Source organism: Schistosoma haematobium, chromosome 4 (genome assembly GCF_000699445.3).
Source record: "Schistosoma haematobium chromosome 4, whole genome shotgun sequence".
Taxonomy (NCBI): domain Eukaryota; kingdom Metazoa; phylum Platyhelminthes; class Trematoda; order Strigeidida; family Schistosomatidae; genus Schistosoma; species Schistosoma haematobium.
In genome coordinates this window covers 46,372,740-46,444,828 of record NC_067199.1, presented here as the reverse complement: position 1 = coordinate 46,444,828, position 72,089 = coordinate 46,372,740, and the positions used below count along the sequence as shown (strand labels likewise).

General features: G+C 33.9%; 2 protein-coding genes across 4 annotated transcripts in view; one reads left to right on the top strand and one right to left on the bottom strand.

Annotated features, from left to right (window-relative positions):
- Positions 1 to 27,122: 27,122 nt before the first annotated feature.
- Positions 27,123 to 55,229, top strand: A1CF_2 (APOB1 complementation factor; the record flags this gene model as incomplete). Of its 2 annotated transcripts, XM_051216568.1 has the most annotated exons (7): positions 27,123 to 28,081; positions 30,559 to 30,739; positions 40,752 to 41,589; positions 43,820 to 43,973; positions 46,670 to 46,783; positions 48,947 to 49,712; positions 53,369 to 55,229. In XM_051216568.1, the coding sequence occupies exons 1-7, from the start codon at positions 27,299 to 27,301 to the stop codon at positions 54,181 to 54,183; spliced, it is 3,651 nt and encodes a 1,216-aa protein (XP_051067171.1). In that variant the 5' UTR covers positions 27,123 to 27,298. The 2 variants fall into 2 exon arrangements, with proteins under 2 accessions (XP_051067171.1, XP_035589030.2); XM_035734290.2 differs by lacking the exons at positions 43,820 to 43,973; positions 46,670 to 46,783; positions 48,947 to 49,712; positions 53,369 to 55,229 and having other exon boundaries at positions 40,752 to 41,593.
- A 4,451-nt stretch (positions 55,230 to 59,680) lies between these two features.
- The window catches only part of PLS1_2 (phospholipid scramblase 1), a gene marked incomplete at its 5' end in the record, with an annotated part of 19,270 nt that continues 6,861 nt past the window's right edge, over positions 59,681 to 72,089 (bottom strand). The window contains 2 exons of one of the 2 annotated variants that reach the window (XM_012943373.3): positions 59,681 to 61,110; positions 66,142 to 67,101. In XM_012943373.3, coding sequence (XP_012798827.1) covers positions 60,667 to 61,110; positions 66,142 to 67,101 — 1,404 coding nt within the window. In that variant the 3' untranslated portion in view covers positions 59,681 to 60,666. Of the gene's footprint in view, positions 61,111 to 66,141; positions 67,102 to 68,313; positions 69,290 to 72,089 lie in introns of those variants that run through there. The other variant, XM_051216567.1, reaches the window with a different exon arrangement.

The following is a 72,089-nucleotide window of genomic DNA, read 5'->3' as shown; positions in this document are numbered from 1 at the left end:
TCCGTTAATCCAGACAGAGATTATTCCATGTTAAATATTTATTTCTTCTCCAGTATATCTTCAATGAAGACTAATAAGTTCATGGTACTTATCACCAATATGTGAGTACTTAAATGTTGAACTCAAAATAGACTGCCACAAGCATTCTGACGATATCAATTTTCGCAAGTGTACAGCCGTATCTATAGTTCAATTATCAAGCATGTAGTAGTCTGTGGTCAAATAGAGTAGTTGGATGCTCTGAGTAGATAGAAAAATTTATTTTATTCTCTCTCCTTAAAGGCCAGATGGCTATGGACTGAAGACACAACTGTTGATGAACTGTATATAATCCAGCGAACACTTAACGAGAATGGCTACTAACCCATATCGGCTGACAGCAATTGGAAACTTTAAATAATTTGAAATACCACCATCCCATTAGAAGATTACTACTTGAGATGGGTGAAGGTTATTGATTATTTTGACTCTATTCATTTATATATGTGTGGGACAGCGCTTCATTTTGATCGAAATCCAATGGAATGCGTGTGATTGTCATTGTTAATTTTGTAAAACTCCTTTATTTTATTACATCATCTGTTGTGTATTCTGTGCATATTCTTCTTAGTGCTAACGGTAGACAATTGAATAAATTCCTCTTTTCACTCAAATAACTCATTTATGCTACTTTCCATTTCACCCGTTCCAATTCACATGAAATGAGATCCAATTCAATGAGTTTGATTATATTTGATAATTTTGTAAAACTTCTCTATTTGTCCATAAACCGAAACCTTGTCTAGCAAACCACGTATGAATACGGTACATCAACTTCGCATATTGATGTCGTCAAGTAAAACGCTTTTTCACTGAAACAGTGAAACAGTGATGCGTGATTTCAGTTCCAAAATCGTAATTTTTATTGTTTGTTCTGTTGCTTATTTGTACTTGGTCTTCTATTTCTTGGTCAACTGGACATACATCTTTGAAATCGTCAGTTATTTCGCCACCCCAATGTGTTTGACAACTAATTAGTATGGTTGAAGTGATAAGGAAGATAGCATTGTGCAACAGAAACATATTATTCTTGATATGCGATATTTATTTGACTTGAACACAACAAGTACTTCTTTCGTCATCTCAAAACTGTTTACACCGAGAACTACAATCAGACATACAATCATCATATCTATTTGAGTTCTTTTAATCTAATATGCGTTTTGGCATAAAAAGTAGTTGTTTTTTTCTAAAACTGAAAAGAATGATATGAAAAGTGTACATTATCTGAGTGTGTGATCTATCCGATGACCTCAGTTGTTGTCGGTAGAAATAATAATGATCAGATTTTCTTCTTGCTTATCACCATATTCTCTATTATTCATCAAATAACTTGACATTGTCTATTGTGTATTGATTATGATATGAATGATAAATATAATAAGGAATCTCACTTACTAATGATGTGTTTATATGACTGACAATCATACACCGAACACGGAATAAAGATGAATGAAATTTTCATTCTTTAAATGATCAATACTTTTCTAAAGTGAATATGAAATGAAAACAAACAGTTTATCTGTCAATTCATTGACAGTCTTCCTTCGACTATGAATAATCGCTGAAAACATTACCCATCAAATTCTTAATCAGTTGAGTGATCGCTTTCCTATAGAATTATCTAGTTTTCTCGTTCTCATTTTATCTATCTACGGAGCTATGGAGCTACTTTTGATGCTTCTGGACTCGACTAAACAATATGTCACGTGTGTATTGACCATGAGACTGTAGTCAATCATCCTGATGGCATAATCCTTATCACGTTCAGTGTGTCGTTTTATATCATTCACTGTGACAGACAAACTCATTGATTCCCAATATTCTGATTAGATACACTTAGCTGTTGGCCGAAAGTATGTTTTTGTCGAATATTGATTGAAGTTGAATAACATGGTTAGATGGAAGCGATCTGATTTTACAGGAATTCAAAAACACTTTTAAATATAATTGGCATTGAACTTCTCAATAATTTCGCAACAGAATTGAAATAAATATCGCCGTAGGGAAGAATTCGTAGTTGAACATTTAAATAGCCTACCATCTATGTCTGCCTCAATAATCGAAAATTCATTTATTTAGCTGATGTTATAGAGGAGATTGTTTGGTTGAGTTAGACAGTGACCAGTGTGTATAGTCTGTTTGAAGAAATTCGTGAACTTATTTATCATTGAAGTGTACCCTCACTTCTGAGGTAACCAACAGTCCTCGTATGATCCGAACTCATATCACGCAACATCGCACAATGAGAATTAAGTACTACGTTACTCAAATCACAACTGACCTCATGTAGGACAGAGATGTTGATATTTATTTGTCCAAGCACATTTATTGATGTCATGTTTGTCTCGTATACAAGTGTTTATGGAATAATGTCAATCACATGTCCGATTTTTGATATTTAATATAGCCAAATGTCGTTCATTTTATCATAAAAATGGCGTCTCACGAAGGTTACAGGTAGACATTTACGTGTAACAGTTTTCACAGGTCTCGTACATCACTTACTATTTATAATTCCTACAGAATCATGAAATTGTAATGTTGCAGAATAACATGAATTCACTATAGTTCGTGGTTTCTCGTCAGTTGCTTACAACTTAGGATTATGACAAGTGACCGCGACACTTGAAAAGAACTGAGGTATTTTTTCTATGAGTATATCTTATAGTATTGATCGTTCCATTAAACATATAGACCACTGTCTTTGATTTAATTGAATTTATTTTAATTGATATTTTCTGCAAGTGTCGCGGTTACTTTCTAAAATAATCTATCATTTGTTCTGTTGAGTCAAGGTACATGAAAATGGTAGTGGCTTTTCCCTTTTCTTTGTTGAGGCAGTCTCTTGGTATTGTTTGTATCCAAATATACAAACATCTGGCGTTGTTTGTGTTTAGTGTCTATTACTTATGAAGCGCTAAAGGTCACTTATCCTAGAGATCGGTTTTTGGTATCTTTTTTCTCCTGTGAGATCACGAAACGATTTTATTGAGCAAGCAAAACAATGTCGTAACGGATCTGCATGCTATTTCCTGGTCGATGATGGAATGCAATGTGGCAACTGCAATACGTGGTATCGCAAATTATGCACATTGGATGCATACAAGTGGTGCTGCAATGCAATGTGCATAGAATACTGTTCTAAAAAGTGTTTGCTGATTCTTCAGGGAATCTGGCTGCTGAAAATAGATAAAAAATGTCTTCACATAAACAGACAACAGTAAAGGAGCCGACAAAGCGGGTACAATCTTAATCACGGCTTTGCATTTGAATGTGATAGTCCCATTACAGTCGTGGATAACTCGCACACAGATATGGGGCATTGTAATAAGTGACAATAAGAAGAATGCTGAGAAGAATCAAATTGCAGGCAGTACTACGGTCTCAGTCCTCGATTCACATATCAACGCAAAATATAATTTGGTGAACATAGACTGCTCGGTGTATATGATGTGATCAAGAGTCATAATAAGGTAAATTATTGGCTTACAGTCACACCCACAAAATGAAGCGTAAGGAGACATAGTGAAACATTGGCGGTTGACGCCAAATCGAACTGGAGTGTGGAGATTCCCATTGAGTATAAAGGTGGACCTTGCTGACAACTCGGACATTTTTTATAATTTGGGAGAATCTTTCACAAAGGAAGCTAAGGCTTAAATTGAGTACGACGTCAACCACATGAAATCCTTTCTATCCAAGTTACTCCCAGAACAAGCTTCATGGGAAGGCATTAGTGAAATTTATAAAATAGGACAAAATATGGATCCGGAAAGTACTGAGAACACCACCAGTTCAAGCTCAAATTTGCTTTGGCTAAAGTAAACGTCCCAATATTGAGAAACTCACGCAAACTCGTTCGATTTGGAATATACGTCCGTGAATAACTCAGCCTGGTTGATCTCATTGAGAAACGATCGGCAGAAGTAGAAATGTGTGAGCACGCCAAAATTGTGAAAGGAACAACGTACTTCAGGGTTTTGGAACAATTCCCAGACAACTCTGAAGAACGGTTGTCCAGTGCTTCCAGGTATTCCATATGGGTCTAGCATCTATTGGTTCATGATCTCATTTTAAAAAATGATACTTTTGCTTATTTCACCTTTTGTTTTTGTGTTTTATAACAAAATATACTCCTTCACGGGGGATAACAGGTGTAAGTAAATAAGCTAGTAACTCTAAGCATAAATTTATTCTTTTTAATAGTCTTTTCCTGTGTAACTTTATTATAACTAATTAGGATGAACAGTTGTAAGACAAGTTAGTCAATCGCAATTTGGAACATGATACTCATGTAAATCGGTTCAAGTTTCCATAGCACATTATCCATGAGAGATGAAAGTGTCGGCCGAAGTCCCAGAAAAAGAGGGAATAACAGCATGAATGGTGACTGAAAATATTAGGCACCGAAGATACAATACAAGAACATATATGTTAGTGAAACAGAAATGAGTAAGAGAGTCTAGGAGCTAAGAGTTTGGGGGTATATAAGGAGTGGATGCACATACGTCATTGCAGGCTGTTTTGATCTATATCATTTAAGGTCTCAAATAGCTGGTTACGATGAACACGTGGACTTTAACCAGCTAATCTACACCTGTTAACATAGCTTGGTTTACTTCTTAATGACTCCATGGTTTGGTTCCCAATTTCGGTTTAGCCGTCTCTAGCTTTCTTCCACTCTATTCCTACACCAGTCAACATGGCCTATCAGGATATGCGGAGGTTGAGTATATGTAACACATGTCCTAACTACGCCAGTTATTTCAAATTCTCTACCTCACCAGTCGACTTGTCATCTTTACCCAGTAACATATCCCTTAACTATGCATTGCTTAGTTGATCGTTTTAAAATACACGAGTGATGCTTCAAAGACAGTTATTTCAATTTGAGTAAGAGTGAACAAAAATCAGTGAAATTATACTATGATAATATTTGAAGATTAATTTGAATAAAGGCATTAATCAAATGTAGGTTTGCATTTTCGACTTTAAGCAACATTGTTTTCATGAGAACTTGTGCTAATATCCGGCTTTTCAAACCAAATTAGGCGAAAAAGCTTAAGATTAAAAGACCAACTGATTGAAACGCAAATATCTTGACCGCTAATTCATTGTTAAACTCATTGTTACTTATTACCACTGAATGGTAGTCCAGAATAGGTAAACCAAATTCACTATAATAAGTTTGAACGAAAAGCCATAAAACTTACTTTCTGTAAAAATGTAAAAAGCTCCATTTGATACGTTAAGTTTTCATAACATCTTGCCTGTTCAAATTCATAATATTGTGAGTAGCACAAACAGTCCGACAAGACTATAATTAATGGACGAACCAATCACGTATAAAATAACAGGAATCGAATTTTTGCGTAAAATTCACTCATCTATTTGAATCAATAGAGTTTTGACATTAAAGCCGATGTAGACTGGTGATTGAAAACCTAAATCTAATTTCTAACCTTAATCATCAACTGTAAATCATAATTCTTTATTCCCACACAGGTTTCAAACCTTCATTTGATACCGGTAATTGGTTGGACAACTGTGTATAAATAGTTGTCCGCGCAAGATACTCAACATCCAGCGGCCAGATACCATCAGCAACAGTCTACTGTGAGAAAGAACGAACCAGCTTCTAGCTGAAGAGCAAATTAGGGAAAAACGGTGAAAATTGATAGGACATACACTAAATTGCATCAACGAGCAAGCCCTAACTTGGAATTCTGAAGGGAAGCGGAAAAGAGAACATTATGTTGTGAATCGACATCAGATATGGAAAGGAGGAGTAACAATTAGTAAGTCCTGGAAAAGATTGCTCTGAACAAGGTAGGATGAAGAGTGCTGGTGGACGTCCTATTCTTCTCCACGAGAAATAAGAAGCATAAGTAAGTAAGTATATAACTCTCAAGATCAATCCAGCACCAATCAAAGGTCGTCCATAAATTATAGTCCCACCGAGAAATGTTGCCTGATTCCTAAATAAACGCATGAGCATAGTATTTGATGAAAATCACTACATTAATTTTTCTTTTAATTTCATCAAAATGAAACAATTTCGGTTAAGAATGGATTACATCAATCTTGTAAAGAATGTGATGGAAAACTAATAACAAGATATTGGCATGCTTCGATTCATATTACAAATGATCGTTTATTATTTAGCATGACAGAAATGAGACAGGAATACTTAGCAAAAAATTTCAGTTTCTATGAGTGTTATCGATATTATTTAAATGATCTATATCAGGGTTACTGGTGGGGGAAAGCATGAAATACAGTGGACAACTAAGATTCGGCTGTACGATCTAGACTTTACAGATGACCTGACTATTCTATCGCACACGTAATAACACATGCAGGAGAAAACGATCAGTGTAGCAGCAGCCTCAGCAGCACTACGTCTCAACATACACAGAAAGAGAAGCAAGATACTCCGATATAACACAACAGGCACCAATCAAATCACACTAGACAGAGAAGCTTTGGAGGATGTAAAACCCTTCACATATCTGAGTAGTATCATTGATGAACACAGTGGATGTGATGCAGACGTGAAGGTTCGAATCGCTAAACGAAGAGCGGCATATTTACAACTGAAGAACATATGGAACTCAAAGCAACTGTCAACCAACACCAAAGTCAGAATTTTCGATACAAATGTCAAGACAGTTTTACTGTATGAGTCGGAAACTTGAAGAACTACGACAGTCATCTTCAAGAAGATCCAAATGTTTAATAACAATTGTTTACGTAAAATACTTCGGATCCGTTGGCCAGACACTATTAGCAAGAACCTACTGTGGGAGAGAACAAACCAGATCCCAGTGGAGAAAGAAGTCAGGAATAAGTGCTAGAAGTGAATAGAACACATATTGAGGAAACCACTGAACTGCTCCACAAGGCAAGCTCTCACCTGGAATCCTCAAATGAAAGAACACATTACGCCAAGAAATGCAGACAGACATGAGAAGAATGAACAATAATTGGGTAGAACTAAAAAGGTAGGCTCATGACACAATGGATTGGAGAATGCTGTTCGATGGCTTATACTTCATTTGGAGTAACGGATTTAAATAGGCAAGTAATATCAGTTTAGCTGAAGAGGCCAAGGAAGACTAGAATTCGTTCGAGCAAAAAACGTATTCGGATGCAGATAGGAGATCTAACGAAATTAAGTCTAATAAGTGTGAAATTGAAACCCTTTCAGATACATCCACCAAACTTTTAAATTTCAATGAATATGACTGTAATGATTAGAAGTATTTGAATTATAGTAAAAACTGAGAATCTCAGAAATAACACAATTTGATCAGGAAGCACTGTTAGATATATCGAAGCGTCCAAGTCACCTGATTGAGATACGCGCAAAACGGAAGTTTCCAGAACAACGATTTGTCTACAATAGTGGTTCTTTATTGAATAATACACAAAATTAGGTTACAAACCTCAACTTGTGAGGTGTCTGGGGCGTTCAAATGCGTCCTTCAAGTATGAAATAAAAAGGCATCCTGTAAGAGTAAAATAAAGAATAATTACAACATACGATAGTGCAAAGGGCAGCTAATAGCTGTGTATAAATTCGATGACAGTTTATGAACAACCGAAACCCGAACCAAGAGCAAAACAATATGGAAACAGCTGCGTTAAAAACAAATGCATGAAAATATGGGTAACAGTTACAGTGATCAAGGTACAGTGATTATAATGATAAAATTGGTTAACCAGCAAAACAACTTCACATATGAGCAGTGAGCAAACTTGCCAAAGTAATCATGCTGAAGCATCCTCAGTATCAATGGTGAACGTCCAGTCTGATATGAGACGTTCAGTTCTACATAGCAATTTAGCTCATACAGTATACCACACACATGTAGGGTAGTAAACGAGATAGCCCAGCCTGAAGCGATAGGGCTTGAACAACGCTGAAAAACCCATTGTCTGCTGTCGGAATACTATCACAACACCACCAAGATCATTGTCATCGCATATGCGAGAATTTCATTTGTCCGACTTTTCAGACCGAGTGTTAGGGATAGTATCCTTATATAACATGGCGAGTGAGAGCTGGTGTATTTTTTGTGTTTATCATTTTTAAGCTTAATTTCCTTGTTTTAATTAGTCCACAGAGTGAAGAGTAATGTTCTGTTCATTCGCTTATATGGTATTAATTAATTGTACGTTCAACGTTAATCAGTGTAATCTTTCCATTACAGTGGATTATGGTGAACGTGTCTTATGACAGCCCCGCCGGGTTTATTCGGTTGAGCCAGAAAGTATTTCGACAGGTCACCGATGGTCTTTAAGTATAAATGGTCTGACAAATTGTTGGATAAGGTAATTCCTGCTGGTTTCCCCTTTAAATTCATGTTTACATCCATTACTTTAAATCAAATAATTCAAAATAACTGAATTATTGCTGTCAACCTCGACATTTAGTTAACATTTAATATACGTGACATTCTGAATATCGAATGAGTTTCTCATATTCCATATTCTATGAAATTATTCACAGTGGACAAAATTGAACTATATTGTTATGGGAAAAATAAGATACGGCCATCTGCACTCGTTTTGTTAATTATATACAAAACCGAGATGATCATACTGCTATGTCGAATTATTGTAATGTGAATGCATCCCCCTCAACCGAATACATCTCGATTGTAAGAGGAGTCAGACGTAATTTCGGAGAGCCAATCTCCGTTTAGTGAAGCCCTAATAACAACTTTGACACTGGTTTCCGTACCAACTACTTCCCGGTGTTACATCCGAATTCTTATTTTTAAAAGTGCTTCTACAAGCTATAGTGCATGGACTATGATTTGTCTAAAAGTAATCGGTCACACCTGATCTAGGAAAACTTTACACAAGTATTTATCTCCTGAAAATAGTCGTTTCTCCTATGCTTATTCATTATATTCTTATTTGTGGACCACAATAGACAGGATGGATTCCTTCCCAGGCGTCAAATGACACTGGCAAGCTAGTCAATTTTGAAGGATGGCTTTTCGACCCATGCCATTTTTCACAACTGTTCGCTGTGCAACATATAAAGTAATGTATGTCCAGCCATCAATATGTCAGTCTTACCTAAAATATTTTCTATGGAGATCGTCATATACAAATTTATATCACAAACAAAATATAACAGTTCAATTATTTGTGTGTAAAACACCATCAAACGATGTGATTAATCCTTTACGCTTGGAAACATAGACTCAAAATCTACGTTTCACATCAGGATTTCATCCTTTCTCGACACCACTTTGGATATATCTAAAACGTTGATTATTCTCTGGAAGCTACACCAACCTTCAAGGTTATATGTACAAAATGTACGCTAGGAGACTAAGATCAGCATCACTTTAATGAATTTTAGATGACCAAAGCAAGGTATTTCCCTGCACATCATATAAATGAGTTGAATGTTAAAATTCAAACTTAAGCGTTTGTACGATATGGACAATTGGAAATATTTTGGTGACAGTATTGAAAAGCACCTACTAGAGAGTGTATTTCAGTGAGGGTATCTAGAGATGATGTATTTGTAAATGAAACTTCTGTCTGTATGTCCAGTCTAAAATCATGACTGTCAACTACACATACTGTTAAGGCAAAACTAAATACATCAAGTGAACACTTATTTGGATTCACCATGAATTTTTTTCTCAAACAGATGACGCAAAAAATTAGTTATACTCTGATAATTGGATTTTTTATGGGGAGCATGAGTATTAGGATAATCTTGGTGAATTCTAACACATATAAGTTCACTGGCTAAGTTATCCATCTGATCCTGAAATGTGGCTCAATAACAACTTAACTTCACAAAGATTAATGATTCTGAGATTTTGAAACTAACTAAAATGAGAAATATAGTTTTCATATTCCTTGAAAGGTGTAGAACATTGAAAGTTAATTAGATTCTCGAGTGTTAATTCTACTGATCACAGATGATGAATTGAGTGATTAAGAGTTAATGTAAAACTAATCATCATTGATACCATTTTCTCATTCATCAGTGATAAAATATATTCATCATGAAGTAGTTGATAATGTGTGATTCATTGAATCAAGACGATATCTCTCTAATTGTTGAAAACCAAGAATTCCTATTAAATGAGGAAGAAATTATTTGGCGTATAGAAAGAAGTTAATATCGATTGAAAATGTTTGCAGATAGTTCATGCTAGTGATCTTTGTACTCAAATCTTGTGACTTAAATTATTCATGCGTATGTGTGTGTGTGTATCGCCCCATTCCACGATTGATAGATCGTTAATCAAGATTTAGTGAAGTTGACAACTAACGCAGGTCAGGATATCAATGTAGATTAGATGGATCACATTTTTGAGGCTAGATAACTAAAGACTGTACAAATTTTATTGTTTACCACTTTATTTATTTAAGTAGTAAAAACGTATTGACATAAATAATAAAACTGTGCGTCAATGATTAGTTGGTTTCGAAATAGGTGGTTAGGCGTTGACAGAGGTTGACTCAGACTTCAACTACTTCTTTTCAGATTTCCACGGAGATTGAGGAAATTCCATAAAACTTGATGATCAGCTGTGACATTTTATGTGTAATTAATGAGGAATTACGCAAGGAGCATTTGATTTAATGTCGTGTATATTCTGTTGTACACTGCTTTCATGAACAATAATCTGTTAGCATACTATTACTTTCTGTTTATACCCGGTTATCACTATATCAACACAGAAATTAGCTGTAACCTCTCTTTGTGGTCTAATAAATCTTACAGTCTACGTTAATCCGTTGTTACATGTGTAAAATAAATTGATCGAAATGTCATCGAAGTGTTGAGAAAAATTACGTGAAATGAAATCATAATACATTTCATTATCTAGACAAATGGTCAGTCAGTCAGTCAGTAACAACGTGGAACTTCGTACGTACGTAAATCAGTTCGAGTTGCCACACCACATTAGCACAGACATGCAGTGGTATACTCAAATTCCGTAGTGGTAGAGGTAGTAAGAGTATAAGCAGGGTTATTTAAAGAGTATAATACAGTGAAATAAATTTGGAAAGAGAAAAAACAGACAAGGAGGAATCAGGAGATTAAAATTTTGTAGAACACAAAGAGTGGATGCACCTGCGCCATTGCAAATTATTTTGAGCCATATCATTCAGGGTCTCTAACCATCGGTTGCTATCATCTCGTGGTCCCCAACCACGTAGTCTACACCTAACAACATGACTCAGTTCACTTGTCAGTGACTTCATGGATTCGTGCCATGTTTTGGTCTGGCCGACCCTATCTTTCTTCCAGTGTACTCCTATACAACAAAACATCGCACATCGAGGCAGTCGGTGGTTGGGCATACGTAACACATATCCCAGCCATCTCAACTGATGAAGTTTCACTACTTCATCAATTGATTTACCATCCTTACCTAGTACCCGTTTCCTAACAACTGCATATATATATATATATATATATATATATATATATATATATATATATATATATATATATATATATATATATATATATATATATGATCAATCTCATAACCTATTTTAACTATATGTTTGGCAAGAAAGAACGATAGATGTTTATCATCTACGTTTATTGGGTGATTTTTATTTTATTTATTTTAGTGATCATTTACGTGAACGTTCAGACAAGTTGATTTTCAGATCACGATTTCTTCTCCTTTGTATATGTGGCCACAAACACAATGAAATCGATAAACACAGTGTGATGTGACGTAATCGTTTCCATGTCTTTTAGATTTTTGGTGAATCAGGGACATTGTTTTCCGATTTCTCAGTTACTAAATAATAGGCTTCAGTGGTAATATTATTCAAATGTCGATGGCATCCTAGATATACGTTGAAAACCTGAAAGTGCTGGGAATCTGTTCCGTTGTAGTATGGAACTGAACAGTAATGCACATCCATAACACATAAACTGCGAATCGATGTTAGGTGCTTCGTTTCGAACTCGAACAATCAACCTCTTGAACACTGAGCCAGAATTCAGTGATGTGTAAGTCCAAATTTCATCAATCTAATATGATACTGGACCGTCTACTGCTGTCTTCGACTGGTACATTCCTCATACACGAAACGTCATAGTAACAATTGTTAATTGTGTTATTGTTCTATACTCTTACTCTATATAAAAGATGCCTACACTTCTACATATGATGTCTTATCATACTCTGGTTGTTGGTACAAATTCAATTCAAGATATTATCTACACAAAGCTTTTCCAAGCAGTGCTAAATCAATATTCAGTCAGTCATAGGTTTTTAACATTGGAGTGTTCTAAGTAACGAATTTACTCCTATTGCTATTCAAAAATTGGCATTGTACTTTCCAAGAAAATACAGGATACAATTTCATTCGTTATGTACATTAAACGGCACTGATTTCTGATTGATACATTAATCAACTATTGAAAGCCTAGCAGTGATGAAAGTGTAGTATTCCACCAAATACTATGAATGAATGATAAGAGTAAATGGGTCTAATCATCGATTAAAAATATGGTTTTGAAATATTTTATCGGACTGTTATTCAGCTAATCATTTTCATCAGACAAAGGATTCAGTAAACGATTGTCTCGCTTGCTTTGGTTCCTTCTGTATTTGATTTCTGATTGGTACTGGTAATATAAGTGGTTGTTTACTCGTTTTCTTTTTTTGTTTTTTTGGTTTATGAATTAACTGAACAACTCGAAACTTAATGAACTAATTACTGAGCCATCATCCATTATCTTGTAGCGTGGAGTCGAGTCGAAATTGACTATGAACACCGCTACAAGGAATCGCGTGCCAAATAAATCCATAAAATCCCCCGGAAGCCAAATATCAGAAGGCAGTTAATGAACCAAGTTGAGATATATTTGCTGGCGATCTCGTGGTATCGAAAGGATACCGAGATCGTGCCAGGATACAAGCTTGGTTACAGAACGTAACCGAATTTGCGCGAAGTCACTATCAAAGTGTGTGAATAATGGATGCTTCTTAGCACATTAAAACAGTCACTGGTACAATTGGTTACAATAATAATTGTTTTCAATAAACCAATCGTGTTCTCGTGATAAAGATGAGTCACTAAAATCTAATTAAATTCAGGTAGTGAAATAAGGTTCAGTGTTTTAAAAAGTTTTGCATTGATACCACCACCATTTTAATCTTTATACGCCTTTTGAAAAATAGTTCAAATATTTGAAGTATACATTAATATTCTGGATATTCAGACGGCAAGTCAAAATGCACCTGGGAAGCATCATCGATGAACAAGGAGGTTCAGATGCAGACGTAAAGGCGAGGATCGGCAAAGCAAGGGTCGCATTCCTACAATTGAAGAACATATGGAACTCAAAACAACTTTCAACCAATATCAAAGTGAGAATCTTCAATACGAACGTCAAGGCAGTTCTACTGTATGGAGCTGAAACTTGGAGAACTACAACAACCATCATCAAAAAGGTACAAGTATTTATAAATAGCTGTCTACGCAAGATACTCAACATCCATTGGCCGGATATCATCAGCAACAACCTTTTATGGGAGAGAACAAACCAGCTTCCAGCTGAAGAAGAAATTAGGAAAAGACGATGGAAATGGATAAGACATACATTACGCAACTCATCAAACTGCATCACGAGACAAGCCCTAACTTGAAATTTTGAAGAGAAGCGGAAAAGAGGAAGTCCAAAGAACACATTACGTCGAGAAATAGAAGCAGATATGAAAAGGATGAATAACAACTGGAAGGAGCTGGAAAGGATTGCTCAGAACAGGGTTGGATGGTAAATGCTGGTGATTGGCCTATGTTCCTTCACGAGGAGTAATAGATATAAGTAATTAAGTAAGTAAGTCAACATGCAACATCTGAAACAGTGTCTTGATTTGGCAGCTCAAAAAGAAAAACGATATGCATATCTATGCCTTCACTTAAACTCACCATTCACTAAAACCATATAGTAGAATGTACATTACATGCTGTAATTTCTCTATACAATCAATGATGACTTTATATTACCGTTTGATCTGTTATAAAAAATTGGATTTTTAAGAACAAAGAAATACAAAAGAAAAACAAATGGACAAATGCGTGAATAAACACACATACACAAACACTAATACTACTAATAATAATGATAATAGTAGTCAAGTGTCCCTATTAAAACAAGGTGATAATATGATAGTCTATTGTAAAATTAGTAACTCATTATTACTCATTACAACATACACATACACATGTATCTATGCATATTCACCTCCTCTTCTTCTCTTTTAGGTCATTGTATTCATAAGTTACCTTTTTCAATAGTTCACATGAATAACACTTCTGTTAATACATGAAACAGTTTCATTAAAGAACCATTCATTATCATCCATTAGATCACTTATCTCTATACACATCTCATCAGAGAAATCACTATTTAGATGAATATTGGTTATATATAAACATGAATATATCAAGTATAGATTATTATTATTATTATTAATAATTATTATTATCATTGATTAAATTATTGATTTTTCAATTTAAACTTATTCAATTTGTTATCCTGTACAATCTACGCACACACACACACATACACACACTTTATATACTCATATGTTTGTTATTTTGTTCATTGACTCATTTTGGTAAATTCACATCTTGGTGACGGATGTAGATGATGATGCTGCTGCTGCTGCTGATGATGATGATGATGATGATTGGTAACATTGGTTTTAATCATTTCACCTTAATATCTGTTGAAGAGTCCTTGAATGAAAATGTTGTTCATTAAAAATTATGGAACACTTTTTTAATGATAATTCAAGATCTATAAGAACCAATAATTATTGAAACAAAACATTAATTGATCCAACTTATTTATAAACGATTCCTTGTAAACATTGATATCACTATATATAAATGGATTCATCATTACGATTATAAATATTCTTATTGTATAATATATTAGACAAACAATCATACTATATGTAAAGTGTCCTCTCTATCTTTATTTATAAAGAAGAAATCATTGAACAATTCTCTTGAATCCATGTACCATTCATAGAAGTCATAGTCACTATTCATGAAATGTCAATACATATCAGAACAATCAGTAAGTTTTAGTTGTAATTTAATGGTTATTTTATTTGATAAAAGGAATGAATGTTTATGTAAAATTAAAATAGAAAACTATTCTGTCAGGTGTCTTCGAAATATTGCTCGTATATCCTGGGACCATTGAGTAAGTCATGCAGTTGTTAGGAAACGGGTACTAGGTAAGGATGGTAAATCAATTGATGAAGTAGTGAAACTTCAACAGTTGAGATGGCTGAGATATGTGTTACGTATGCCCAACCACCGACTGCCTCGATGTGCGATGTTTTGTTGTATAGAAGCAGATTGAAAGAAAGATAGGGTCGGCCAAACCAAAACATGGCACGAATCCATGAAGTCACTGACAAGTGGACTGAGTCCTATTGGTAGGTGTAGACTACCTGGTTGGGTTCCGCGAGATGATAGCAACCGATGGTTAGAGACCCTGAATGACATGGCTCAAAATCGTTTGCAGTGGTGAGTGCAGGTGCATCCACTCTTTGTGTTCTCTCAAATTCTAATCTTCTGAATTCTTCATATCCCTTTCTTTTTTATCTTTCCAAATTTATTTCACTGTATTATGCTCCTTGAATAACATCTTCAAACCCTAATTTTTCTGAATACAGCTTAAAATTTTAGTACATCTATCACTACGGGATTTGAATGGACCACTGCATCTCTGTGCTAATATGGTGTGGCAACTCGAACTGATGTACGTACGTACGGAGTTCTATGTTGTTACTGACTGACTGATTCTGTCAGGTTTATTAAATTTTCTTCATAGTGATGCGTTGACTATCTTTAAGATGCATACTGTTGAGGAGTCCTGCACTAGGACGAAATGGTCATCCAATGCATCCAGATTTTCATCTCAGCATAGTACAGCATATGATACAAACTCATTTATAGATTAGTGACTATATGTTCACTTGATTAGTATAGATTGGTCAGCGTTGTAGAAACAAATTGACCAATTCTCTGTTCAACATTTATCGATCAAGAAATGTAAACTACTCGGATTATGTGAACAAATGAATCATGATGATTAATTCAACAAACAGAAATCTACTGAACATCATGATGTTGATTTATATTCATCCACAATTTACTTCATTATTCACAGTTAGTATAGTTTTGATCTTATGGAATAATATTGATATGGAATTTCTTAAAACACATTAAAATGAGAAAGTTTATATTTGAAGTAGATGAGAATTAAACTGATAAAGGTATTACTAATCTGTTTCTCATAACTAAATAGAAAGTATAATCACGGTTAAGGACAATTTGATTTGAGGCTATCATGTACAGTAACATTATGTCATATGTCCCGTTCATGTTGTAAACTGGATAGACTAGTATCTTATGTCTGTCCTGCTAGAGTGTAACGTAACGAACACATTGATAACCGTTTTAGTCATAGTACATGTAATGTACTAACATTCATCATTAATCAAATACTCATCAGTCATTAAATGGAATAGATATGCCATCTTACTTTCATTGTATTCTAAATTGTATCATGATTTCATATTGTAGTTAAGACTTAACATCACTAAAATAAATGCCTTCTTATTAATCTAAACACATCACTAGTATGGTGAAACAATGATAATATTCACAAGAAAATAGCACATTATGGCACCCTTCATACAATTAGGTTTGTTTACGATTAATTTTGTCAGGTCCTTTTATTAACATATTTAACAGACGGTGTTATTTGAACAGTAACAATTTGTCTATTCCTATGTGTTATTATATTATTATCTAGTCTATGTGACTATCTAGGCTTGGTCAGATGGGACGGCGTACGCATATATATTCCTTCTTGTACATTAGATGGTAGTCCCTAAAATATCCTCGATGGATCTATTGCTCTCTCATTTATATCATGCATGTGCGCTTGAATCTGATAAACCGCTTTGCTTTGCTTCGATCCAGTTCTAAATGACTCTAAATCCGCCTCTGTACTCGCTTGCTTGCGCGTATTAGCTTTCTGTTCAAATTCAGTTGGTGTGTTTGTACGTTTGTTGTATGCGCTATTCATTAATAAACTGTACTTGACGCCTTGTACTGCCTTCTGAATTCATACGTCATTGTGATTTAGTTAAAAAACGCTTTTCAGGGTGACTGATAAACGGAACCTAAGGAATATCTCGAAGCCAAGTCACTACAATAATATATATTTGGAATGGCTGTTTATGAACAAACAAACCACATTCATTCGCTCAGTAAACTTCATAACATGCCGAGATGAACACTTAAACATGAGAAAATGAGTTGTACGAATTTACGTTTATAAGATGACCGATTCAATAGCCAGCCAGTTATATATAACATAGCATATAGGTGCATCGGTGCAAGTTGCCATACAACATTCACATAACAAAATGAAATAATCAGCCAAATCCTATTGCAGTAAAAGAAATCCTGGTATGAATTATATTAGTAGTACAAAGGATTAACTATAGGCGAAGAATACGAGCATTTGTAACAACCGATAATTTTAACGGAAACAAAGAGTGAGTGAATCTGCGTCATTATAATCGATTCGGAATCATATCGTCCAACATACTTTAACCTGGTTATGACTGGAATATTTGTGAATAACGATTTGGATTATTCTATTCATCAGTCACAACCTGTTTGTTTGTTCCTTCACTAAGTTAGTTAGTGTTTGTTAAAACCGTGTCATTTCTACCCAACGAGGTAAACTCTTTTCTATTTTCTAGCTATCTTCATCCTCACTATCTAAGAATATGTATGTAACAGTTGTACAGTACTTTATCTAACAAATATTTCATTAAATTTTACTTTTGAATTTCGCCTAAACATTATTTAGCTATGATCTCGGTTTTCAGTTATCAAGATGTTTCATGAATAAACAATGATCGTCGTAAAATGCACTGAAAAGTGAAATGCAACAAACTTTTACTAATCGTGTCTTATTACTATGATGTTAACGTATTCTGTAGTTTGTCTTCAGCATATTTGACATTGCCATTTGAATATCGTACCCAAAATTAACGTATCTTAGAATTTAAGTTGAAGTTTGAGTAGTAAATTACTAAACTCGAGTGCCGAAGGTTTTCAACGTATATCTAGGATGCCATCGACATTTGAATAATATTACCACTGAAGCCTATTATTTAGTAACTGAGAAATCGGAAAACAATGTCCCTGATTCACCAAAAATCTAAAAGACATGGAAACGATTACGTCACATCACACTGTGTTTATCGATTTCATTGTGTTTGTGGCCACATATACAAAGGAGAAGAAATCGTGATCTGAAAATCAACTTGTCTGAACGTTCACGTAAATGATCACTAAAATAAATAAAATAAAAATCACCCAATAAACGTAGATGATAAACATCTATCGTTCTTTCTTGCCAAACATATAGTTAAAATAGGTTATGAGATTGATCATATATATATATATATATATATATATATATATATATATATATATATATGCAGTTGTTAGGAAACGGGTACTAGGTAAGGATGGTAAATCAATTGATGAAGTAGTGAAACTTCATCAGTTGAGATGGCTGGGATATGTGTTACGTATGCCCAACCACCGACTGCCTCGATGTGCGATGTTTTGTTGTATAGGAGTACACTGGAAGAAAGATAGGGTCGGCCAGACCAAAACATGGCACGAGTTCATGAAGTCACTGACAAGTGAACTGAGTCATGTTGTTAGGTGTAGACTACGTGGTTGGGGACCACGAGATGATAGCAACCGATGGTTAGAGACCCTGAATGACATGGCTCAAAATCGTTTGCAGTGGTGAGTGCAGGTGCATCCACTCTTTGTGTTCTCTCAAATTCTAATCTTCTGAATTCTTCATATCCCTTTCTTTTTTATCTTTCCAAATTTATTTCACTGTATTATACTCCTTGAATAACATCTTCAAACCCTAATCTTTCTGATTACTGCTTATACTCTTACTACCTCTACCACTACAGAATTTGAGTCGACAACTGCATCTCTGTGTTAATGTGGTGTGGCAACTCGAACTGATGTACGTACGTACGGAGTTCTACGTTGTTACTGAATGACTGACTGAATCGTATATTATTTGCATTGAAATGGATTACCTACAACTGTTCCATTATTTTTATGAATTTTCAATCAATTCACTACATTCATTTAAACATTTCCTACATCTGTATATATTCTATTTGTCATGGTAATTGTAGATGAGATCAAATTGACTTATCCATCCCTGATACTAGTATGTTAAGCGGTGAAACGAACCTTATAAATGAGGTCAGTAATTCATTTATACCTATTATGTCACAAATGAAGGAGATTTTACCTTAATTGTAATAAGTAATCGTTCCTTCTTCGATCAGTCATTCAGTCAGTTACAACGTAAGATCAGGCACATACATGCATCGGTCAAAGTTGCCACAGCTCATCAGCGCAGTATTCTATATATCATATATGTTTTTATTAGTTGTGCAATCCGAACAAAAGATTAGGGTTCAAGAAATCTAGTTGAATTCCGTCTCAAAATAATGTAATAATCTAAATATATAGTTTTTCATAATAAGAAATGAAATTAATTTCAATCTTTCATTTGTAAGTATAAAAACTAACTTAGCTGAATACTTCTAAATACTTACTTGAATCAAACAAGTATTTTCTAAGTTAAATTTAATCAAGACTACCATTGAGAACTTTGAGGCACTTGACAGCCTGTTTCGTCCAAATATGAAACTCCTCAACAGTGCACATCCACAATTCCGTACACAGGAACCAAAACCCAAAAAAAAACCCAAAAACTTCAGTCTTTTCAGCAAATGTTTAACTTCAGAACTGGACAAAATGTATCCTCTTTACTTATATGCTTCATAACTTAACAACTTTTGTTATCATATACAAACTATAAATATGATTTCATTCTCATTAAAGAGTCAATGTTTCTTGTTTAATATTGTAATATAAGTCAGTAATTTAATAACTAAACTATACCAACAATCATGTTTAGGCTTGTTATTCTATTTCTTCTTCTTCTTCTTCATTAAACAGAGAACACAAACATTCTTCAACTTCAATATGTATACCAATGATACTACTAATAATAAGAATAGTTATTATTATTATTATTATTATTATTATTATTATTACAGAATACTTTTTAAAGTATTTCTCTACTCACAATTCATGACAAGTACATTACATTGAAGTTCTATCGGTTATTACACATTCATAAACCATAATCTTAGTGTAATGTTACTTTAAGAAAGTCTCTTATGTTACTAAGTTGTTCATTTAAATTCAAACAAGGTCAATTACATAATGGTAACTTACTATTTGAATAGAAATGATTATGGAAATGAAAGTACAAGTTGGAAAAGTACATATCTACTATGAATTGTTCTTTTGAAAATATATCATTATGGACTATTAATATCATGTATATTTATAATAATTTGTAAGTGGTATTTACTTATGGAACTGATCTTGTGGAGACAATTATATAGGGCATACAACTCAGCAAGTTCGTCATTGTATTACAGAGCATCATCTGTCGTGGTTAAGCAAAGAACATGTGAAAGTGATTAAAAGTTCTCTTCTCTCTCTCATTTGGTTGATACAGGGTATCAAGCTGAATTGAATAAAGCTTTTAAGGTTATCTACCATATTCTATCAAATTTGCCACATGGTTTACGAGTGCACCTTTTGCACATTGCGGAAACTATCGTAATCCATGTTCAAAAACCTAACCTTTGCATTCAAAAGAGATTTGTACAACCACTTTCACTGCCTTGGCCATCGGTATAAGATTTACCTCAACAGAACTATTTTTCATACTTCTTCCACTCGTTTTTTTTTAAAAATTTTTGTAACCTTGTGTTCTGTTGCTTTTGAACCTTATAACCTCTCAACATTCATCGCTTGATTCTTACGTAACTACTATCCTATTGACCATCCGTTGAAATTCTATTCCTTCTTTGTTTCTTATATCACACAACGTAGCAACTTTGAATATTGATAATCTTCTTCATTCCAATTACTCAATGTTAATTTAAATGTCATTATGTAATTATTATTACGTAACGTATCCACTCGATGAGTATTATATCATTATTGTAAATCATACTTATGTATATTAGTGTAAAGTTATGATGAAAAACTAATTGAAAAGAAAATTTTTTCGCTCAATTCGTTCCTTCTGTCTTAATAGAGGTACTGATAAAAGTCAGATAACACTAGACCACTGTTTTATCCTATTATAAGACTTCTCAGCAGCCAGGTTTCCAGCTTCCGTCCAAACGCAATAACCATGGCCTTTAAATCTCGAAGTGTCTGTTATAACATGTGACCGCTGATTATGGAGCAGTGACTTCTCGCTCGGATCAAAGACGCGTAAAACACGTGAGAACAACCTAGAGTCCTGATTGGCTCCGCTTCCCCGTCTAGCCCAGTCAGTTGAGTCCGGAACAACAATCTCGGCCTCTGCAATATGAATCATTATATTTCAAACATACTCTGTTTATATACCAATCAAGCAGACCACATCGTACCATAAAATAGAAAATAACATATGTACAATATTTGACCAACAGGAAAATGACACGTGAAATAAATATTATCCAATAGGAAAACGATACCATCTCAAGTCCAAGGATAATATTAGACTTAATAGAATTATTTTTGGGATATTTTTCTGAATATCCCAACAGTGTCCATAACCATTAGGATCCATGTGATGACACACATTTGCAACTTCAGTCAACATAAAATTAATATCAGCAATCGATTAACGCCACTGGTGATGTTGAATCCCATAGTGAAATGAGATGGCTGTCCATTGCCTTTGTTCTCAATGGTACCTCTACTGAAACTACTGTAAAACGAATATAATCTACAACTGAGGTGATCTTCATGAGCTGCCACAATCCTTAGTCTTATATATAAGTGATCTATCGTGCCATTCGTTTTATATTAAAGATTTCACATGCACAGTTGCAATTCTTTTGATCATAGAGAAAAGAAAAGAATATTAATTCATAAAAGAAACCTTCATTTACCGTTTCTGTTCATATTTCATTCTAATTGAACATTTCAACTTGTTATCTATGCTCCACTAATCAATTTTATGTATATTTATTTCCATTTGATTACTATCAGATGGGTTTTGTGGAGATTGTAGTAATTTCAATGGTTAAGATCATGAGTCAATTGAAGCTAGACCACCATGGAAAACCTGGAAGCACTGAACGGCCGTTTCGTCCTATTGTGGGAGTCCTCAGCAGTGCGCATCCACGACCCCGCCCCCTGCGAGATTCGAACCCAGGACCTACTGGTTTCGCGCGTGAGCATTTAACCACTAGACCACTGAGCCGGCATCCGGCAATGTTAATGTCTAACTCCAACTAATCCACGAAATTGAGCGACACATTCACCATTGTCTTCAGTGAGTTACTATCTCACAAGAGACCTGGTTGAACTCCACTGGTCACTACTTCTCACTAAAACTCCAGGATATACCTCGTGAAGCCAATCACTAGTGAGCATATGTTGATTAATATCAGATCACAATAGGACGAAACGGCCGTCCAGTGCTTCCAGGTTTTCCATGGTGGTCTAGCTTCGACTGACTCATGATCTTAACCATTTAATTTTTGTCAATAGTTCCCTCATTGTTTGTAGTTTGAAATATATGTGACATGACAACCTTCCTTTGTCATCACTTCCTAGATCAAGAATAACTTCACTTAAAAATAAATTTAATCAGATAGAAAGTACTACTATTTCATATAATAACGGACTGTTATTTTGAACTTTACTAACAAATTCAGTCTTCCTTGTCATTACCAATGTGATCATATATATCATAGATTAGAAATTCAAGAAGATTTGGTTGAAAATCAAAAAAAGATCTAGACAACAGTTGACTTCATCCATTGTCTTTAAATACTATACAACATTCAATACATATGACAGTTTTCTCAGACGTATTCAACTACTGCATCTACCATATACTTCATTCTTCTTTTCTTCATGTCATAAAATATAATAATTTTGTAAATGTTATGACCTTGATCTGTCTGCTCTAGATTAAGACCTTGACGCAATAAATTGACCGACCTAAACTTGAGGCTAGTACGCGTGAGTTTGAGCCGGAGTAGAGAGAAGAAAACTATTCTATCACCTGATTGGTTGACAAGCACACGAATGAGAGAAGACAAGACAACTGGAACACTACTCGATCTATTCACGATACCCTGATTTCCTGTGAATTCCCTGAATTTAAATTAGTGCGAAAAGATACGTGAATAAATAAGTGAATAACCCGATCATAACGTACAATAATTAGGAAAAATACATTCATGTCTAAAACTGGGAATTAGAGTAGAAAATGAGGTGCAAAATATTTTGTTTAAATTACGCTAGCTTCGGAACAGAAAAGGGGTATGGCAATAAATCATACATCGAACGAAAGCTTATGTTCTGTAGAATAGATTAGGTACAAAAATAAATGTTAATGTTTTACAAGCTTTGAATAAAATGAGATGACGTCCCGAAAAATAGCTTTTGTAGTTTGTCAGGGTTTCTTGTTTCCCTGTTCACATCAGTAAGATTTGATCTAATTAATCATTTACACATTAAGCGTAATAATTTATTTATTTATTTATTTCAACACCTAAATATTGGTACAAGAGGGGACCAAAATATATATGCGCCACACTATATTTGTGTGTGTGTGGGCTGTGATACTTCCCGGGTGCTCAGACCGAAGCAGGTGGTTATCTTAGGGGGCCACACTCCGAGCCTTTGACCTAAAGGTCTGACCCACAAGGCCGTAGAGCATCGTGAGGAGATGCGTTCCCATGGTAGCCGGTGACCAACGATTCATTCATACGCCATTTGTTCCCTCAGGATACTGGAGCCCATGTGTACCATTGGTTTGGTTTGGGATCCGGTTAAAGCATCGGGCATTCGCTTTCCGTCCTTCCATTTTCTTAAACAACACCTGTGGTGTGAGAAGGCAATGAGTAGGACTTCCCTGGCAGAGGTTGTATACGCGTGGCCGTGTGAGAGGGAGGATGGGTGAAATTGGTATTCAAAAAATGCTATTTTACTGAATTAGGTCTAATTACCTTAGAGTAAACAATTCGTGTAATTCTATTTGGCTAAAGGTAGAAAAAACTCTTTTGTCTTCTATGCTACATGTGCAACAATGGAAAAAATACTTGTGATGAGTTCCTGTCAAAATGAAGTGAGCTGTTTTAGTACAAGTACAGAAAAACCCTTTAATCTGACTGAATTAAATTTATTAGTTGGATCTGTTGATCAATTCAATTACAATGTATGCCTCATTAATCATCGTGGTTTATTAGCTGATAAATTACGGAATATAATTGTACGTTTAATATAACTGGCTCGACAGGGGGAGTTGAATTGGTGATTGTACATGCGTGTGATAAATTCTAGTGAACTATCTTTACTATTGGTTCTTATTATGGGGCAGTTTTAGGAAAACGTATTCAGACTGATCTCTTGTACCGCTTTTCTTAACTTTTGAGCCATCAGTTCCTCGGTAGCGTCATTTAGGAATTGTCATTTTAAGAACGGCAATGCTTTTGGAATGGTAGGTATCTTTGTTCTTCTTTTCTTCTCTTTCGTATGCTTATTGATGAATTTCGTTGAGGATCCATTCTTATTAATCATATTACGAATAATGATCGATTCATGTACAATGGTGTCATTCGAGGAAATCATTCTGGCTCTATGAGTCACGATCTTTATTAAGTCTCTTTTGTATCTGTTTAGTGAAACGCTATAGAAATAAGTAAATTGTCCAACAGTAGACTTTCAATGTATCCCTCCTATTAATGTCCCATCTACTCTTCTGGTTAGTTGGACATCTTGAAACGACGTACTATCATTCTATTCTTCTGCTAACGTGAAAGTAATCGATGGATGAATATTATTAAATATATATTAAGTAAATTATCCTTTTCATGATCTTTTTTTAATACTATCAAAGTATCATCTATATAACGACAGTAAGATGTCAGACGACTGATTGTGTCCGCAGGTGGCCTATTTTCCTGCTTTGTAAGAAGAATGTCTGTCAGTATAGGTCCTAATGGTGACTCAATGGTCACACCAACTGTCTATAGTATTCATTTTCGAATTGGAAGTGGATATTCATCGTGCTTTTAAGAATCATGCATCACGGACGCGATAATTAAGGTTTCTATGCATCTTACTGTTAATTCATTGCATCTAATATCCACAGTTTTAAGAAGTGGAATGTTAGTGAATAGCAACAACATTTCCAATGATATCATGAATTTATTATTGACCGATAGATTTATCATATTATCAACAAATTCAAAAGAATCCTTGACACTATGCTCAAGAATTTCTTTGTGCAATGGTTTGAAAATTCGTATTAGCCATTTTGCTGTAATATGGATAGGCTGAACTATTCATAACTAAAAACATGTCGAAGGGATAAGCCACTTTTATGTATATTTGGCAGATTATATAGTCTTGTTTTTATGGTTCCAATAGGTCACAACATTTCGAACACTTTACGTAATAAAATATTGTTGTTTGATTTGTTTCAATGAGCCTATCAGCTGGGTTTTTTTTTTCGAATTCTGTCTGCCATGTGATTCTTCACTACCAGTTTCTGAAATTTACTCTTATCATTTAAATAGGCCTTTATTCTGTTTAAATGATTGATTTTAATACACGATTACTATACCGTAACTTTTATCTAGTTTGGTGAATAATAAATTGACATCAGTTTTAAGCTTCCTTATGATTTTTCATCAAAATCCCTTTTAAATTACATCCATGATTTAGGTAGCTATAGCAACCGCACTATAGTATTGATTTAAATCTCTCGAATTTATCTTTTGATGAAGTTACTATTATTTTTTTTAGGTTACAAAACTTAGGACCTAGTGATAACGTTTCCAACTCAATCTTATTGAGTTTAATACTAGGGGAATTGTGTACATTGTAGTGTCAGTTATTATGTTAAGCCCATATACTTTATTCTAACTTTCGGACAGCACAATCTATTTAATCTACTTGAGTCATATGTTGACCTTGTTAATTATTCGCTTATCAATCTTGACTGTTTTTATATGATCGCGTAGGTGTGTGTACACTTCTTATCCCATGTCTCATCACATGTTTGTAGTTTATTTTGTCTGCACATAAATAGTGAGTAACACCTGGCTAAAAAATGAGTTGCCTTACCAGCCATCTCCACAACTGCGCGGCATTTTGCTTTGTTCTATTACATTCACTTTACATACAAAATATATGTATTCAAAGGACATTCTCGTTAAATGACTTATCTAAAATCCGTTATTGACTAACGTGATTTAAGTCGATGATTGTATACGTGGATAGGCGGCATATATAATTCAACAACAATCATCATTACGATCTAATTGGAGTCAAATCCACGGGTCATTAAAACATACTGACCTAGATTAGATTTGAATTTCATTTCTAGAGTTTGTTTGTTTAGATCTCTCTCAAGTTTCATGTTTATTTTCTTGTATTAATCACCAGCTTAACATAATCTAAATATTGTTCACTCAATTTGTCAGGTTGCTCTTCTACAGAGTGAATTCTCTTGCTGACATGTTTTAACATCTCGGTTATATTATTATTATTATTATCTTTACTATTACTTTTATTGAGATCATGAACCGATTGATGTTAGACCACGATTGAAAACTTGAAAGCACTGAACAGCCATTTCGTCCTATTGTAGGACTCTTCAGCAGTGCGCATTCACAATCCCACTCTCAGCATTCAAACCCAGTGATGGTCTAACATCAATCAGTTCATGATCTTAATCAAAAACTTAACAATCACCACAACCCCTAAACTAATATTACTTTTTATATTATAATCAACATAATTATTACATAACATAACTATTCTATGAGTATCATTTCGTCAATTCCATATTTCATTATTCATTTCAGTATTATTATCTTAGATGAAATGAATCATGAACATTTGATATGATAGATAAATTTCCATGCTGAATTCTCATTCTAAGACTTGAATTATAATCATGATTGTTAAATGAATGATTCCTTTTTACTTGAATAGTAAACTTGATCTATTAAACAATAAATGATAATAATAACAATGATCAATGAAATTTGAAATCAATTCAATGAATTCAATAGATTCAATAAGAAATAAATTATTATTCCCTACAGTTATATCAAATCGTATATCATCTAGTCAGTCTATTTTAAAAGATACAACTTGTCCAAATACTAAAATATTTATGTCACATGAACAAGCTCTAGTTACATTAACCGAAAGAACATCATATCCAATATTACAAGAGAATGGTCAACGTTGTTATGGTCCACCACCAAATTGGTTAGGATCAAAACCACCAAAAGGTTGTGAAATATTTATTGGGAAAATACCACGTGATTGTTATGAAGATGAATTAATTCCAATATTTGAATTAATTGGTCAAATTTATATGTTTCGTTTAATGATGGATTTTAATGGATTAAATCGTGGTTATGGTTTTTGTTTATATACAAATCGTGATGATACAAAACGAGCTGTAAATGAATTAAATAATTATGAAATACGTCAAGGTAAAATGTTGGGTGTATGTTATAGTATTGATAATTGTCGTTTATTTATTGGTGGTATACCAAAAACAAAAACAAAATATGAAATAATGTTAGAAATATGTAAAATAACAAATGGTGTAAAAGATGTTATTGTTTATTCAAGTATAGAAGATAAAACAAAGAATAGAGGATTTGCATTTATTGAATATGATAATCATAAAACAGCAGCAATGGCTAGACGTAAATTAATTCTAAGACGAATACAATTATGGGGTCATCAAATTGCAGTGGATTGGGCAGAACCAGAACATGAAGTTGATGAAAATATTATGTCAAAAGTAAGTTGAACGCTCATTGTAACTTGAATGAAATTGGCTTATTGATATTATGAATTGTTCACAGAAATTAAGAAACAAAACTACTACAAATTGCAGGTAATATGACATGATTATTTTTGTGAACAATCATGTCATTTCATTCCTTGTACAGAGAAAAAAAAAAGCATCATACAAAATACTAACTTCCTATTCAATATAATTCTAATCCTTCAAATATTGTATCCACTTAATTTGTAACAATCATCGTTATATCATTCATGAACTTCGGGTACTGGAATCTATATACATCAACCTTTGATCGTCAATAGGGTTTAATATCTTTAACATATACCCATAGCATATACGTGCCATGAATGTGGATTTTGAGAATCATTCAAATGGCTGCAGAAATGAAAATATAAAACATGGAGGTACTTGAAATCAGTCAAACATATTGGACACAAGTTGGACAACAACGACTAGCTTCAGGGGAGCTGTTGTTATACTCCCGCCGTGAAGAAGAAAATACTTGATATACACAAGACTTGCAGTGATGCTATCCAAACAAGCACAAAATGCACTTATAGGATGAGAATCTCATGGACCAAGGATCATCAAAGTCCCCTTCAAAAGAAAGAAAGAGGGGATTACAATGAACGTCATCCAATGCTGTGCGATTAAGAACGACTACAATGAAGACGTTAAAGATCAATTTTACGATAGGCTGAAGTCAATCATCGAGAAATGCCCAACAAACGACCTTACAATTCTGATGGGAGATTTAAATGGCAAGGTTGGAATGGACAACACTGGATATGAAGACATCATGCGACGACATGGACTAGGAGAAAGTGACGAAAATGGTGAGAGATGTGCAAACCTATGTGATTCCCAAGCAAACACAAACGCAAATGCACATGAACTTCACCGCATCACGCTACGCAGAACCGAATCGACCATATCTGCATCAACAAAAAGTTCAGAAGGACAATGGAGGACGTGAGAACCAGGAGAACAGTCCATATGGTATCAGATCATCACTTGCTGGTCGCCAAGATGAAACTAAAACTTAAGAAGCACTGGAAAACGGGGCGGATAACATCACAAAAGTTTGATACGTCTTTTCTTCGGGATACTGACAAACTTAATAAATTCATGATAGTCCTCAGCAATAGATTCCAGGCCTTTCATGACCTACTCAATGGAGAAGGAACTACTATGGAGAGCAACTGAGAGGGGTTCAAAGAGGCAATCACTTCAACATGTCATGAGGTCCTGGGTCACAAGAAGCACCATCACAAGGAATGGATCACTGTTGATACACTAGATAAGATTCAAGAACGGAGGAACAAGAAGGCAGCAATGAATACCAGTCGAACAAGAGCAGAAAAAGCCAAGGCACAAGCTGAATACACAGAAGTAAACAACCAAGTGAATAGGAGCATCAGAACCGACAAACGTAAATATGTGGAGGAGTAGGTAGTGACGTCGGAAAAGGCTGCAACAGAAGGAAACATGAGACAATTGTATGACACAACAAACAAACTCTCTGGAAGGACTGCGTAGACGCTCAACTTCGTGACCAACAGGCAGGATTCCATGAAGAGAGATCGTGTACGGACCGAATCGCAACTCTACGGATCATTGTGGAACAATCAATTGAATGGAATTCATCACTCTACATCAACTTCATTGACTACGAGAAAGCATTCGATAGCGTGGACAGGACAACACTATGGAAGCTTTTTTGACACTACGGCGTGCCTCAGAAGATAGTCAATATCATACAGAGTTCATATGATGGATTACACTGCAAAATCGTGCATGGAGGACAGCTCACAGGCAAGGTTTCTTACTCTCATCCTTTCTCTTTCTCCTGGTGATCGACTGGATCATGAAGACGTCAACATCTGAGGGGAAGCATGAGATACAGTGGACAGCTGGAATGCAGCTGGACGATCTAGACTTCGCAGATGATCTGGCTCTTTTATCACACATGCACCAACAAATACAGGAGAAGACAACCAATGTAGCAGCAGCCTCAGCAGCAGTAGGTCTCAACATACTCAAAGGGAAAAGCAAGATTTTCTGGTACAACAAAGCATGTACCTATCCAATCACACTTGACGCAGTCGTCTCTCTTCAGCCACGCGAATCCAAATCATTAAAAATTAAGCTGATATGTGTGCACAAAACAATACGAAACGTTGTCTTTGAATACATTAGTCTCTACAACCGAAAGTACAATAGAAATATGTTATAATATCAGCTTGAAACAGTTTTGTTGAGAACTTGTTGAGAGTACATACTTGGATTTGTTGAGGCACTATTTTCACAAACTTTCACGTGTATATGTGTAAATGTAATTTTGTATAAACGTTAATTGTATTTGGTATACATTAAGAGTTCGTATGAGAAAATGTAATTACATTTTATAGTTGAACTTATACTACTTATAGTATTTCACAAGATATATATATTGATTTCACTTTGTATAGGTCCGTATACTATACGTTAGAAATTTAATGTTAGATACAACAGAAGATGCGGTAAAGGATCATTTCAATCAAGCAATTAATTCAATTAATGCTGTTGAACGTGTTAAAAAAATTCGTGATTATGCTTTTGTTCACTTTCGTGATCGATTTGATGCTGTCGCAGCGTTAAAACAATTAAATGGTAAGTTATGACATAGTAAAGAAGATTTATATTTCAAAGAAATGGCTTTGATAATGTTGCGATGTTTGAATTGAATGATTTAATTGTGAAGCTTTCAGTTTCCTTCTGGACAGCATCATCAGCAGCACAAACATCTGATAGAATAAAGCTTCAAATATTCTAAATATGAGTAACAGTATATTCTGTTGTGCATTGTCTTCATTATTTATAATTGACCCTTGTTCAGTGATTGTCTCCACACTGACTATTTATCTCTCCCTTTGAGTTTATCTTACGATAGGGTAGGGAAGTTTTAATTACTCACAGCTGTCGATGGTTTGTGTGGACGATGTTTTCTAGAAAGCTAATGAAGCCATCACAAATGAATCATTCATTTCAGAGAACGAAAATTTAAAAGACCGATAATTTGTAATACATACTTTGAGTAACAACCGTTATAAATTTTTTAAACTAACTTACAGATGATTTAAAGCTTCACGCCAATACGTCACTTTGGTTGAACAACCATGAAAGATCAGCATATACTAAACAGTGGCCTTGTGTTATCATTTCTTTCCTCCACGACAACATCTCCACAGCAGATCAGTAGAGGGAGAACAACCCTTAGGCTTCGCCTCATTTTCGAACAATTAAAATTACTTCTTTTGTTTGACATAAAGTTTAATCTACTGAATGATCACCATCCATTATCACTGGAGTTCCTGGGCTTGACCCCTAGTAAGACAGTGAATGATCACCACTGGTGTGGTTTAGGCTCCGAATTCCGTTAAATATGGTTTTAGATATAATAATATCGGTTTGGATATAATGAAGACTTGTGTATACCTAGAATTCTAATGGCTTAATTGAGCTAGCTAGGTAGATTTATTTATTTCCACAAGATGATTAGCCAATAAATGAAGTTTCCATATAATGCGGCTACCAGAGCATATTATTCTTTTTGAGTTACGCTTATGTATCAATGTGAGTTAACATACAAGTTAGTGAGACCAAACTATTTAAGGAGCTTGAATATTTCTGATTATGTATTTATACTACTGAAATGATAAAGGTAGTCAAACAGTACAGATACATAAATGACGAAAATGTAGTAGTGTTTGAATACCCATTTAAACTGGAGAATATAAACACAAATTTTTGTCATTCAAAAGCAACTGCAAATCATCTAAAATGTTAATATATCTTAAGGAATATCTACAAGCACACAAAGCAAAATATAGTTCATAAGTGGTTTGTGGAGATCTTAGAAATTTTCACAGATTGAAATCATCCCGCGGGATGCGGGATCGTGGATGAGCACTGCTAAGGAGTCCCATACTAGGACGAAACAACCGTCCAGTGCTTCCAGGTTTTTCATGGTGATCTAGCTTCAACGGACTCATGATTTCAATCTGTGAAAACTTCAAAAGAGTATCTACAAAACATACATAAACTAGTGAAATGATATTCTCGAGAACTTGCATTCTTCATGGTATGGTTGACGTTGGCATGTATACATAATGACCCAATTTCCTATCAATACAAATAAAACCGATATATTCTCGTAATACTAACACCTAGAGTATATAATTATAACTCATATACTAAGTAAGAATTTGTAAAATGAACCTTAGAGTAAAAACTACTTTTAAGAAGTACTGATACTACTTACAACTGAAGCAAGTAGTGAAAATTTAAACATAAAACTTATCGTAATGATTTCATTACGTGAAGGCCAAAAATCTCTTCAACCTTTCATTCTATAATTATACCTCATTATAATAACATATACCCGATGAATGTATTGTCAGTACACTGTATTTATAATCATTTGTTTCCAATTATTACTGTATTTCAGAACATAATTATTTCCACTATCAGTCTGTATTTATAAAATGACATGATCCAGTTTGGCCTTCAATAATGATAGTTAATTCGTTAAGTTTTGTATTATTCTATTACTAAATTGAAAATATTCGTTTAGTAAATAACTAGTTACCTGAACCAATCATATTACTAGATGATACACCGGCACTTGAAGTTGAACTTCCTGGATTCCAGTATCGATGTCACTATCAATATTAGGATACAAGTACATTCAGTTAACGTATTCCATAATGGAAAGAACACATATTAATAATTTTACCATTACTTATTCTCCAAAATATTAAAACGAATGACCAAATTATATTCAAGGTGTATGCTTGTCCTGCAAAATCATATTCGATGCTTTAGTTTGTGAGTAGTTTGTTTGTGTATGGTTTATACGACTCATTACTTCTCGTTATTTGTTTAAATAAAGTGTAGTACTCTCAGTGATTTAAAGTAGTTTAAACAAAATTGAATGAATCACACAAATTATTAGTGAATGCCAATTTTCGATAGAAATGTATAGTCACATTTAGGTTTAGTTTATAAGTAAGATATTTTCTATTCGAATGACTTTCCACTCAAATATCTAACTTGTTCTTAATATTTTGTGCATCTAGGAACAATCAACGAAATAGCACTGGTTAAGTCATGAGCCAACTCCGCCTGGAGTCCCTCCGGGGGCTACTGCCGGTCCCAAGCCCGGATAAAGGAGGAGGGTTGGGCATGGGGTTAGCGTCCCCATCCCGTAGAAAACTAACTCGCTAAAAAAACGCTAACCAGAAAAAATTATTCAAACCTTTTAAACTCTGCCCTGAGAGTCAGAAGATCTTCATTTAGAAGAATTATGACGCCTCATGATGAAAGCCGAAACCCTTCGGAAGTTACGAGGCCGATGCCCCTTCTGACAACCAGAGCGACCATTTATTTAGGTACATGGAATGTTCGTACAATGTGGGACACCGGAAGAGCCTTCCAGATTGCTGCAGAAATGAGAAGATACAACCTAGAGGTACTTGGGATCAGTGAAACACATTGGACACAAGTTGGACAACAACGACTAGCTTCAGGGGAGCTGTTGTTATACTCCCGCCGTGAAGAAGAAAATGCTTGATATACACAAGGAGTTGCAGTGATGCTATCCAAACAAGCACAAAATGCACTTATAGGATGAGAATCTCATGGACCAAGGATCATCAAAGCCTCGTTTAAAACAAAGAAAGAGGGCATTTCAATGAACATCATCCAATGCTATGCGCCTACCAACGACTACAATGAAGACGCTAAAGATCAATTCTACAATAGGCTGCAGTCAATCATCGAGAAGTGCCCAACAAAGGACCTGACCATTCTGATGGGAGATTTCAACGCCAAGGTTGGGACGGACAACACTGGATATGAAGACATCATGGGACGACACGGACTGGGAGAAAGAAACGAAAATGGTGAGAGATTTGCAAATCTATGTGCCTTCAATAAGCTGGTCATAAGCGGCACCGTATTCCCACATAAACGCATACACAAAACCACATGGACTTCACCGGATCACTCTACACAAAACCAAATCGACGATATTTGCATCAACAAAACGTTCAGGAGGACTGTAGAGGACGTGAGAACCAAGAGAGGAGCTGATATAGCATCAGATCATCACTTACTGGTCGCCAAGATGAAATTGAAACTCAAGAAGCACTGGACAACGGGGCAGACAGTATCACAAAAGTTCAATACGGCCTTTCTCCAGGATACTAACAAACTCAACAAATTCAAGATAGTCCTCAGCAACAAGTTCCAGGCCTTTCATGATCTACTCAATGGAGAAGGAACTACTGTGGAGAGCAACTGGAAAGAGATCAAAGAGGCGATCACTTCAACATGTCATGAGGTCCTGGGTCACAAGAAGCACCACCACAAGGAATGGATCACTGTTGATACACTGGATAAGATTCAAGAAAGAAGAAACAAGAAGGCAGCGATCAATACCAGCCGAACAAGAGCAGAAAAAGCCAAGGCACAAGCTGAATACACGGAAATAAACAAACAAGTGAATAGGAGCATCAGAACCGACAAACGTAAATATGTGGAAGATCTAGCAACGACGGCGGAAAAGGCTGCAACAGAAGGAAACATGAGACAATTTTATGACACAACAAACAAACTCTCTGGAAATCGCCGCAAAGCAGAACGACCAGTGAAAAGCAAGGAAGGTAAGGTAATCACCCACATTGAAGAGCAACAAAACAGGTGGGTAGAACACTTCAAAGAACTCTTGAATCGACCAGCGCCACTGAACCCACCCAACATCGAAGTAGCACCCACGGACCTCCTAATCGATGTTGGTCCACCAACAATTGAAGAAATCAGCATGGCCATCAGACAAATCAAGAGTGGCAAAGCAGCAGGACCGGACAACATCCCAGCAGAGGCACTAAAAGCAGACGTAGCGGCAACTGCAAGGATACTCCACATTCTCTTCAATAAGATTTGGGATGAGGAACAAGTACCAACAGACTGGAAAGAAGGACTACTGATCAAAATACTGAAGAAAGGCGATCTCAGCAAGTGTGATAACTACAGGGGCATCACTCTTCTCTCAATACCGGGCAAAGTCTTCAACAGGGTATTGTTAAACAGGATGAAGGACTGCGTAGACGCCCAACTTCGTGACCAACAGGCAGGATTCCGTAAGGATAGATCGTGTACAGACCAAATCGCAACTCTACGGATCATTGTGGAACAATCAATTGAATGGAATTCATCACTCTACATCAACTTCATTGACTACGAAAAGGCATTTGACAGCGTGGACAGAACAACACTATGGAAACTTCTTCGACACTACGGCGTGCCTCAGAAGATAGTCAATATCATACAGAGTTCATATGATGGATTACACTGCAAAATTGTGCATGGAGGACAGTTGACAAAGTCGTTCGAAGTGAAGACCGGTGTTAGGCAAGGTTGCTTACTCTCACCGTTTCTATTTCTCCTGGTGATCGACTGGATCATGAAGACGTCAACATCTGAAGGGAAGCATGGGATACAATCGACATCTAAGATGCAGTTGGATGATCTAGACTTCGCAGACGATCTGGCCCTTCTATCCCACACGCAACAACAGATGCAGGAGAAGACAAACAGCGTGGCAGCAGCCTCAGCAGCAGTAGGTCTCAACATACACAAAGGGAAAAGCAGGATTCTCCGATACAACACAGCATGCACCAATCCAATCACAATTGATGGCGAAGATTTGGAAGATGTAAAAACCTTTACATATTTGGGCAGCATCATTGATGAACATGGTGGATCTGATGCAGATGTGAAAGCACGGATCGGCAAAGCAAGAGCAGCATATTTACAACTGAAGAACATCTGGAGCTCAAAGCAGCTGTCAACCAACACCAAGGTCAGGATTTTCAATACAAATGTCAAGACAGTTCTACTGTATGGGGCAGAAACTTGGAGAACTACAAAAGCCATCATCCAGAAAATACAGGTGTTTATTAACAGTTGTCTACGCAAAATACTTCAAATCCATTGGCCGGACACTATTAGCAACAACCAACTGTGGGAGAGGACAAACCAGATCCCAGTGGAGGAAGAAATCAGGAAGAAGCGCTGGAAGTGGATAGGACACACATTGAGGAAAGCACCGAACTGCGTCACAAGACAAGCCCTCACATGGAATCCTGAAGGTCAAAGGAAAAGAGGAAGACCAAAGAACACATTACGCCGAGAACTGGAGATAGACATGAGAAAAATGAACAAGAATTGGATGGAACTAGAAAAGAAGGCCCAGGACAGAGTGGGTTGGAGAATGCTGGTCAGCGGCCTATGCTCCATTGGGAGTAACAGGCGTAAGTAAGTAAGTAAGTAAGTCATGAGCCAATTGAAGCTAGACCACCATGGAGAACCTGTAAGCACTAGGCGGCTGTTTCATCCTAGTATGGGACTTCTCAGCAGTGCGTATCCAAGACACTCCCCGCGAGACTCAAACCCAGGATCTGTCTGTCTCGCGCACAAGCGCTTAACCACAAGACCACTGAGCAGGCATCCAATGTTGTTAATTTCTAACTTCAAATCTCGCGGGGGCTGGATCGTGTATGCGCACTGCTGAGGAGTGCCATACTAGGACGAAACGGCCGTCCAGTGGTTCCAGGTTCTCCATGGTAGTCTAGCTTCAATTGGCTCATTATTTCAACCAGTGAAATTTCTAAAATCTCCACAAAACACCTTCTGACAATGAAATAGCTTTTTACACCTCTTGAGATAATGTTTAAAAATGTTATTATTTACTGATAAATTAAAGAATTATGGTCGTTATCAGTTATTAGATTAGATAAGAAAGCCATCAAAGTCACTTGATACATTTAAGTCATCTGATTGGTATGTGTAATATTATAATACTGACTTTAGACAGTACTCCTAATTGGTAGGAAACGTTGCTTATTATCTAGCTATGATCATCATGATGTAAATAAATCATTCGGAGAACTGATGCGCAACGTAGGATTCTGAACTAGCTTTATCCAGTATCTTAGTCAGAGGCATTACTATTCAAGTATTCAGGTTGTGATCGACTGCCTTTAAGACCAACCTATTCACATTGATTGATGGGTGAGAAGTAAAGAACATCATGTTAGTCTAGTTCTTAGTTTTGATTGATTTCCATTGATCAAGTTGCAGTGCAGGTTAACTTTTCGTGAACTTTGTTTTAGTGACTACGTTGCAACTTTCTCGATAGAATTAAATCAGCATTAACAACTATATAAATATGACATAGGTTAATACCTAGTGATAAACCAGTATGATGCTCATGAAATATTGCTCACTTTATACTTTGGAATAAGAGATAAGTGACTGAACTTGAAAATGACTAACATCTCACCCGTATCATTGTCAAGATCTCGTTAATAGCCTTATACATTCGACAATTCTTTTTAAAATAAGGACAGTTGAATCATACAAGTATTTCTCTGTATGGCGGAATCATTCTCAACGCTGTAAAACTGCAAGTATACACTTTTCTTCTTAGTGATGATATTATTTTTGTTAATAGTAATCATTTGCTGAAAACTTAATGAGACTTCATAAAAAATGGTCTCCTTAATACAAAAATGAAGATTTGGTTTCTATGACTATGAATACTTGCTGAGATTGTCATGGAGAATAGATTAAGTGCAATACCTGTAACATTACATAGTAAAATAAATTCCTTAAATTAGAATAGAATGTGATCTTAGAGGGTATGGTGACATACTTTGTCGGTTGAAGGCAAAATGTCGATAGAGAATGATATCAAAAACATGGGGCGACTGAATCGGAGAACTAGATTTTAAGACGATGGTAAGAAAAGAGATTGATCAAGTATCTTTGATATACAGTGTCATAGCTTTTCTAAATGTATATTAAAGGCTTTAATAGTGCTCACTCACCATCATTGGTAAGTTTCTATCTATCCTATAGAGATAACTTCGAGCGCTAAGTTTATTTTGATCGAATACTCAGTGTTCACAATGTGCGCAAATGTGGAGCTTATCTTTTCCAAAATGACATGATCAGCTGTTTATTCATGTGTAATGATAATTCAATAATGCATGATGTTAATCATCTGAACTGAATATATCTTCTTATTACATGAAAAATACAAATGAAATTATGCTTTACTACAATTTTATAACTGCCCTAATAGAGTTTGCAACAATTTTGTATGCCAACATGAATGACTATACAGACACAAAGATATTGAAAGGATAGAAATGGAAAATAAATCCCGTGAAATCATCATCTTAGATAATGAAACAGTTCAATCTCATGTCACCGTATGAAATGAAGGGAATGGGTTAGTTATGTATATTTTATAAAGTTAACAAACTTTGTAGTTGCTATACAGCTACAAACCAGAAATACCACTTTTAGTAAAAAGATAAAACTTGTCAATCTATCTATAGTCACATATAGCGTAGAACTCAATGTTGATATGTAACGGTACTACAAAGTTCTATCTTAAAGGATATGAGGTTTTCCATACTTTAAAAAACCTGTTACCCATGTTTTTCCCATGAAATCCTCGGAGAAATCGATTTTCTAAGGTGCTTTTTTCCTCAACTTTATCTTCTCTCTCAGTAGTTATCTGGGGGGGACCTGTAAGCATGACATGGTGAATCAGTGTCATATCTCAGACACCACGCACAATGACAGTCAGAAAATGTTGATGGCTATTAATTGTCACAAACTAAGTAATCATGAGTTTACACACAAACTTTGAAAACATATTTGTCACCCAATATTTGTTGATAAAGTCAGAGACTTTATTGGCTTTGTCCTTGATCACAATTAAAGACAAGTCAATGAAAGATATTTCGCTGTCAGATACATTATTTACTCAACCTGTTCAATTGTATTTATAATAACTCAAGGAATAAAGTAGTTTATAGAAATACAGGCAGAGTATTACATGATTTCAAATGTTAAAATAAAGTTACGTAATGGTTGAGAATCTAAAGGAAATGAAATCAAATTACTTGAGTGATAGATGATTGTTTATTTAACGAGTTTCATTGACCTGAGAAAAAAAAACGTGAAAATGATGATTACTAAATAAATAATTAAAACATTAGAAGCATAAGACAATGTACCAACAATTAAGCTACTGTGTTTACATATATCACTGGCATTGTGAAATGAGAACTGAGACATCTCTAAGATGACCCTGCATCCGTGAGGTTCCCATCCTATAAGTTCATTACGTGTTTCTTTTGACATTTTCCTCTTCGTGACCGGAGTACAGCAGCATCTCTCCGGTATCTAGCCTCTTCTGCACAGCTTCAGTCCAATGGATTTTTCTGATTCCGAGAACCACTAAGTTGTATCTCCTCATTTCCGTTCATATTTGATTGATCCTCCTGGTCTCCCGCATTGCCCGGGCGTTCTGTGTACCTATGGAAATTATTGCTCTGGTTGTTAGAAAAGGGTATCAGCTTCCATCACGAGATGTCGTAATTGTTCCTTCAACTCAGAAGGCAGATTTCAAATGATTTAACTTGTTTATTCTGTTTAACGTTTTTTCAGTAAAGCTGTTTTCGATAGAATGTGGGTGCCAATCCCGGGCTCAACCCTTCTCCTTTACCTTGGCTTGGGACCGGCAGTAACCGTAGAAGAGCTACATGTTAAGTTAACTAAGTAGTAATAAGTACACGATATTCTATTCAACTGCTTTTGAAGCACTGGTTATCACTAGGTCTAGTTAATTTTTGAGTTAGGTTATTTCGATTGCAAATTTAATGGTACATAAACTTTAACGACAAATTATAGTTTATGGACAAACCAATCAAACTAAAGATTGAAACTTGAGAATTTTAGCTCACAATTCATTTATTTATATAGTTAAATACCAATTTGATATTATAACTGATGTCAATTCGTGATGAAAACCCCAATTACAATTCCTAACCCTAACTTCGAATCTAAAATCCTCACACTAATTCGTAAGCTTATTTCTACCCTAGTTAATGTTTGAACTCACTTAAAGACACTTTTGTATCACACAGCCTCCATCTATGAACTATAATCTCACCGAGTCGATATTATTATAGTAATTCAATAGTTCAGTTCATTAGTCATTTGAAGCTAGACTGCTTAAGAGTCCGACACTAGAACGAAATGACTCGTCCAGTGCCTCCAGGATTTCCATGGTGCTCTAGCTTTAATTGACTAATGAATTCAAGTATTAAACTATCTGAATCTTTAATTTATGGACAGACTTTTAGCGACGCTAAAGTGACCTTGAGAGTGCCCACCTGATAACTATGATCAAATGAGGGTTATAAATTAATGTGAGGAATTCGAATTGTGATTTACAGTTTATGGTTACGGGTTAGGAATTAGATTTTGGGGTTTTCATCACGAACTGACATCAGTTAAAATGGCGAAACTCTATTTAGCCAAATGGATGAGTGAATTTCGCGCTCAAAATCCGAGACTTATTATCTTACCTGTTTGGTTCGTCCATAAATTGTATTATCGCCATGGATACTACATTCATCGGATCATGTACTATATATTTTCATACTTTTGCTACTATTATTATCAATAGACAATGGATTCAATATATTTCTTTTTATCTTTATTAAAAGAAACAACATATTTACTCGTTTATAAATAGGTACTTTACTTGATGGAGCACAAATTGAAGTGTCTTGGGCAAAACCTGTCAATAAAAATGATAATTTACGAACAAGTCATCAGTGTCAATCAATTTTAACAATCAATTCAAACTATACTAATCATAATAATAGTAGTATTAATTATAATAATATAAGTTTATCAGAATATACTCAAAAACAAGCCTTATCATTGTTCTCAACATCATCATCATCATCATCATCTTTGTCATTAGTCGGTTCATCTAATACATTCATCATACCGTCAACTTCATCAGAACTATTCTATTCTAATGCATTAACAAATAATATACCTTTACAACAATTACATCATTCTAACTTATATCCTTTTACATCAATAATTAATCAATCAATCATAACATCTAATTCATATCATTCATATTATACTCCAAATGTGTTCACACAAACCAATCTACATAAACATCAAACACAATGTAATCCATTATTTAATCATACTATGAATCCTAATTCATTATTATCCAATTATACCATTTCCCCATCATTACCACCATCATCATTATCATCATCTATGATGTCAATTGTTAATCCAATGAATACATCGTCTACAATGAAACATTCTCATTATGATATCAGTAATAATAATTTAATCAATAAATCAATCAATAACAAATCATCATTAACATTGAATCAAATTTGTTTAAATGAATTATGTCATTCAATTACAAAATTGAACATTGAAAAGAATAAAATTAAAAATGATTTAACATTGAATACAGACTATAAACAATTAAAACAAGATCAATTAAATCAAATAATCATGAAAAAATGTAATATATTAAATGTAAAGAAAGATATTAGGTAATGACATGATTATCCATGGTAGAATTTGTGAGAGATGATAGTATTTTTTAAAGTTGAATTCATAAGTTAGACTATCATTGAATACCTGAAAGTACTATATGATCATGATCAGTGAAGTCTAATCTGTATGGAGGTGAGATAGTTATCAACCTCAAACAATCAACAAAAGGTTACACATGACTATAAATCAATTGAAGTTAGACATTAGTATTATTGGAAAGTAGGTTGATGGTTTAGATGTTAAACGTTCACATGCGAGACCGTAGGTTTTGAACTGAAATCCCATGTGTATGATCGTGAATACTGATTGTTGAGGAGTCTCATGATGGGACGAAACAGCTTTTTACTGCTTCCAGGTTTTCAAATGATAGTTTAGTTGAGATCAATTCATTCATTCAACTGTTAAACTTACCACCATCTACACAAATCTCTTTTTTTGATAATAATCATTGATATGCAGAAAGTTTAAGGTTCCAAAGAGAAAATACATTTTCATTCATAATAAATTATTTACGTTTTTTGGTTTTGTATATGAGTTGACAGTGTACTGCTACATTGATAAATATTGCCTTATACTTGGTTTCAATTATTGAATTTGAGACGTAGAGAATTCATAGTTTAAAAACTTGAATGTGAATTTATCATAGAGCAGAACTATTTCTCATTATTCAACAAAGTTCTTCTTGAAATATTCTACTAGTCTATAAACTGACATAGTTCAGTTCATATTGGAAGATGAATACTTTTTCCAAATCGTTGTTGTTGTTGTTGTTGTTATGACTAGTTCGTGAAGACCATTATTAACTGATGTGCTTACGATATATTGTGTTGCGTGCTACTTATATTGATATAAGTAGTATATTATGCGAGTCAAGAATGTAATATCTGGGAGCAGAACATGAGGAAAAATCAAGAAAGCAAGAGCGGGAATAGAATGCAATTTGTATGAAAATGTAAGAACAATAAAGTCTGAGGCATTTTAAGACAATTGGTGGACATTTTGCAAATGAACAATTTAATATATAGTTCTCAGATTTTATTGAGATGCTCTGTATTTGTCGATTGTCGCCATTCGTGTTCTTGTTTACTACAATATGCTGGAAACGTGGCTGGAGATCTATTCAAAAACATGTCCTTTTATAAGCGATAAGTGAATTGTATATTGGTTATCTCAGAAAGATAGGATGGTATTCATAGTCCACTGAATAAAGTTAACACAGCTCAAAATCCTAACAGTTTTCATGTGAAGAGAAGGAGAATAACCAGCTTATTCGCTCAGATAAATATATAAATAGAAGAGAAGATAGTTCAGTCAAATGATTCATTGTTAGAAAGTCAACCCACACAGGCCAGTATCTTAATCATCATAGTTATTGCTCAGTTCAATACATTCGTGTTTGATCGTATTTGTATAAATGATGCTACTGATGACGAAGTAATGTTACTGAACAAAACATTAATGGAAAATGGGTATCATATATCTTTGGCAAAGAAAAAAGCTGTCTATATCACTCTACATTTCAGAGATGAGTTAAATAGCCTTCTTTCGAAACCTAGGTTTAAATCAGTTGGTAACAAAGCGAACTATCCAGAAAGGTCATTATCAATGGGAAAACAAGTTACTTGCTTCACCGAAAACTTAAAAGACATGAAAGCGATTATGTCACATTCCATTGTGTTTATCAATTTCAATGTGTATGATGAGTATCATATTGTCTCTCTGATGATTTTGTTTATTGTCTTTGTTTCCATTTGCCCTCTATTTGTCTATATGACTATTTATTTTTGTATATATATGTTCATAACAACTATATGTGTAATTAAATTGTTTGGAATGTATTGGCAGAATATATCATATAGTTCTTATAATCCTGATCTTTTCATTCAACTATCCAAAGTCGTCGTCTTTTCAATACGTCAATTTCTGTTATAAGCTTAATATTATTGAGAGCAAAGAATCATGATCGCAAAACATCTCAGTTTGATATTAGCGTTAAGAATCTGAACTATTGAACACCTATTCAATAGAGTAATAGGATCCTAGTTCCTATAGGACAGGACAATGTTATGTTAGGTCCTTGGTGGGGTTTTGGATGTAAACTGTTGTATGCTAACACATAAAATGGAATAGCTATCTAATATCTCTTGCCTAGCTATTGTTTACTCATCATATAAACGAAATACAATGCCCTCTCATTATTTCTGTTATTTACACCTTTATTTTTAGTTCTTTTGAAACAAGTACTTCATTACAACCTTCATTACTTTCAAACGAAAAGAATTCAAACGATTGTTCATTCGTTTTAAATACTGAAAGTGTTAACCGATTGAATATTGACCATTCCAGTATAGATGGTCAGCAGATAACAAATGCTAATAAAGTAAGTTAAATATTGTTAATTTCAGGATTTTTAAAGATTTGCATTTGCCAAACTGAATGAAATCCACTCTTTATTACTTACATACTTACTTACTTACTTACTAATGCTTGTTATTCCTCGTGGAGTAGCGTAAGCCGCTCACTAGCATTCTCCATACATCTCTGTCTTGAGCAACCATTTCCAGGTCTTTTGAATTCCTATTCATTTCTGCTTTCAATTCTCGACGTAATGTGCTCTTTGGTCTTCCTCTTTTCCGTTACCTTTTCAGGTACAAAATATATTAACCAGAAGTAATATTACACGACAAACTATATCGCAAAGCCATTCATGGACGACAGCCGACAGACGCATTCCAAGAGGGGACCGGAGGCAGACAGTTCTGCTTGCTATCAATCTTTCTCTTTCTTCTGTTAGTTGACTGGATTATGAAGACCTCGACATCTGAGGGGAAGCATGGGATACAATGAACTGGTTGAATGCCACTAGAGGATTTGGATATGACAGATAAGATGGCAATTCAATCCCATACAACACAACAACAATTGCAAATGAAGACAAACAGTATAACAGCAGCCTCTACATCAGTAGGCCTCAACAAACACAAGGGAAAAACCAAGATTCTCAAATAGAACATGAAGAATAACAACGCAACCACACTTGATGGAGAAACTCTGGAACAGGTATAAACGTCCACGACCATATCCCGCAGTATCATCATCGATGAACCTAAAGGTGAGGACTGAAAAAGCAATTGAACAGCAGTTAAACAACATATGGGCCTCAAAACAACTGACAAAAAATATCAAAGTCACAATCTTCAATACGAACATCAAGACAGTTCTATTGTAGGGAGCTGAAGATTCCAGAACCACCACATCCATCATCAATAATGTGCAAGTATATGTAAACAATTGTCTACACAATATACTGAATGTCCGTTGACCTGATAAAGTCAGCAGCAGTCTACTGTGAGATAAAACAAACCAGGTTCCAGCTGAGGAGCAAATTAGGAAAAGACGTTTGAAGTGAATATGACATACATTTGGTAAATCATTAAACTGAATGACTAGGCAAGCGTTAACTAGGAATCCTGGAAGGAAACGGAAAAGAGGCAGACTAAAAATGACACTGCATCGAATATTGTAAGCAGACAAAACTGCCTATTCATAATAATTTTGAAACTCGTTTTCATCTTATGTGATATGATGGAAAGAAAAGTCAATTTTCAATTGAATTACTCATTACAAGTTTTGTTCAACATTCCTTCCCTTCTAATTCAACGTGAGGATCATTCAGTGTAGTAATTGATTTGTTTCCCCATTATGATATTCTCTTCTGTATAATATACGAGATATTCTTGTATTCCATTGACATGAACTATGCTCAGTATGTGATTTGTTATAACTGAGTATGTGATTTAACCCTAATTATTAATCAAAATGGGTGTGCAATCAATATATAAATGAGTGTATTTTAGACTAGGGTCGTCGTCGTTATAGTGTTTTGGGGCTAATAAATCATCACTTATACCAGTCTTTGTGTTCTTACTTTCGCGTCGTGCGAAATGCAGAGGTCCCTCGTTCCAAGTATAAGTGATCAGCGTTTTTTTCCGGCACAGCAATCAGCGACGACCAAATATAACATTATGTCAATTCAATTTGTAAATATTCAACAAAAAAACGTGTAGAATAGTTTTCTACATGGATAATCTGTGATAATATGTCTTCGACCAATTGTGCTTATACATAACAACAGTTTTGTATTCTAAAATATGTATATACGATGTTTGATTTGTGATATCATTCTACTACAATCAAGAAGGAAGATAATCAAATAACCATGATAGTTTTGTTGTAGATTGTAGTTATTTTTATTAAATTGCATCAATACATTATAAAGTTAATATACAGAAATATTTTCACTGTTGAAAATGAAGCTGTTTAGAAATTTCCTAGAATTCACTTATATCTTCTCATTAATATTTACAACTGTAATTGATCAGTCTTTTATTGGCATATGTGCATAGTGTGCATATTACCGTGTCCGTATTCCCGAGTGAATATCAACTCTGGGATGTAGGTACATCCAGTTGACAATTCCCAACTATGACGAAATGCACGTCAAACGGAACTCCATTACTAGCTACTATCCGTTTATGTCTCCTGGAATTGTCTACATGAATTCCTTTGATAATAAGTTTTATTTGAGTTTTCTGGAGATTTTTAGAAATTTCACTGGTTGAAATCATGAATCAATTGAAGCTAGACCACCATGGAAAACCTGAAAGCACTGGACTGCCGTTTCGTCCTAGTATGGGAGTTCAACCAGGTCTGTTGTGAGATAGGAACTCACTGAAGACAATGATGTACGGTGGCGCAACTTTGTGGATTGGTTGAAGTTAGACATTAACACCGTTGGATGCCGACAGCTCAGTGGTCTAGTTGGTTAAACGCCTGGCGCGAGATTGATAGGTCCTGGGTTCGAATCTCGCAGGGGGGCAGGACCGTAGATGCGCACCACTGGGGAGTCCCATACTAGGACGGAACGGACGTTTGGTGTTTCCACGTTTTCCATGGTGGTTTAGCTTCAATTGACTCACGATTTCAACCAGTGAAATTTCAACTATTATTATTCTTCATCATATAATCATAATAATAATGAATAAAAATGTTTATTTATTACAAATGTTTATCAAGTTATTAATAGATATTTGTATCAAAAATGGACTTGGTTTGCCAAACTTTACTGTTCTGACACAAAGTTGTATTGATCAAATCTATGGAAAGAGAATGAATCTATACATCGGACAAGTAAGTAATGATGTAATCCAATATATGAGTTCTATGTAATTGATAGTTTTCTAAGTTAAATAATGTCAAAAAATTATGATTAGAGATATGTGGATAATATTCACTTCGTTGAAGTTAGCTTGTAGTGTGTGCTATTGATATCGACAGATTTAAGTAGTAGGTATCATTATTCAAAAGTGAAAGGCCTGGAGACAGAAGCTTTTTGGAGATCATGTGAACAGAGAATGACTGTTGTGGAAACGAAAGAACAATAAAGTTTGAGATAATTGATTGAGGTTTTGCAAATGAAGTATTTAATGTATGGTTCTCAGATTTCAGTAAGATGTTTTGTGATTTTGTATTCAATTATATTCGATTGTCCTTACTTGTGTTCTCGTTCACTACAAGCTTTTTACATGAATGATGGTTGCATAAGTTTGAAATGTATGTACTACTGAATTCCAACTATGTGGTATTTTGAAATCGTGGTATCTGCAAAACTTGAAGATCTTGAGGTCCAATCCCTGTGAAGCACTGTGTGGAAACAATCCCTCCAGTTTTCGCTTATTTTTCCGGCTGGCATCAATCACTGGGATGCATTAACGTCAAAATAAAAAGAATACGATAGATTATTCTAAGCGTTAGTTCAGTTATTCTATTCAAATAATACAGTGAGAAGACAACGTTTATTAGAGCTCTGTGATATTTTAGCAGGCAGCATTTTCAACAAGAATCGAACTTCACTTTTGACTTGTCTAGACATTTACATGTTAAAATTCACGAAGATGAACCAAATAAATCGGGAGATAAAAGAAAACAAAGATAACAATGAACTCTATCATGGGTTCGATGAAAATGCAGCTATTCACTCTCCGTTTACGATCTTGAAGCAATAATTCATGATGAAACGAATGTTGATTCTGATTTTAGAATCGACTATAATCAATAATTTTTGGAAGCTTATTAATACACTTTAGTGAATCAAAAGTTGGCGTAATGTTTTTATTATGATGGGAAATAGTAGTGTGATGTTATGAACGATATGTAAAGACCAACAGTAATTAGAAAATCAATAAACGAAATAATGAATTGATATTAATTCATTTTGTATTGGTGATTTGAATGTTCCCATTGATGTTTAGCACTATAATTGATCAGCCTTTATTGGTATATGCTCTTCCTGTGCAGATTGCTTCAATATAACTCTAATTCATAAACATTATAAGCTGTCTAGTAGTGAAATGCGGTTTGACGCGCGTTGGATGTACTGGATTCGAGTTCGATTGTGAATATCAACTAGGGGATGTAGGCACATCCAATTGACGAGTACCAGATGAGACGAAATGCACGTCCTATATTCCACTACTATACGCCATCCATCTCTGCATATAATGAAGTGACTTGTTTTATATGGATATTTGAATGAACCATTAAGCAGAAATAGGGCCCCTATATAAATAAAATTCAATACATTTTGATCATTTCCTTGATGAATCTAGATGAACTGTTTAAATTAGTTAAATTTTAATCACTAAGATTATTTTGTTGTGACTTGAACTTGGATCGATTTTTACCCCGTGCCAATTGTTGTGTCCTTGACTGAAAGATTAGAGAGCAGTGTATTATCGATCGGATCAAAGACGCGTAAAACACGTAAGAACAACCTAGAGTCCTGCTTCCCTATCTAGCCCAGCCAGTTGAGTACAGAATGCAAGTCTCAGCCTCTGAGATATGAATCATTATATTTCAAGCATACTGAGTTTATATACCAAACAAACCGACCACAACTTACCAATAGAATATGAAACAACATTTGTACAAGAGTTAGCCAGAAGTGACTGTGAATGAGGGAGGTAGCGATTAACAGATAGGGAATAATTCATAAATGGTAAATCGTACATTAGTAGTTCATAGGTCAACATAGAGCTCATAATAAGAGGGACATGAATATGAACAGTTTAGTTGCATAACAATGATACGATAAAAATATACTCATAGTATTGATCCATAAATCGATCCTAAAAGTTACCATTCATTATTCTTATCGGGATAAAACATCTTTCAAATACAGTTTTCTTTTTTACATTTTCTTTATGTATCTACTTCTTTTTATTGTTGATCATGATGCAAACCTATAAGGATATTCTGTTTATTGATTTCTTTTATTGATTTTATTCTGTATAGGTCTTTTTACCAATGATCAATCGTCAATTCACTTCTAAGTATCCATCAATCACTATGGAAAAATCATTACAATCAGTTAGTGAATTAGCAATTATTTGGCTAGTAAATGATTATTTCATACGTAATAATAATAATAATAATAATAATAATAATAATAATAATAATAATGGTATCTATAGTAATGGTGATGGTTATAGTTTATCTAATGTTAACAAAGTTATACATAATGATCATCATTATGAAAATAAGTTATCCAATACTTCTAATCATGATTTGATCATGTGTAGTATGAATGATCATCATCATCATCATAATCATTCAACTACATCTTTGAATTACACTAATCCGAGGACATACATTTCATCATCTTCATATGATCATACATTTGTATCTTATTCTTTACCGATATCATTGAATCAATCTACAAAGAATTATCATTATAGTCATTCATCTATTGATGATAAAAAGGATCAAATTCATTTTAGATCACCATTAACTATTTGTACAGATTTCAATCATCATGATCCTAATGAATCTTTTAATCATTATGATTTTGATCCAGATCAGTCAAATTTCATGTTTGATATAGATAGTAATAATAAGAATAATCATAATAGTTATGGATCTAAAACAGATTTATACTTAAACAAAACAATCAATAATATTGAACCAATTTCATCAAATCTACTAACATCCTACCAAAATACTCAGAACTTTCAAGTATCTATACAAAATAATCAGAATTTAATTGATGATAAATTGTTAAGTAAGTGAAGACTATCATTTCTGAACGAATCATTTGGGTACAAGATGACAAGTCTCGAATTTTTGGCGCAAAATTCACTCATCCATTTGGCTAAATAGAGTTTTGGGCATTTGAACTGATGTCAGTTCGTGATGAAAACCTCGAAATCTAATTCCTAATCCTTAATCATGAACTGTAAATTATAATTCGAATTCCTCACACACTAATTTCTAATCTTCATTTGATCTTAGTTATCAGGTGAACATTTTGAAGATCATTTTAGCGTCTCTCAAATGGTCGTCCATAATTTATAGTTCTACCTAAGATTTTCTATAGCATTAAAGCTTCATTGATTTCAACGATAAATAAGTTATGACCCAAAAACTTAGAGGATAACTGTGTTTGTTGTTTTATATCTGTATACATCTGCCAATTGTGTTCTGCCAATCAGTTCATTTTCAATACTTCTGTATGAATATGATAAAGAGTAATTGTTAGATCATTATTGTATAAATAGTCTACATGATACTCGGATAAACCTCTATTGATTTACTTTGAATAACAACTGAATATAGTACTGCATTATCATGTACGTATATTTTAAGGTTTTTTTTTAAATTACTGATATGTAAACTATACTAAAAGTAGTTTTACGGTTGAATTCATGAGTCGATTGAACCTAGACTACCATGAAAAACCTAGAAGCACAGGATGGCCGTTTTGTCCTCAGTGGTATGCATCCACGTTCCCAACCGCAACATTCGTACCCAGGACCTAAAATTTTTTAAGATAATAAGGATTTATAACTCAAGTGAATGATCTTAGTAATATCTCATGTCTTTTGTTCGATGGTCAAGTTAAAAAAAACTAGTTGGAATTGTGCTCATGAACACTCTCTAGCTTTACTAAGTCAAACCAATGAATAACTCAATACTAGCCTATTCAGTTCAAACCAATTACAGAGTTAGTATAAACCAATCTTTCTCAATAATTTATCAGATAAGTAATTTTCTGCCATAGATAATCTTACTCAAAGTCCTTCAAAAACGGCAGAAGCAACAGCTAGTCGAATTAGAAACCTGGAGCTATGTAAACAAAACTAATATATTCAAACTCCCCTTTTACCGTGACCAACCTCAGGGCTAATAAATCAGTGATAATCTTAATTATTGAATCACCTAATTCCACTGATGTACACACACTCTTAATTAGTTGAATATTCTTGTCTTTGTCACTTTTAGCAAAACTAGTTGACTGAAGAACTACTTCTTTTCAATCAGATCTTTATTAGGGCTCTATACCAGTATATACTGCTTTACGAATGAGTAGAAGGTTGATAGCTATTAGATGATGATGAGTCAACTTGACAATATACACGTCTCAGACTCTGTATAAACGTTGCATACAAAGGTTAGGTTTTTTTATTTGTTTTCCCACAGTTTCTGTTTTATCGTAATAGTGAGGTTCTGAAACCGTAAGGTCAATTCTGTGAGAATTTAAATGCTGAAGTTTTGTCTACGTGATGATTACTACCGACTAGGTACGTCATGATTGAGCTTCTTTTACCTGCTTTTTTCTTTGCTCATTCATAAATAGTGATGTTCAGAAATACGATAATGCATTTGTCTAGTTGTGCATCCAATATAACTAGGTCCGTAGAAGTAGTTGAGATGATAAATACCCATAGAAACAGGAAAACTAGTCAATTTATCCTTATTTCTTAAAGTCACCATTGGTCGGCTGAAAAATGTAGAACATAATCTTTTCGTATTGAGATATTTTGTATACATCGAGTTACCATTTCGCTAGCTATATCAACTGTGAAGTGATACTATCAGTCATGTAGAATTTTGGGTACCTTCGATGATTCTACTTAAGGTCTAGTTGCAGATATATGTCTCGTTATGAACTTTCATTGGTATCCGTGCTTACATGGTATATCATGGATAAGATTTAGTTCCTCTTCCAGACTGTCATCAGAATATATGATTTTCGCTCTGTGAGTCAAAAATTTGACTTTGTTTCGTTTATGTTGTTGCGGTGCAAAGCTGTAAAAGTTTGTATACTGGTTATGTGTAGTTGATTTACGATAAAGACTTCTTGTTGTCCTATCAGTTCTTCTCGTCAATAGAACGTGTTGAGACGAAATGGTGTGTCACTATTCTTTGTCCATTGTGAAAGTGCTTGCCTGATGGACTCTATTAAATGTTTCTAGTTAACTTTAAGCTTCGCAATTGTATTTTGTAACTATAAATGTATCATCTATATAGAGACAATAAAATTCTAGTTTTCCTATCACGTTTTCTAGAGGTCTGTTTTCTAATTTTGCCAGAAATAAGTCAGCTAGGATTAGTGATCTCATAAAAATACCGTCGCATTATCTATAGAGTTCTTTATGAAAAATAATATCTATTCATAGCATATCTGGATATGATTCCTTGGGAAGGGTGATGGGTTGCTAGTTGCCATTCTTCGATTTGATAACTCGCTACATATGAAATCAACTATTTTGTATAAGAGGTACGTGTATACGTAGATTGACATCATGAATTTTCTGCTCATCTTCAAATCACGTATTCCATCAACAGGTTCAAAACAATCTTTTAAATTGTGCTGTACGACATATTTGTGTAATGACTTGAGATGTTCAATTAACCATTTCACAGTTGCAATGTAAGATCAATCGACGATATCTAAGACTGGATGAAGTTATAGACCAGTTTTGTATCATTTTGATAGGCCATAAAGTCTTGGTATCACCATACCTGTGGGTGGTTTAGATGCTGTTTGTTATTGTTATCCACATATTTTTGTATTATTATTATTACTATTATTATTGGTTTAACATTACTAATAGTCTCCAGAAATTACGATTAACTTGGTTAACATTCAACCCACATTATTATCTAATTTATTAATGAATTCAGATAACTTTATACACAACATAGCTTCCCATTAAGCATTGGATAGAGTTTGTAATTGTCTTATTATTTCTTTGCAACTTATATGACTCCTATTTATTCTGATTATTTATCTAATAATTTCATTTAACCTATAAGCTTATTCAAGTTAACATTAAGTATTAGTTAAGTCAACACTAGCAATTTTATTTTGATTGAAATCATTTGACTTGTGTTAGGTCTGAAATACTACCCGGGTGCTCAGATCGAAGCAGGTGGTTTTCTTAGCGGACCACACCCGGATCGTTTGACCTACATGTCTAATCCATAAGGCAGTGGAGAGACGTAAGGAGAAGCAGTCCTGTGGTAGCCGGTGACACACAATTGGTCTATACGCCATTTGTTTCTTCAGGATACTGGAGCCCATGTACACCATTGGTTTGAAATTGTGGTTCTCCAACTCCCCTAGGTAGATCATAAACCAATATAAATTAGACTACTATTGAAAAGATGTGAGCACTAAACGACTGTTCTATTATTGGTCTTATCAGCAATGTGAATCCGCCTGAAGCGCCGCTTGGGCTGCTGACGGCTACAAGCCTGGATCAAAGGGGAGGGCTTCGCATGTGGTTAGCGACTGCCTAAAAAAAACCCTAACCACAATCTTTGAATGCATCCAATGATAATTGAACCTAGAACCTACATTCTCGCATACAAATGCTTAACTCTATAGTTATCATAATGTTTTATGTTATAATTATTTCATTTTATTTTCAGATTTTGCCATTTTTTTAGATGATAACACTGAGGATATTGATGATATAAATTCATTTTTCAATAAAATCAAAATCGATGATGATCAATTGAATGATCCAAATTATGAATTATCCAATATCAATTATATGAATGAAAGAATATTGATACCATTTACTTCATCATATGATTATAATAATGATATGAAAATATCTATGCAAACTAATCACGTTGTGAATCATGATACTACTCATATTGATACTACTCATATTACTCTTACTACTAATACTACTTCGACTATAAGTAGTAATAATAATAATAACAATAATAATAATATTAATGATTATAGTTATGATAATTATCAATTACATAATGGTACCAATTATCTATTGAACACAGAATCTAATAATGAAACAACTTTCAATAAACCAATCGATTTATCTACTCATCAAATAAGTAATATAGAACATTTCAATGACAATATATATAAGTATATAGATGATGAAACATTGAAATGTATAAACCTTAGTGATAATAATAAAAGTACAAATAGCTTATTACAAAATACATTTGAAATGATGATGACGATGATGCACACTTCAAATGATACAAATAATACAATGTATAATCATAGATCTAGTTTTAATAATTCATTGAATGGTTTTGAAATGATGCATAATGCGTTTCATAGTTCACAATTATCCTCCTCCTCGTCATCATCATCATCATCATCATCATCATCATCATCATCATCACTATCATCACCATCTTCATTTTCCTCCTCCTCGTCCTCCTCATCATCATCGTCACCTTCATCAATTACATCTTTATTAAAATGAAAAACATCAATAACTAATCCAGAATTTATTCATTCTATTTCATTGAATCAAAATCAATAGTTATAAGATTTATAGAATTAAGTTATCTCTCTCCTTATTGATAATAAAGTAAACACTTACCTACAAAAAAAATTCTCTTTTTTTTTTCGACATAACGATCAAAATTGCATAGTAATTAGTTGAAATTTTGTTTTGTGTTTGTTTTCTTACTTTTGACACCGTTTTTTCTTCTTTAATTACTAATTAATATTGAATTGAACTAATAAACAAAAGAGACTAACAATGAAATAAAATAAAAAAAAAAGAAACATTTTTTTCCACATTTTTTTTGTAAACTCTTTTATCTAAAATGTAGTCAAAGTATTAAAAATAATAACATGAACACATAAAGAACATCTTTCACATGTTGCCATGGTAACGCAAGTTCGTTTTTTTAAATTTTCATCTTTATTTCAACCATTGTATCAAATTTCAATGTTGGCGCTGAAATGTTCAATGTTTCAATATATACACTATATATGTAATACGTTTGAAATATTCTATCATCTTTACACGTTATATTATATATAGTAATTGATGTATGAATTCCATTAATGTTATAGAATCCCCTAACAAAAACCAATGAAATTTACAATCAATTCATTAGTTTAGTTTTCTTTTTTTCTTTTCTTTTCTTCTTTAAAAAAAAACAAACTTTTTCTCTCTTGTTTTAATGTTACTCTGGGTTTTCTTTCGTTGTTTTTGTTTTACTTGTGATAAAATGGTTAGTTCCATGTTGATTTTGTTCATTCTTTTATCTCATAATTGAATGTTTATAAAACAATCAATTCCCATATTTTGTTGTTTTCTGTTGATCTATGTAGTTTTTTTTTTCTGTTTTCATAATAAATAATATAAAATATATTATATTGTGTAGTTTGATTCAATCATAATAGTTGGTGTGAGCTTAAACACCATGAAGAACTTAGAAACACTAGATAGGAAGGGGAGGTTTCGTCTTAGTAGAGGACTCCTCAGCATTGTGAGCTATTGATTTTGTACACGGATTTCGAACCCAACACCTAACAGTTTTGTGAACGAACGCTTCAAATCTAGGGTGAAATGGATGTCTACTGCTTCTAGGTTCTCCATGATGATCTAGTTTAAATTGACTCATGAATTTAACTATTGAAATTATTACAATCACCACAAAAACTTCATTCTGATATCAGTCACAATATATATATTCTAAATTTTGATCCACTAACTATTCAAAGAATGATTGAATAAAAAGATTTATGTAAGTAACAAATTAATATATAATTGAGTATATATAACAAATAATATTGAACTGATTCAGTCGAAAAGAATCTATGTGACAGCGAAATGAATAGTTCACTCCCTCAGTGCAAAATTACGAATATTTTCCCTTTCCATTTACTATGCACATTTGTGATATCCTCACAGTATTACACAGTCAGTTTGGAAATTTACTATTCTGTCAACACAATATACCTCTATTAGTTCCAGTAATCTGATTACATAATATGATAAGTAAACTTCAGTAATTTCAGAAACTATATCATTCTATGATGAATACAGTCTTTAAGATTCAATAGCTTAGTTACAATTTATATATTCTATCTGTCAACTATGTGAAAACAGCTATTCATAATTGAGATACATTTTTTTTTCTGAATAAATATGAATATCACGTATTATAGAAACAGAATATACTTTCCAAATATTTTCTTTGATGTTATTTATTAAATAACAGTAGTAATAAGAATGTAATCGGTATTATCTAATTCTAGGGTTTAGAAATTAATATTTCTTTGGCAGAAAATTTGATTTTGAAAACTTTCTAGATCAATGTTTAGATTATGAATAATAAGTAAATATATACGTGTATTTTCTGTATTTCACAGAATTATAATTATCAGAGAGAGAGGGGGGTGCATATCCATGATCCGGCCTCGCAAGATTCGAACCAAGGACCTAAGAGTCTCGCGCACGAATGTTTAAACTCTAGATCATCGTGTCGGTATTGAATGGTGTTAATGTATAACTTCAACCAATCCACGAAATCATGCCACTGTCCACTATCTCGTGGGACGGGATCATGGATGTACACTGTTGAGGAGTCACATACTAGAACGAAAATGCTGTTCGTTGTTTCCAGATTTTCCATGGTGGTCAAACTACAATTGATTCATGAATTCAAATAATAACATTATAATAATCTTTATTGATCATCAAAGATTATTTCATTCATATTAAAGAAGTATGAAAGTATGTTATTTACCTAGATTTTTTGAAGAAGTGTTTCTTGTTGACAGGTCTAGAGGGATTATTATTTTTATTATTCTGTGTAGGAAGACAGATATTTTACGCTCTATTTTAACAAAACGGTAGACAAGTCATTAACTGAAAAACACTTAGAGGGCCCGTAGATCTCACTCCATTTAGATCGTAATGATGAATGTTGTTCAATTATATATGTCGCCTGTTCTCGTATACAATCATCGACTTAAATCACGTTAGTCAATAACGGAATTTAGATAAGTCAATTACCGAGAATGGACTTTCGTATACATATATTTTGTATGTAAAGTGAATGTATTAGATCAAAGCAAAATGCCGTGCAGTTGTGGAGATGGCTGGTAAGGCAACTCATTTTTAGCTAGGCGTTACTCAATATTTATAGGCAGTCAAAATAAACTACAGTCATGTGATGAGACATGGGATATGAAGTGTACACACATATACGCTTATATAAAAACAGTCAAGACTCATAAGCAAATAATTAACAAGGTGAAAATATGACTCAAGTAGATTGAATAGATTGTGCTGTCAGAAAGTTAGAATAAAGTATATGGGCTTAACACAATAACTGACACTACAAACATACGAATAACTAACAGAGTGTTGATAATCTCAACTGAGTAAAATATTTGAAAAGTTAGTTACAGCTTTAAAACTTAACTGCTCAACTATGATTATTTATTTATTTGAACACATAAATATTGGTACAAAAGGGGAACAGATACATATACACAACACAAGTCACTTGATTTGTGTGTGAGCTGTGATATTGACATTAATTGGGTGCCCAGGCCGCAGCAGGTAGGTTTCTTAGCGGACCACACTCGTATCCTTCGACCTGAAAGTCTGATTCGCAAGGCAGTGGAGCAATGTTGGGAAATTCAGTCTCATGGTAGCCGTTGACCAACAATTGGTTCGTACGCTATTTGTTCACTCAGGATGGTGGAGCCCATGTGCACCATTTGTTTGGAATCAGATTTTTCCAAATCTCCTAGGTGGGTCCTTCAATATCCACTAACTCATCTAATGCGTCGAACATTCTTTTTTTATCCTCTCAGTTTCGCAAACAACACCGGTGCTATGAGAAGGAAGTGAGTAGGACTTCCGTGTCAGTGGCTGTATACCCGTGTTCATGTGTAGTATTAATCGTGTGGGAACTGAATTTCCCCACCGTCGTCCGTACCAGAACATTTGGGGGCTAATGTCGATAGATTTAACGACTATGTATCAGCAATAGAATATGTTCAAAAACTGCATTAGTTATTATAATAATTTGAATGAAAGCAGAACAAATATTGATGTTAATAAATATTAATTCATTATATTTCGTGGTTTGTATATTAGAAGAGCCGAGAGATGAGTACGCGTTCGCATTTCCGAGCATGTTCCAAAGAAATTAAGGCTGCGAGGGACTAGGGCTCTCAATAGTGCAATAGCTCGGCACTTACTTGACACCGAGCATACGATTGATATCTCTCAGGCTTTTAAAATTATTAGCAGACAAAGCAGTACGGCTGCTCTCCATTTTGCTGAAGTGATCGCGATAAAAAAACTTAGACCTGATCTATGGATGACATTAAAAATGAAGAATATATATTTGTAAAATTTCAGCGAAAGAATTTGAAGTAAATCCAACGTTTTGCCTGGCAATCTGGTCCAAACCCTTTCAAGGAAAATATAATCAAACAATAAAATTATCGAATATAAATAAGTACATGGTTCTCTGGTTTACTGCATACTGAATAAGTCATCCAGTCAAAGTGTACAATGTTTGAAATTGGTATTTACATTATTGTGCAAGAGATATGTAGTGTGAAACGAAGTGTTAAGGTAAGAGATTACATGTATACGTAAGTGATGTGAGAAGAAATTTCATTCAACTATATATTGTCTTCGGTCTGTGTCTATTAAGAAACCATACCATTTTAAATATGAAATGAATTAAAAATGTCACAGAATGCATTAAATCAAAATGAATAAACAAGATGATCGATAGCATTCGATCTGCACTAATAAGGACTAGACACGGATGACATTGATCGCCACCCAGTGATCAATCAATTGTGATTACATCTCAGTCCTATAGGAGGTCGGCCGCGGCTGTGAAACTGTGTGACACGAGATCGAATCCGCCAGGGAGTACCAGTTCCCTCAAGATTACAGGTACACCTTGCTGACGAGTGCCAAGTAGCACGAAACCCGGGTCTAGGGTTTCCTGTTGACTACTTACAACCACCATCTAATCTCAATACATAGTGCCCGCAGTGTCGAGTCACTTAGACTGGTGGTCACATTGCAACATGATCGATAGCATTCGATCTGCACTAATAAGGACTAGACAAGGATGACATTGATCACCACCCAGTGATTAATCAACTGTGAAACAAGATTAGTAAACAAGATAAAAGACTGAATTCAATGAGGAATGTACTTGTAATGGAAATTTTGTGTTATTTTAATGTCCCCGTCAATTGTATAACATATTCAGATAAGATAACTGATTTGAACCGTTGAATGTATTATCTATTGATTAGTTAATATGATATAGACAGATCAAATGGAATAAGGAGTTCAGGTTTACTTAGTAATTATTAGTTGCCGTGGGACAGCTAGTTGTATTCTATCGCTCCTATTAATACTGTATGAATTAGCCCATATATGTAGGGCTTCGGCTGTTAGTCGTTCTTTGTAAGAATTAAAGCCTTTTTGAATGATTCTCGTGCCATTGAACTCAATTGTATGGCCCGATTCAATCGAGTGTATGTATTCAAAAAGAGACAGTCATAAAGTTATTACTATCCTGGTAATCCCATTTTTGTGCGTGTTTTTTTTCGTTATTAGTTTTTATTCCTCTCCCATTACCGAATTCTTAAACCACCCTTTCACTTACACATTTCCGCTCACTTGATTCTCTATTCAGTTACTACGTAACCTAACTTATCAATTTTTTAACTCCATAAATTCTTTATTACCTTTATAATTATCACATAATTTACCTTATCTGTCTCCGAACTCCACTATTACATCAGCCATCCTTAATATCTATATATCTATATCTATATCTATCTATCTATCTATCTATCTATCTATCTATCTATCTATCTATATATATATATATATATATATATATATATATATATATATATATATATATATATCTATATATATATATATATATATATAGTTATCATTGATAACCTTTTGTCATTCCAGTCTTTTACATTGACACATGTCAATTGTCCCAAACTATTTCTTATCTCAATGTAACATTCTAATACATATCAGTGGTCATAATCAGCTGATGAGAAACCACGAAATATAATGAATTCACATTATTCTGCATCAGTATTTGTTCTGGGTTTATTTAAATTCATAAAGGGAACTAATTGCATGAAACACCATTGGATGCCGGCTCAGTGGTCCAGTAGGTCAAGTATTCGCACGCCAGAGTGAAAGCTCTGGGTTCGAATCGCGTGAGCAGGATCGTTAATGCGCACTACTAAACAGTCCCACAATAGAACGAAACGATCTTTCAGTGGTTCCACGTTTTCAATGGTGGTCTTATATCAATCGATTCATGATCTCATTCTCCACAACTTCTATACTCAAAACATTGAATCATTTGCTTAATGAAAATATATAATTTATTTGATTAATTAGTTTATCAAAACAATGCAAATGAAGTTTTTTACTTTTTGGAGAGAATAAAAAAAAACAAAAAACAAAAAAAAACAAACAAAAGAAGGTTACATATCAAACAAGTAAGTGATTTAACTCATTTGATTTCATTTACTAAACAATGAGATACATTCAATTAAACAAATTCTCTAAGTAACCAAACCCCCCCCCCAAAAAAAGAAGAAAAAAGTATGTCTTGACTAAAATGAATATTCCATCAAAAATCAATTCAGTTTTCTTTTTTTTCTATTTTTTCTTTTTTTTTAGAGAAAAATGAAAAAAAACATTTTTTCTTCTATAAACAATTTGATTCATTTAACCGTTAGCAACAAAGAGACTGAGTTTTTTTCCCTCCTCCCCTTCTTTTTTTCAAAATAAATATGAATTACAATATCCATGTGAATGTTCAAAAAAAGAGAAAAAAAGAAAAAAAGAAAAGAAACTAATAGTCATTGAAGGTCAATGATGAATAGTTTTTTTTGTTGTTTTGGGTTTTTTCTCTTATTCAGTTCCATTAATTTTATTGTCGTCATTTAATTTTAACCATTTTAATTCTGTATTTTTCGTACGATTATGTTTATTTTCAGCTTTTTGTTTTAAATTATAATATAATAATTGTAATGAAGCAAATAATGTTAAAATCATTTTACCATTTAATTCTTCAAGATGTTCCGGTAATGTGAATACACGAGCACCAGCTTTATGACAGCAAGATATAGCATATTGACGTATAGATGCATCGTCTACATTATTACCTAACCATATTTCTTTATTTGTTGAATTAGGTTTAATATGTTCTAATAATTGTAATATAGGTATACCAGTAGCTAATGCTGGATCACGAAAACTATGAATTGGTTTAGCTTTAGCTTCATTCATTTGTCCATTCACCCATGTTAATATATCACGATCATCATGTGGAATATCGATACCACCTGGAGTAACCTAAAATAAATAAATAAATATGAATTATCAGAAGGGGTTTAGTGGAAATTTTAGAGACTGATAGGTCCTTGTTTCGAATCTCGTGGGTGCAGCGATCGTGGATGAGCACTGCTGAGGAGTCCCATACTAGGACGAAACGGCCGTCCAGTGCTTCCAGGTTTTCCATGATGGTCTAGCTTCAAATGACTCATGATTTCAATCAGTGAAATATAAATTAATTTATCTACTTATAAAACATAATGGATAAAATGAGTTTTAAATGGTTATATTATTGTGATGTGCAGTGTCCCAAAATCTGATACTGATACATGATATGCTACGCAATAACCCCCACAATTGACTACTTCAACGAAAACACAAGAGTGAGAGAAAAAGTGAATCAAACTACTGAATGAAATTCACAAATAATTATTCATATATATATATATACTAGTCTATCCTTGGGAAATTGACTCATTTTAACCTCAATAAAATGCACTTGACCTCTGGGTCAGTTCTGATTGCTATCGATTGACCTTCTCATTAGGCTACTTCTGGTTAACTCTCCATATAACCTTCCCTTCTGAAAAATAAGTCCTGCAAACTGGATTTAGCTGAAAGTGTTGATGGGTTTGGCTGACTGTATCGATCAGATAATCTAGTTGCATATTCGAGCTAGGAGGTCCTTTGTCTGAATTTAATCGTCTGCCAAGGATGCCATTTTCATGTCGCGTCAGGCGCTTACCTCAAACATCATATTCGTACATTATTTCACCTATTCTTCTTACGATAACGTCTGCTACCCATGTTGATCCCTAATGTGGTAAGTTTCTTACAAATACTGGTAACTCATTAGGAAACCGCCATTAAATCTCTGCTAATTGGGTTTATAGTCCCGTCTTATTCTCCGTGAATACACTCTATCCGATGAAGTCTGAACCTTCCTTCGGAACATTGATTCAGCAGAGGAGACACCATTAAGTGAGGCGGAATTCGAGGTTGTTTTGTGTGCCTTCAAGAAATTCTGGATGACCTCCTCCGTTGCGCCCTCCCCTCGTGACTTGATGAGAGCTCACTTGAAGGTATTGACGCAACGCTCAGCTAGGCCTTTTGACTGGGATGGTAGGACGATGACAGAATGTGTGTAATCGCGTTCTTTAAACGGAGGTTTGAGAGGATTTCTGATATGAAGTGAGATCCCTTGTCTGTAATTACTGTTACCGGAAAAATAAACTGCCCGAAAGATCTATTCAGAACCGTTTTTCGTAAGGTCAATGAGGTGCGAGGCATTAAATAAATTTCTGGCCATTTTGTAATTGAGTCGTTGATAGTAAGAAAGTTTTGACCGTTTATTAGCCCATCAAAATCAACGTTAACACGGGACTATGGCTTTTCTACACTTGGCCATGGAGATGACTGTAATTTCGATGGTAGTTTCTTGGCTTGTTCACATCTTGGACATTTTTTTCGAGATACACAAAATGTCCTTATCCATCAATGATCGATATACATAGCTGCGTGTCAGTGATGTCATACGCTGCAAACCAGAGTGATCTAACTGGAGTTATATCATTGTACCATGAAAGGTAACCTTAGCATTCGTGTATTCTCCAGAAGGTGTTTATTCATATTTATTGATCACTTATTAGCTTGTATTCAAATACATGAGTTATTATATACATGGTATTTGTTGATATGAGTCACATAAATTCACTACGTAATCTACATATCAACACATTTAAACGTAGGCATTGAATTTACATGGGTTCCATAACTTCATTTATCAATTAACACATTATTCACCTAAGTAAACTGTAGTTGTTTATTTAGCAATCAAACATAGGGCCAAAAACACAAACAAATATTTACCAAACCGTTGTCAAGTTCTACTTGTATGTTATTAGGTTTCATAATATGATGATAGTGAAGTAGTAATTCAGTGTGTACTATTGTAATGAACAAGAACACAAGTGGAGACAGTTGAATGTATTTGAACATAAAATATTACAGAATGTTTTATTAAAGTCTGTGAACCATACAGTAAATACTTCATTTGCAAAATGTCAATTAATCATCTTAGACTTCACTGTTCCTTCGTTTCCACATCAACCATTCACTGTTCTTAGTCTCTTCTCTTCGATTTTCTTAACCTTCTACCGCCAGATATTTCACTTTTGATTGATGATACATATTACTTATATCTATCGACAGTAGCACACACTGTCCAAATTAAATTATGTGACACCAAAGCCTAAGTTATAGTCTGAGTTATTTATAGCGGTTATTATATAAAACTAAATGACACTAGAAGACAAATAATTGTCAAGGTACATAACCAGTAACAATACTTATCATCATTAATTATGGTAACGTTTGAGATAGAAATCAACAAGGAATTTATCGATTATTAATTAAATGAATTCCATTAAGTCTATTTACATTAATTAAGTTCATATATGAAAAAAATCTCTTTGAAGTACTTGAATTTCACTGTTATTGATTAAGTGTGTGTGGAGATTATTAAGTTTTTTTGATTGAGATCATGAACCGATTGACACTAGACCACTATTGAAAACCTGGAAGCACTGGACGGTCGTTTCGTCCTGTTGTGGAACTCTTCAGCGGTGCGCAACCACGATCTCACTCGCGTGTGTGTCATTTACGTCTGAATTTAGTGATACCATCATTATATACTTTGAAGCTAAATGAAATCTTCAGTATGCCTTGAAATATATTTCAAATATCATTTATCTTCTTTCCATCTCGTAACCACATTGTTTATTCAAACTTTCAGCAGACATTAAGACATATTCTCCGTATTTTTTCATCATTCTGTTTACATAATTTTCAAAGCATTCATGTTTTTAGTATGGACATTGATAAATATAATTCAGCTTAAGCAAATATGGCCAGTGGCCAGTAGTAGAATCCAGTTTGCCTCGCGTTTCGTCCAGTTTGGGATTAATGAGCTGGATGTACGGCATTTCAGAGTTAATGTTCACTCTGGGAAACGAACCCAGTACCATTCGCTTTAAACGCCATCGTGTTATCCACTTAGCTACTGAGTTTTGATAGCCACAACAATGAGAAGATTCAAGTAAACAAAACCGATTGATTTAAAACTTTACCCCATTGCACAAGCAAGTAACTATCATGACTCAGTAGCTAAATGGATAACGCTATAGCACTGGGTTCGAGTTCTAGAGTGCTTATGACTTAAAGCAATATCGAGGCAATACACACACTGTATACACATATGCTAATACGAGACTGGTCATTTTCAGCTCTAAAACATCAATGGGAACATTCAAATAAACAATACCATATGAATAGAATTCAATCTGTTTCTTTTGTTTTTATTTTCACTAAAGAAAGATGAATTCTATGTAGCAAATCTTTTTTTTTGGCAGAGTTATCATTTATTTGTTCTTTGTAAAAGCATGAGTAAACTTGTAAACTAGATATTTCTTAGTTTAAACAACATGCCAATTCTTATTATCTCTTCCACCAACATACAGTTGATGGTGGTCAATCGTCTTGATAAACTGTAGATTTGACCCGTTGATGTTATGGAGTAAGCATTGTTGACTTAAATAGATTAGATTAAATAATCGATAATAGTTTCTGGGAAGTACTTTGATTGATCAGTTATCAATACATTTGCCTTACAATATATGTGAAACACATTAACTCTAATCATTCAAATTCAATATTGATTAACGTACACAGTATGGTACTTCATATTGTGATTTTATTTCATATCAAATGGCTTATATTGATACTATCGACAGAATCAATCTATGAACATGAATAAATAATTGAATAGTAAAGAATCATGTTTGATCTTGTTTAACTGTGAGGTGACTAAAGCTACGACTAAACATCAGTTTTAGATTATTGGAAACAATTAATTGGTTACCTAATGATGGTTGGATCTTTCAATGAAGAGTTTAGTTTAAATAGTTCAGAATTATACATAAAATTACATTTTTAATGTTTCTAACACACTTGAAGCCAAACTGTTCGTTGAAGTTTCGATGAAAATTCATAAAACTTGTTATTTGACCATTTAATCTTTATTGTCACCGGGTATGTAATAGTGAGGTTGGAATCTGGGTATTAGGGAATAATGGTGAATTAGTTGCTAATGTTGTGATTCTTCACACACTAGGATGATTGGGCCAAGTGTTATGTAAGCCTGAACACCGGTTACCACGACACGCAATGCTGACTAGTGTTGAGGATAGTTAGAAGTAAGTTGAGGGCAGCCAGATCGAAGCGTGACATCAGCCCTTGAAGTTACTAACTTCTAGTCTGAGCCATGTTGGTAGATGCAGACTACTTGTTTGGGGTCCGTGTGACTATCGTTATCAATGGTTGGAGACACTGGGTGACATGACTCAGAATCAATCACAATGGCGTAGGTATATACACTATTTGTCTTCCCTTAAACCGTGAGATTGAGATTGATTTCTACCTTTCTTTTTACCAACTAATTCTTTCTTCCTGTATTATATCCTCATACACAATCTTTCTTTTATACATTACTACCATGGAAGTGACTACTTCTATGAGTTTGTTGTTCATCTTATTATACTGATGAGGTTTGACAAGTTGGACCGATGGATATATACCCCTGATCCTACGTTGTAACTGACTGACTGATTAGTTAGTTGGATAAATATATATTATTAAGACTATCGATTAATGAAATGTATATATAGATGGTAATTCTCTAGGATTAAGTTGGTTTCATTGTTAATATTTTACTGAATTGAAACTTACTGTATGAGTGTAAACTATGATTTATAATAGTATAAACTACGTGTAACGGTAAAGTAAGGGACGCTGAAATTAGACAAAAGATACAACGTGAATTATAAATCTTCATCCACTGAGATGGTTAAGAAATGCACCGTGTAAACTCAACCACAGGCTACCTAGACTGTTCATTTCACCTAGTATAGGGGTAGATTTGAAGAAATCCAATCTCAATATCATTTTAAGTCATTAAATAATAAACTTAACATATAAATGAATCATAAAACTTACTTCATGAAGTAATTTAAATATATACGCTTGCATCAATGTGAAACACACGCCCAATACTAATTTACGATCACGTTTTTGTATATCTTTACCACTGACATTAACAAAACGTATATTCATTGATTGAGCTGAATCAATAACTAAATTACAATTGCCTGTTTCTTGAAATAAACGACGTTTAGGATCAAAATCTTGATCCACTAATGACCAATCCACTGAACCAGGTTTAATTTTTTCAAATAATTGTAATAATACTAATCCATTACTAAGATCAGTATATAAATGAGTTACATATGGTTTAACACCAAGTGAATTAATCCAATTTCTATAAGTTCTTTCTTCTAATGTTTCACCTTCTACTATAAAATCATCACGACGTGCATCTAAACCTGGATACATATTGAATAATGTAGCAAGAAATGCTAAATTTAAACGATCACGATTATCATTATTCTTTTCTCCGGCTAAATAAATATCTTCTGGTGAAAGTGTAAATGGTGTACCCAATGTTTCATTATTATTCAATACATTCATTGCTCTTTCTTGACGACTAGTTGAACTTAAAATTTCACTAGCAGACATTAATTTACAACGTTTATCTATGGGAACAATTTGTTCCATTAAATGAGCATATACAACTGAATCAGCTAAATCAGAATTGAAATTTGTTATACGTCTATCACAACCAGCTCGATGTAAATGATAATTAACCCAACGCATTAATAATTCTTCTGGTTTTAATGTAGATAAATCTTCAGCAGTTTCTCCATCATGTAATAAAGCTATTAATTCTTTATGTCTGTTCAATGTAATTGTATCGATTAATCCACGACGAATTAATTGCCAAATTAATCCTAGAACAATATGTCGTTTACCTTGCATAATATCCTCTGGACCAGTATTTACTACACAACATCCAATAGAAGCAGCTGAATTAACAGCCAGTGTAAGATTTTCATGAACCTAATAGTTAAAATAAAGATAAAAAGAACAAATGCACTAACAGATTAGAATGATCTAATATGTGAACTCGATTCCACTCTTTGAGTTATCTATACATACTGATACAGAAAGTGAGATTGACATCATGGAGCTGAATGAAGAATACGCTCACAATATGATAAACTAATGTTGAAATTTTAAAAACGTATCAGTATGAGGTTGTAAAGATTATTATGTTTTTGATTGAGATCATGAACCGGTTTGATGTTAGAACACTATTGAAAACCTGGAAGCAGTGAACGGCTGTTTCGTCCCATTGCGGGACTCCTCAGCAGTGCACATGCACGATACCACCCCATGAGATTCGAACCATGAGCCTTCGGTCTTGCGCGTGAACGCTTAACCTCTAGACCACTGAGCCGGCCCGCGTCCAACCGTGTTGATGTCTAACCTCAACCAATTCACGAAATCGCGTGACCATCTTCCATTTTACTTAGGTAGATACCTATCTCTAGCTGACACGGATTAGCTTTACTGGTCACGCTTATTAGTTCAAGGAAACGTTTTTGATAAGCTCTCTTCATTTTGTAATTAAACATTAGGTGTATCCTTCATACCATAAATTATTTCATATTAGGTTAAGCAAGTTAGTCAAGTCATTTGGTATTGGTTACTTGAATATTCCCGTTGATGTTTAAAGGCTGAAAATGATCAATCTCTCATTGGCATATGTGTATACTGTGCGTATTGCCTCGATATTGCCTTAATTTACAAGCATTATAAGGAAAGATGGTTAGTGGCTAGTAATGGAATCGAGTTTGACTCGCGTTTCGTCTTATTTGGGACTTATCAGTTGGATATGCCTACATCCTATAGTTGATGTTCCTTCCAGGACTCAAACTCAATATCGTTCGCTTTAGATGCTATCGTTTTATCTACTTAGTCCTGATAGGACGAAACACGTTTATTGGATACCACTGCTAGCCACTATTTATCTTTACTCATTATATTATCTAGAATTCATATTCTATATATTCATATTCTATCTTTCACTTCTAAATAGCTCTAAAGTGTTATACATCAATGTTATGAAAATGTTATCTATTTTGTTGTATCTACCTATCAAATTATCTTATATAATAGATGATCTGTGTTGTTACCGGACGATTCCTTCTATCTCTACACATCTAACATTCAATATAATGTAAAGATTTTAAGATTATTTCATTTAGATTACTATTTTTTTATGTTATTTATTATGAAATTCTTTAATATTGACCTTTAATTATTGATTAGGAACAATGTTCACACATAGACACAAACTATAGATATATCTATGCATAGCAACGAGTTTATTTTAATGAGATTACTTAAATGGTATTACAGAAATGATACAAAATAACTTGGCTTTTCTCATTCATACATTCTCTACTATTTTCTTCTTCTTCTTCTTTTTCTTCATTGATGTATTTCTATCATAAACAAACTATGATAATTATTTCATTAATTTTATCATGATTATCATATCATATTTATATTAGTGTCATTCATGATATAAACTAAGTTATTTGTAGTGTATTTTCACATTACTCTGTTGACAAGTCATTTACATATACAAATATATATATACACATAAGATACATTCTTAGAGTTATTGATTCATATATAAGTGTAACTATGTCATATGTATCTGTATTGTACGTGTTCTCTTTCATTTGTGTCACTATAAGAGTAATAGTAAATTCACAGTAATTGTCACCATAAGTATGATATGATAACTAATTTAACCAACTAATCAATAATAATAATTATTATTATTATTATTCAGCACACTTCCATTATTTGGTAACAATCACATTTTTATGATGCTTTACTAAATCTGTAATTGATCAACTCATAACACATTACAGATACACAATAAAAGAAGAATATCTCGATAGAAATGAATAAGTGACAGTCAAGTGTGTATGTTTAATGTGTATATAATACTGAATACAAAAAGTATTCTTGAATAAAATGAATTATTTAGTAAATGAATGATTAAATGAATGAGTATGAAACTGCTGGGGTTGAAGCTATCACGAGTTCACTGAATCTGCGAACGAGAAAACAAGACTCGGTGACCAAAAGACCAGTAAGCTAACTATCGATGTATCCCAGCCCCGCTAACTAGAGGGAATTGTTCAAGCTTGGAATGGGGAAGTATATTCTACAAAACAACCAGAAACGAGCGATAACAACAAACACAATTCAAAACGTATATATACAGTGCAAAACCGTCCTTGGGAAGAATTACCAAATAGCATACTAAAAGACACAACGGACCAATAACATTTAAGATATTTCTCAAGTGGGAAATACGATATGAAGATGACAAAAGCGCTTTTGGTGCGAACATAAAGAAATTCAAATTTTCTAAATAAAATTACAAAATTAGGTCCTTTTTCAAGTGAGTTCTGGAGATCTAACATCCCCAACACAAACAGATAATCTAGCATGCACATTGTTGAGGAGTTTCATACTAGAGACAAAACAGTTAGCTAGTACTTTGATGCTTTTCATAGTGATTTAGTTTAGATCAACTCATAAATTCAATTATTAAAAAAATTACTATAATATTCACAAAATTCTATTTTAAAGATAATTATTTAATAAATGAAAAAATAAACAACCTCAATAGTTGAGATCATGAGTTAGTTGAAGCGAGACCACCATGGAAAAACCTCGAAGCGCAAGACTGATAAGTCCTGGGTTCAAATCTCGCGAGGCGAAATCGTGAATGAGCACTGTTGAAGAATCCTACTTAAGGACGAAACAGCCATCCAGTATTTCCAGGTTTTTCATGGTGGTCTAGCTTTAAAGAGAGCAAGAACAAAAATTGGTGCAGAATAATATGAATTCATTTTATTTCGTTAGGTTCTCATCAGCTGCTTACAACCTAAATTATTTAAAATTCAACATTAATACAGATATTGACATATTTATATATAAGAATGTGATGAAGGATCAATACATGTGTATGATGATGTAGCGAATATTCAGATAGAGTTAATGAGCTCATAAAATGTTTGATTCGAATAAATAAATAAAGTTTGAGAGGGAAAGTTCCAGAACATTGAAATAGTGATTAGAACTCATGAAAATAGATTAATGGATAATAATGAAAGATATGAATTGAAATCAATCATTTATGTATGATGTAATTTATATTTCAGAAAGAGTTACAATAATGACGCAATAAATAAATAAATAAATAGGAGCAAATTAATAGAAAGAGTGGGGGTTATTGTTACCAGGGTAAAGAAAGATTTATTACTGTCTCTTTTTGTATACATAGATCTGGTTTTAAACGTTTGATTGCTAACGCTTTAATTGACTCATGATCTTAACTATTGAAATTACCGTAATATCTACAAAAACCCTTTTCTGAAATAATCGCTTAATGAATTTCTTAATACACGTTCATGTTATAATAATAATATTTGAAGTTCATTTAAAATGAAGTTACTGGGAACTATTGAAGGCTTCTCTTAAATTACATAATACCTAGCTCAATACAATCAGTAAGAAGTCTAGTTTTCATTAATTTCCTTGTTAGTTTACACATATCAGATATCTGTAAAAGGGTTTCATTTATTGCTGTAGGATTCATCCTTGTCTCATTCAATATCACAATCAGAAATATTATCACTAAGCTATTTCTGTTATAACTGAACACTGATTGATCATTCAATAACATTCATTGAAACTGTTAAATGTAGCTTTGAAAATTAGACATATATCAACTTAAATAGCGTGTTGGTTGGATAATCAGCCCAATAATTACCTGTAGACTTCAAGCCAGATCATCTTATTTGACATAAAATTAATCTCAAACAGAATAGTCAGTGATAACTACAATGGTATCTCGGTAATTCTGTAGAAATCTACCGACTGACTAACTTACTAACATTGATACTATCTGACGACATATAGAATCATGTTTCTGAGACTGTAAATTACAGTAACAATGACAAAAACTGTCAAGAATTTGAACTGTGTAAATCACTGATTTTGAACACCATCTGGAATCCTAACTTCTAAGGAATGAAACAGTTGTCATCATTGGCTGAAGATGATCGTTATGTCATTTCACAAATTTATTCAAAATAAAAATCCACACCACCATTTGATCCAAATCAAGTGATCAAATAGTTAAACACTTATTGAAAAAACCGAATATCTTGTACATGATCGCTTAGAAAGTCGTGAGTACAAACTCAGTAGGAATCCTGTATTAGGAAAAAATTTCTGTCTATTGTACACCCTAGTGTCCCGGTTGATGCCGTAACTGACTTCAATGAGTGAAATATCTCATCGACAATTTAAACTTATCAAAAACTCTACTATCCAAATGAATCAAACCGCAAAATCATTCGCTATAACCAAGTCCCAAGACTTTGAATTTCTTACACACATCAGGTCAGTTACAAAGCTACTGTATCTAACCAACCGCTAAATCGTCTGTACATACTTTATGAATGGTACTAATTGTTCTGAACAACTGTTGTTGATTAGTAATGAGTCGAACCTAAAACATATTCATAGTAAATTCATTCTAACTAACATTAAAGTAAACGAATGTTTAGGTTTTCAATCAAAATAAACTATCCGGGTAAAGTATTAACATTGATATATGTCTGTAATCTTGATTGTTAACCGAATAATATCAGTTTAACCAAGAGTTAACTAAAATGAAATCCATTAATTCATTAATGAATTATACTTGTTCACATTCATATCTGATTAAAAAAACACAACACTAACAAACTATGACTTGTAACTGATAAACTGAACTAAACAGATCATTCATTGTTTAAAAAAGGGACCTTGACAGTGTTTATTGAATTATGTAAATGATAGTGGATGAATGAATGTAATTTGTTTAGATAAAACATTGATTGAACATTGGGTTTAATGAATTGTATGAAACATTCACGTCAATATGTTCTGATTACAAATCAGATATA